This window comes from Gossypium hirsutum, chromosome A09 (genome assembly GCF_007990345.1).
Source record: "Gossypium hirsutum isolate 1008001.06 chromosome A09, Gossypium_hirsutum_v2.1, whole genome shotgun sequence".
Classification (NCBI taxonomy): domain Eukaryota; kingdom Viridiplantae; phylum Streptophyta; class Magnoliopsida; order Malvales; family Malvaceae; genus Gossypium; species Gossypium hirsutum.
Window position 1 is genome coordinate 79,222,116 of NC_053432.1, and position 72,089 is coordinate 79,294,204.

Here is a 72,089-nt window from a genome sequence, read left to right on the forward strand (position 1 = left end):
TACTGTTACTGTTACAGTTACTGTTATCGATTCGACACTTTGTGTGTCGAATACTATTATCGTTACTGTTACAGATTCAACACTTTGTGTGTTGAATACTGATACTGTTACTTCTACCGTTACTGATTACTATTTAATTAGGTATTGTGTACCGTTAAAGCACAATGTACTGTACTGGTGTGTTGGTTGGAATCCGTGTATCTGCCGAGTCTGAGTCAAGTTAATAGGGACAAATGAAATAAATTTACTGATAAAACTAAATTTGAATGATATGGCATATGTGAAAGGTGAGAATTGAAATAAAGAAATAAGAATGGTATATTTATATATAATCAAATGATAACCTAAAAAGACTGAATTGTTTATTAAGTGATGATAATTGTAATGTAAAAGTATGTGTGTGATTTAATGTATTTAATTATAAATTGAATTATAGTGATACCACTAAGAATATGTATACCCAGCGTACGGTTGTTTCCGTGCGCAGGTTGTAGAAGTCAAGTACTGAAGCAGTATCCAAAGCCAGACCCGACTTCAGCAAACTTTTGGTGATGCATATTTTCTTTTGGTAATGTGGTATGTACATAGGATGTGTATAAAGATTATTATGTTTTGAATATATATGGTTAAAAATGTTAGTATTACAAGTCTAAGAATTATAATGGAAGAAGTTTATCCATTTCAATTTAAATTAGTACGTTATAAATTTAAATTGATATTATATTGATTGAGTTTGATTAGAAGGTATTTGAATATAAAATGAGTATGTGAAATGAATTGGTTAAATTGGTTATGTTTGAAATGGATACAGTTTTAATTGTAGGGGGTTTTATGTAAAAATAAGCAGAAATGCTGTCGAAATTTATAAAAAAAAAATTTCGGAGTACTTGAACGAGTCCCGTTTCACTTTTAATACATATTTTAGACTTCGAGAGTTCATTATAGGGACTTAGTTATTAAATTATACTATGAATGTTATTTTATTTGTAAATTATTCGTAAGTTGTCTGAAATGCCTGGTAATACCTCGTAACCCTATTTCGGCGACGATTCGGGGTTAGGGGGTGTTATAAGAAGTAAGTTTCATAGCTTAGTAAGCTCTTATGTAAATAACTTAATTCATCGAATAAGTGTAAATCAACCAATTTCACATTAACTACTAACCTTTCTCATGTCTTAAAACATGATTAAATACCATATCATTAAACTTTCTCTATTTAATACTCAAATAGGTTTTGTACATACATGTATCGCCTCGTACTAACCTCTTTCTCAATCACATCATTCGTTTACTCATTGAACCATTCGGACTAGAAATTAGATACTTAATAGTCTCATACGAGAAGTACCTATACCATGGCCCATAGCCAAATCAAGGCAACTTATCCGAAGAATAATTATCATGGCCCGAAGCCAAATCATCCGATATGCATTACCCGAAGCCAAATCGGTATAACTCACACCCGAAGTGCTAATATCATGGCCCGAAGCCAACTCAACTAATCATCTAATAACAAGACACTAGTATCCAAACCTATTCCTAAAGTTCAACCAGGATTTCACACATTCCGTTTCTATCATCGAATGCATTCGTAGAGTCGTTTCCACAATTAAAACATTATCCATAATCTCATAATCACATTTTATGCAATATCAAGACATTTAACATACTTTTATAATGAAATTACTACATACGAACTTACCTCGAGTATGAAAACGGCGAAATGAGTCAATTACTCGATAATCTTGCCTTTCCCCCGATCTAATTTCGGATTCCTCTTTTCTTGATCTAAATATATTCAAAATTAACTTATTTAATCAACCACTCATTCAATTTAGTCCAAAACATACATTTAGGCCTATTTTCACTTTAGCCACTAAACTTGTACACTTTTAACAATTTAGTCACTATTTCACAAATACACAAAATTCACATATTTTCAATAAACCCAAGCTTGGCCGAATTATATATAAGTTCCTTCAGCCCATAAATTTCATTTATTTCACATTTTAAACACTCAATTTTCATATTTCACAATTTAATCCCTATTATGCAATTTCATCAAAAATTACTTTACAAAACATGAAAATCTATCATCAAAAATTCACATTTCATCTTTAAACACCAAAGAACACTTAAGCTCATCAATGTAAACTCTTAAAATCTTTAACATTTTCAAAATTAAAGGTACGGGCTAGCTAGAATACGAAGTAACAATATCAAAAATATAGAAATCATCAAAAACTGAGCAAAAACCGTACCTTAATTGAACAAAATAGCTTGGCCGAATGAAAAGGAATGAAAATGGCTTCTCAAGCCCTAGAATCAGTTGAAGATGAAGACTAAAAAGATGATACATATTTTTATTTCATTTATTTAATCATTAATAACTAATTTACTAATATAACCTTTAAAAATCTTAATAATTTCCATAAAACCAAGCTCATAATTGTCCAATAACTCACTAATGGTCTAATTACCTCTTAAGGACTTCCATTTTAAAGTTCTATAGCCATTAGATACCTTTATCTAATAGAACAACACTGTTGCACTTTACGCAATTTAGTCCTTTTTCTCAAATTGAGCAATTAAGCGATAAAATTAGCTCACGAAATTTTCACACATATCAAATAACATGCTGTAAATACCAAAAATAATATTAAAATAATTTTCTGACATCAAATTTGTGGTTCCGAAATTATTGTTTTGATTTAGCTAAAACCGGGCTATTATAAAAGACATACTAGTTTTAGGTCTTGAGGGAGAGGAATATATGGCAATGGTTCTACACCTCAATGCCAATTATGTGGCAAACTAGGTAATATTTTATCTAAATGCATTTATCAATTTGATGCATTTTTTGATGGCATAACTTCTCTTGTTACTATTTTTATAGGATCATCTTCACCTCAACCATATCATCAAGTTAACTTTTGTGTTCAATTACCTACACCTACTACTTTTGTGTGACCTGCTTCATATTTTTCCTCACCACAAACACTTACTACCTATATGCATGTTTAGCAACCATCAAACACTTTTCTTACTCCTCAACAAGTGTTTGCTTCTAACACTTGTTATAGTCCCCCTTCTTTTATAGCTTATATTGTTGCTCTTGTGTTTAAAATACACCATCTATTCCTTTTGATTCATCTTCTTATCCAACTTCATCTCGTCCTATGTTTGCTTCACCAGTTGTTATATGGTCTTAAGCATAAATCTGAAGCACTAATTGTTGTTCTTGTTCTTTAAAAACATGTTGAGCTACTTTTTGATAGGAAAATTAAAATTCTTTAGATTGACAGTGGGGTTGAATTTTGTTCTTTTGTTTTTCATTTACAATTTCGTGAGATTCAACATTGCGTTACTTGTCCCCACACATCATAACAAAATGGCTTGATTGAGTGTAAGCATCGACAAATTGTAGAATTGGGCCTAACTAATTTGTTATCACAAGCTTCACTACCTCTCACATTTTATAATGTTACTAATATGTCTTCTTTTTTACCTACAAAAATTCATGCCGCCATGAGGTGTCCCAAGTGGCAAGAAGCAATCTATGATGAATTGACTAGTTTACATAACAATCATACTTGGAGTTTAGTGTCCTTGCTTGAGAATCGAACACATATTGAGTGTTAATGATTGTTCAAAATAAAAAAGAAAGTAGATGGCACAGTATCAGTACAAGGTTCGATTGGTGGCACAAGGATACGCTCAAAAAGTAGGTCTTAATTTTCAAGACACCTTTCGTCCAATAGCTAAAGCTTGCACAATTTGAACAATTATTGCTTCAGCAGTAACTCTCAAGTGATCACTTCAACAAATAGACATTAATAACACATTTCTTAATGGTTATCTAATGGAGGAAATATATAGATATAGCGACCAGGTTTTGAACAAGTTGGTGTCAATAGAGAACCTTTGGCATGCAGGCTACACAAGTCTCTGTATAGACTCAAACATGTCCACTTAAACGCATCCTAATTTTATCAAAAATGAACTCCTAGGTGTTTTTCATAAACTCTCTAATGTCTTAAAATGAACTCCCAAGTAGATGCCTAGATTGTCCGCGACCCAAAAGCCAAATTTTCTATTAATTGTCACTTCCCTCTCTATACCTTAGTATTCGAAGGAAAATAAATTTGGGCTTTTTGAGTACTTATTTTTTGAACGGCGAAGTTGTTAAATGGCTTCAGCTTTATCATTTGTTGGGTCAATGCTTACCTTGCAAAAAAGTATAAGTTGGTTTGCAAAAAAATAAATGCGATATTGAAAGGCTATGCCTTGAGAAGGTGACATGCACCTTCAAAATAAAAAGTTCATTTATTGTAAATTAAGGACGAAATTACCTTTTTTGATGGAGGTCCTCCTTAATTTTTTTTTTAAAAATTTGATTAGATCCACTTATTTAAGTAAATTCAATTTAAATATTATTGTTAAGGGATTAAAACATGATAGCCATAAAAACAATAAAAGTAGAGTGTATAGTTTCTAATTTAACTCTGAATTTTTACATATTATATCAATGTAGTCATAATTTTAAAAAATATCCCTTAAAATTTACAAATATTCTCAATTTGATCATAATTTTAAAAAATTTAAAAATATATAAAAATACATAAATATTTTCAAAAAAATATAATAATAAATTTAAATTTTATATTAATATTAATATATATAAAAATAATTATATTAATATTAAATAAAATATCCCTCTCCAGTCCACCCCGTCCATCTTCCTCTCCCCCTTCCCCACCGGACCTCCCACTTTCCTTTTTCTCAGATGCTCTTTGCAATCTCCAATATCAGTAGTTTTTACTCCGCAGTGCTTGCAGAGGGCAAATTGATTAAAGCGATGGTTACAATTTCCTTTAATTGATCATGTTCAAGACATGACTCTGCAGTGTATGGAATACTTGAAGACGTTAAATGTACATTCAGCTCTCTAGATTTTTTTTGAGAGGAACCAATCTTGCTGTCTGCATTCGTAGCCCATGAATTACCACCAACTTCCTGCTTCAGATGCTCATCATCGGCACCCTCAGCAGACTGGTTTTGATCTCGAACAATCTCATCCCCAGAAGAAGGTTTTAGTTTTGTATCATTGCCTGTTTAGAGAGCTCAACGAAAGGGGCCTTTCGTTGTGGAGAGTCTATGAATGAAGCCACATCTACTCCAGTAGCTCAATAAAACGGGGTGGGGAGGATTTTTATTTTATTTTATTTAATACTAATATCATTATTTTTATTTAATATTATTGATATAAAATTTAAATTTATTATTATATCTTTCTCAAAATATTTATATATTATATATTTTTTGAAATTTTAAGAATTATTTTTTAAAATTTACGACTAAATTGATATAATATGTAAAAGTTGAAGGTTAAATTTATTATTATATGAATTTTTTACTAATCACATCAGCTTATTGTTTGTAGTTTTAACGAGAGTAACTAAAATAACCTAACCATGTAATGTGAATGCTTAAATTGTAAATATTTTATTTTGAGTGCTTAAAAAAAATTATAATTGAGTGGATATTTGTATAATTTACCCTAAAAATTTTATGTATATATATATTAAAATTATTTTAATTTCATAATGCTTTATTTGATTTCTATTGTTTTATTCTGATTCGGTGGAATTATGGTGGTAAATAAAAGTCAGATTATTTGTGACTTATCACTACAAAAATGAAGTTGATTTGGTGAGTTTACGAGGCGTGCTCCACAAGAGATGGTATTCAAATTTCAAAGACGCATTGCTTACGATATTAATAAACAGCTGACCATTTCGCATGAATTACACGATAGCTTGTTCCATCACAACTTCATTCTCATTGCTTTCCCCTTATCCAATACTTTAGTTAAGCTTGGCAGGAAAATGAAGAACCGCCCATCTGCAAGTCACCATCTATATCATTAATATAGGCACATACATATATATCAACATCAACCAAAGTGAAGGTCATGCATTGTATCTAACCATGAAACGAGGCTCATGAAGAAGAAAAAAAAAATTGTTTGGTAAGGAAATTGCAAAACATGCCCTAATATTTTAGTTAATTAGCTAGAAACAAATTTGCATTATTATATTTTACCAATATATTATACAATAACATAGCTGTGTATGTATTGGAATCAGCAAGATTAGGGTGATAGTATCGAGAGCGAATTGACATCATGAGCCATTTATGTTGGAATCTTTTACGATAAATCATTAGACCAGACGATATACGAAAATGTGTGGTTCATGCTGGGATGGATAATTAATTCTGCATGTCTATGTTCATAGTATTTATGGCCCTAATTGTTTCAAACCCATGTTTATAGTCCATATGTCACAATCATATTTAAATTATTTTAAAAAACTATGAAACAGATAATTAAACACTATTTATAGAATTGGTGAATATGATAAAAAGCTTCCTCACGACATATAAACACATGAAAGATTCAATTTCTGAAATCATTAACGCAATTATTCACTTAATTAATATTATTTTATGAAAAACATTTATATCATCTAGTGTGAAACTAAATAAATTTATTTATTTATTTTTGAATATATACTATTAAATTAAAATTAAAATTTATGTATCACATTATATATTATATCAAAATTTATGAGTAAATTTAAAAATCTCTATTTTATATTTATATAACTTTGGACTAGTTAATGACTAGATTATCATTTGTTACAGCCGCGGTGAAAATTCTTAATCTCACTAACAGGGTTAAGAATTAGTCAATTACCATGTATTTCATAAATATATATATTAAAATATGAATTAAGGGCATGACATAATTTTTTAACTATTTTGTGGAATAAAAAAGAAACTCCATCACTAGTGTATCAAATAATAAGTATAATTGCCTTAATTTATTTGCATTGTGGAAATTTTGACATGTTTATATTTTTACTTTTCATGATATTATTTGGCCTCCAATTTTATAAGAAAATTTTATTTTAGTCATTCATTTATTTTTTTTCATTTTTTTTAATCTGTAAACTTATATTTTTGTCAAATCACTATAACATGGATAGAAAAATTTATATTTATTAACTTTACTAACGTGACATACACGTAGTTAACATGTCAGCCTTTAATTATTTTTTTCAAATTTTTAAAACATTAAAAAAATATATTTTTATAATTTTTTAAATAATTTTAATGATTTTTATTTTTTAAAAATATATAATTTTATCATGTCACAAGTTTAAAGACTTAAAAAGGTAAAAAAATTAAAAACTTTCTTTTTTTAAGTTGGAGGATCAAATAAATTATTATTACTAAATATTAATTAAGAATAACCTACGAATTTAAAAAAAGGAAAATTAGAAATTGATTTAATCATGTTTTTGTTCAATTAGAATGTGAATTGGACATTAATATGGTTGAGATTAAATTTCGAATAATAAAATGAAATAGATATTTATATTATACTATTTTTTTTAAATTATTAGATCTAAATCTAGTTTAAAATAATATATGAATAATGTGAAGGGATTAAGTAGTTTTACACCTTACATAATTTTCTATATTATTAATGTTTTAATAATTTAACGGTTAAATTTATTAAGATATTTATATTTATAATGGATGTAAATATTTTTACCGATCCAATATTTATGTCACATCAATTTAAAATGTTGTTTATATTAATATATATTTAAGGATTGATTTTTTTATATAAAATAAATAGTTAAAAATTTTAATTTATGTTAAACTTAACATGCATGATTTGCATGAATGGGGAATAGTAGATGAGAATTGAATTGTTAAAATATTAACTATATAAAAAATTATGAATAAATGTAAAATTATTTAAATTTTACACCAGTATAATGCTTCCTATGAATAAAAATAATTAAAATTTCAAAAAAGTGAACCGATGGTATTTATTTCATTTAAAAAATGAGTTTAAGATAAAAATGAGTCAAACGTTGGAGCTAAGTTAAAATCGGTTTCCTGAAAGTATCTCATTTATTGTTTAAATTTACATTTTTTCAACATAATATTATTATCCAACTGGGAAATTTGGAACATTGGGCAAAGTGTACACTAATGAGGTCAAACAGTGGAGAATGGCTTGCTCATTGGACCTACAATACCCATTCATATTCCATCATTGGCTTTCTATTTAAGTTATTCCGTAATTTGGCTTCGCATATAGTTATCAGTTAAGGCCTGAGGTTTTAATTTGCAGTCGTTGATTTCATTGCCTCCACATTTTTTTCATCTTTCTTCAAATGGATGTAAAGCTTAATACAATTAGACTCGTATTGGTGTTGAGCTTAGCAGGGGAAATTCTGAATAATGCTGTCAGCTTTGCTGTCTTTTGTGTTCTCGACTTTGTTGATTTCATTCTATGTTTTGTTTACAAAATTATTGATTTCTGGATTGAATCCCAATGGAAACCTTGTTATTGTTCCTCTGCTAAACAACACATCATCGAGGGTGATAACATCTTGGTTTCGGAAGAGTGCGAGTCTAAGATTGTTTGCCTCACGTCAACCAATTTACAGTTGGAGGACATCTCGGATACCCTTTATTCTCGTCCTTCCATTGTTGCCCAGCTCTCCAAGTTTATTATTAATGACCTAAACAAGACGAAGAAAACAACGGTGACATCAACTTTCACCATTGACTCCACCATTGTTGAAGTGCTTCGAGGCAATGTGGTTCCAAGATGGTCTGATTGCGATTGTAAAATCTGCAACTCTTGGACCTCTTCCAGCAAGGACACTCTTTTCGTTAAAGCTGAAGGACCCAAAGGTATGTTAGATTACTAATGTACTATATCTATCGTATTAATTTTATTTGGTTCTTTCAAGTTTGCTGTTTGGGTTTGTGATGACAGATAAAGCTCGAGAAGATGTGTTATTCATTCATGGCTTCATTTCATCATCGGTATTTTGGACTGAAACTTTATTCCCCAACTTTTCGACTACTGTGAAATCGACTTACAGATTGTTGGCTGTTGATATACTGGGTTTTGGCCGAAGTCCGAAGCCAACTGACTCGCTTTACACTTTAAGAGAGCACGTGGAAATGATTGAAAAGTCCGTGCTTGAAGCTTACCAAGTTAAATCATTCCACATTGTGGCTCATTCCTTAGGCTGCATTTTAGCCCTTGCTATAGCTGTTAAGCAGCCGGGATCCATCAAGTCTCTCACCCTACTCGCACCAGTAAGTTTTTTTTTTCTTTTTTTATTATTATTCTCCACGATTTTGTTATCGATGGAAAGCAATATTAATTGTCTCTAATCCCATATGAATATGGCAGCCATATTTTCCAGTGCCAAAGGGTGAACCAGCAACTCAATATATTATGAGAAGAATAGCGCCCCGGCGAGTGTGGCCGGTGATGGCTTTCGGTGCATCGGTTGCTTGTTGGTACGAGCACATCAGCCGGACGATTTGCCTGGTGGTATGCAAGAACCACCGGTTGTGGGAATTTATCACCAAATGTATCACCCGAAACAGGTAATAATTTCGTCAAACCTACGCTCCCCAGCACCTCCTTAAGTCGCGTCTACTAAAACGACCTTAACTATAATCCACATAGAACAGCAAACCATGATGTTTGTGTCTTTGATTGACCAAGTTTCAGAATCTGCCCCTTTTTACCTGTCTTTTGTTGGCAAGCATTTACCAAAACAATTCATCAATCTATTTTTTATACGTTTGGCTTGACTATAATAACCAACTCTAGTCCTACATATATAAAATTTTGGGCTTAAAACAAGCTACTTAGTTCTCTATCTATAAGTGTATAGTTTTTTTTAGAACGTATTCGGTGCATCATTTTGGAGTTATTATTATTTTTAAAAATTATTTGATATATATAAAATATTTACAAATATTAAATAATGAAATTAAATAAAGCTTAAATTTTAAGTATTCATTAATTTTATAAAATATTTTTTGATAAATTTCACAAATATAATTCATCTTTAAACTCAAAATGAATAAGCAAAAAATTCTTCCATTAACTATGCATATAACGATCTATAATTCAACAAATTCAAAATAAATAATAAAAAAATTAAAATTATATCTTTAAAAAATTCTTTTTTTATCAACATGTACATTATAATGTGGATAGTATAGGTAAAATCAATCTGTACAAATAATATCAAAACAAGATTGTTCTGAAATAATTTATACTAAGATCAAATAATATCAAAATAGAATTGGCAACCTTAACTCGAACCACTCCATTATTCAGAGATTAATTTGCTTCAATCAAAACATCAAAAATGCATATAAAAAAATTATTTTCATTTATGTCTAAATTGAAGTTGTGAGATGGGTTTATATTTATTACATTGATATATATAAATCATATAAAATATTTGTTAATTTTATTACTTAAGAAGAATATCCTTCTACAGTAAAAAATAGAAGAATATCAAGAAGGAAAAAACTATGAAACCAGATGAGAAAACTAAACAAGAGTATCTTTCAGGCAAAGGTGAGAATTGATGGAATGAAACTGTTGTCAGTCAATTACTTGATGAAAACGAAGTCAAATGTAGTTGAGAAATGAAGTCTCAATCAATATGTTATTTAATTTATTATTACAGCCTGCAAATCTATTTTCTTTAAGCATAACTTAAGATACAATATTCCAGGATCAGGACTTACTTGTTAGAAAGTTTCTGCTGCCACACTCATAATGCCGCTTGGCATACACTTCACAACATCATTTGTGGCACCGCCGGCAAGCTCGACAGCTATTTGGACACCGTCTGCAACCGGCTAAAGTGTGAGGTCACCATATTCCATGGAGGAGACGATGAAGTAATCCCGGTGGAATGTAGCTACAATGTACAGAGAAGAATCCCTCGTGCTCAAGTTAAGGTTATAGAAAACAAAGATCACATTTCAATTGTTGTTGGTAGACAAAAAGCCTTTGCCAAGGAACTTGAGAAGATTTGGAAGAGATCAAAATGTGATTAATCGTAGACCGAGTTTCAACTCTTCTTTTTCTGGGTCTGGTTAAAACAGGCACGAAATCATGATAACAACAATGATTTATTGAAACATGGTGAATTAAAAAAGAAGAAGAAGAGTAATATTAATATTTTAATCGACACCATTTTCTAGTCAAGATGATAGAAGAATGGTAGGTTTTTCTATTTTAATTCAATGATATTTCAATATCGTTGTTAAATGTTTTAGTGTCATAGTAGGCATTATTATGCTAATAAAAAAGCTCTTAAATCCCACTTTTTTTTTCTTTTTTCTGTTGTTATTATTAATGTATTGAAATGTAATAAATTAGATCTTAAATGCATAAAGAATGGCGTTTCAGCATACTCAAACACATCTTTCTATATTAATAATAATGATCATACAAATCAAACCAAGATTCAATCGATTGCTTTAATCATGTTAAAAGAATTACAAATGCACTTATTAACATAACCTGAAATTTATTTCAATTTATTTGTTAAATTACATCTTTATAAAACTACTATATAATATATTTAAGATTCAAATTCATCTGATGGATTGTATTCTAGATCTTCAATGACATTCTTTTGTTCAAAACAATAAACTATTTTGATTAAGAAATTCTACTTCAATTAAATTTGTTGATATATTTTTGTTAAAAATAAAATTTAATTTATTTAATTTTTTAAACTAAAAACCTATATTTGAATCAAAGTAAGTCTTTTATTTTTATTTTTTTTAACGGCGAACTTAGCACCTCTATTTTCAGATTTGATTTCATTTCTTGAAGTAAAAAAATTTGAACATTGAGAACTACAAGCCTCATTTCCTCTTTTTCCTGCTTCGATCGATATTCATGCTTTGGCTTTTTGTAGGTTGAAAATTAAGGAATGAAAATTTGAGAACTTAAACAGGTCTTCTAAGTATCATATGGTTATTATATGTTAGGTAGGGATTTTAATTTTATTATTTATAGAAGATCTTTGACTTTAACTACGTAGAAATAGTAATTGCATTTATCTCTTCATGCAAAGGAGAGAGGCATCAATCTCAATAGTGTCAACCTGTTGTACCTTGCAACATAAAATAACCTCAACATGTGTAAAATGTTGTCAGTTTCAATATCATTTGTTGCTTTTATGGTGTTTGAACTAGAGTAAGAGTTTGGACTCGGTTTATTATAGTACATCCTAGAAATATTTCTAAAGAAAAAGCTGAATCGCATCTAATCAAACACGTACCTTGAAAAGCCTTTAGTTGGCATTTTAATACCAATTCTAAAGTTAGTATTAGAAAATTCTGTGTGGTTTGGGCGGTATGGTATAGAAATATGGTGGGCAGGCAGGCAGGCTCATAGAACAACGAGAGACCCCATACAACAGATGATTTAATTCAAGGCCAATCAAGCGGCAGTGAAGATGTTATTAATTACTTGACTGACCACTAGCCAGTCCCATTTAATGCTTTCACATCTCATGCTTTCCTTATTCATTCAGGTCTTAAAGACTTGAACAATTGAACGATCAAATTTCCAGGTTTAAAAGAAGCTTTCACTCATGCACACTACTTTGAAATTTGCATTAGCAATTAAAACCCAATTCAAGAAGCAAAACCCATATTAAATTTAAATTATGAAATAAAGAGACAAGGTTGTTCGTAATTAAAACTGCTTGATTTGGATCCATTTCCCTTTGCTTGGATTAATAGCTTCGTGTACCAAGAAAAACTGGTAATATCCAGGCGGTGCCAATGCCGCCGTTTCTGGGGCATACCCTTCCACCAAATAGTTCCCCAAAGAAGTCTTCTTCACTTCATTATTGAATGCCAAAACTAGCAACCTTTGGTTCATTGCAATTGAATGTGTAGTAAAAGATGGAGCCACCATTGTTACGAACAAATCTGATTGATTAACACTCCCTTCTAATGTGAATTCTAGAGAGATTTTCTGCTTACAGCCAATTTTTAACCCTGGGTTTACTGCAACGATCGATGGCCAAGGATTCGTTTTGGTGAAATATGGGGGATAAAATGAATCAAGGCTGAGTTCAGTTGGATAAAGTGCAGAGAAGTTGTAATTAATGTTAGGATGCTGCCGCGGACTAAGACTCGACCGTCAGACAACAAATGAGCAGTTGAATAAAGCCAAAATCAGTAAAGAAACTAAATAAATAAGAGTGAATAAAGCAATATATAAAATCAATAAAACTAATAAAAATAAAATAATAATAAAGAAATAAAGAAATAAATAAATAATAATAATAATAAAAGGAAAAGAAGATGTAACCGACGGTGGTTGGTCGGAGTGTCGCGCTGCGGCTGGTGGTCGGCACAAGGGAAAAGGGTTGGTGCTAGGAGGGGTGGTCTGTGCGATGAGGTTGAGTTGGGCGTGCGACTGGGGCTGGGAAGGGTGAGTGGCGAGGCTAGTGGCGTGGGAGTCGGGGGAGTCGGGCGAGAGGAGGGAATAGAGGCCAAGGGAGGGTGGTTCGGCATGGTGGCTGGTCGAGGATGAAAAGGTTCGGGGCGAGGGGTTGGAAGGGTGCAGCTTAAGGGCTAGGGATGTAACGTCCCCTAACCCTATACTGTCGCCGGAACAAGGTTACAAGACATTACCAGTCAGTACAGTCCAATTCCGGTCATTAATTAAAATAAATATTCACACTCATCCTAGTTTTAAGATGTCGTCCCTTTAATGGGCCCTCGTAGTCCAATATGAACAGTAAATTCAATTTGGAACTAATTTAGAATCAGTACGAATTTTTAATAAATTTCAAAATTCATACTATATACCGTTGCCAACAATAATTTACTTATAATTTACTTATTTCATCAATACTTTTACAACCTAAATGACTCTCATTAAACATCCTAGGTACATGCCATTATCAATACTCAACATACTTTACCTCATTGAATTCGAGATCGGCCTGGGATGCTGATTCAACAGTCTAGCCTTAACTTAACCTGCACACGAAAACAAACCGTACGCTGAGTATACACTCAGTGGTATTTCTATAATCTGAACACTTAAGCAATTATAAAACTTATTATTTTATATATATATCGAACTATTCAAACTCAATGAGTATTCAAACATTCACTTTTCAACCAATGTTTTGGTTTACTTTAAATTTCAAATCATTTATTAATTTCAATAGTAATTAATCAATCAGTAATGTTTATTAACAATCAGAACAATTATTTATTCAATAACAGTCAGTTATTCGGTAACAATTAATTATTCAATAATAACCAGTTATTCAGTATCGATCAATTGATCGGTTATCCAGTAACAGTCAATTATTCAGTAAAATCAGGTATTCAGTAACAATTAAGTTATTCAGTAACAGTCATTCATTCAGTGACAATCAGTTATTCAGTAATGATCAATTATTCAGAATATTCAGTTATTCAGTAACAGTCTAATATCCAGTAACAGTCAATTATCCAGTAACAGTTAATTATTCAATAATAATCAATTATTTTATACCTTTATTTACCCCTATTAACATGACTCGGACTCAGACAGATACACGGATCCAACCAACACACCAGTACGGCACATAGTGCCTCATCGGCCTAAGCCGGAACAATAACAGTAACAGTAGCAGTACGGAACATAGAGTACCTCATCGGAACAAATCCGAAACAGTAATAGTAACGGTAACAGTAACAATATCCGACACAAAGTGCCGAATCGATAACAGTAACGGTAACAGTAATAGTAGTCGGCACATAAGTGCCTGATCAGTAAGCCGGCAAAACCCGTACTCTTTCATATCCTATGGCATGCCAACTATATCTGACTAGTCCGACTAGTTAATAGGATATTTAATTCATTTTTCAGTTTTCAATTAATTCATATTTTAATTAATTAACTATATATTTTCAATTCAATATAATTTCATTCACTTTTCACTAATAAATATTTAATTTCACAATAATCACAATTTTCTATCAATTTCATCACACTTCCAACTACATATATTTTCCAATATAACAAATATTTATCATTCAATTTCCACATCAATATTCATTTCAATCCAAACATTCATATATATATTCATAAATCAATTCAATATAATCAATATTCAATCCAATGCAAATAATCATCTCAAAACACCTACTACATATATATATTAAATAATAAATCCAACAATTTAAGTATTAAGTTCGGATTATAGAAAAACAAACCGTAGTTTCTGAGCTAACTCCCGTTGACTTTTTCTGTCCTTTCTTAGCCGAGATTTCCGGTACCACATTGACTACGAAAGTAATACAATTCATAATCATTAATACATTACTAATTTATATCTTGAGTTACAGAATTCTAAATTAAGATCCGCTAATTTCTCCTAAAACTAGACTCACAAATCTTCTTACCATAAAATTTTCAGAATTTTTCGTTTAGCCATTAAGTACAGTTTATTCTTTAAATTCACCCCTATTCTGCTGTCTGACAGTTTCGACCCTTCTTCACTAAAAATTAATTATCTCACAGTACAGAACTCGGATAATATTCCCGTTGATTTCTCTTGAAAATAGACTCATTAGAGATTCTAAACATATAACTTTAACCCTCTAATTATTTTTCTCCAATTTTTTGTGATTTTCTAAACTCAGAACAGGGGAACCCGAATTCATTCTGACTTTGTCTCACAAAATTCATTATATCTCATAATTTACAATTCAATTGCTTATACAGTTTCTTCTATAAGAAACTAGACTCAATAAGCTTTAATTCTATATTTTATTCATCCTCTAATTAAATTTCTAAAATTTTTGGTGATTTTTCAAACTTAGACTATTGCTGCTGTCCAAAATAGTCTTAGTGCAAAATGTTGATTTTCTACTTTTAATTTCAATTTAATCCTAACTAAATTCACTTACTTTTCTATCTTAATTCATACTTTATTTCTACTCAATTTTTAACCAAACTTAGACATAATTATCTATTTTTCATCATAAAACCATAATTTCAAAATTCTTTCAATTTAGTCCTTAAAGCATAAAACTTATGAATCACTTTACAATTCAATCCTTATTTCATTTCTAACTTGAATTTCTATCAATTTAGCCCTTAATTCATCATTTTACTCAACATGAACATTATCTAGAAATCTAATAACTTTCAAAATATCAACTTAATTTCATCAAAAACTTATTCCAAAGCTTCTAAAACATCAAAATTAAGTAAAAAGGGCTAAATTGACTTACCAATTAAACTTTCAAACCTTGAAATCTAAAATTTCCCTTTTCTCCCTTTCTTTCTTTTCTTTCCTTCCTTGCTCTCTGTTTCGTTTCATTCTGATTCTTTTCTATCTCTTTTTTTTTCATTTCTTTTTCTTTTGTTTTACTTTATATATATATAATATGTTAACTTAATAAATATCTAATTAATATTAAATATTTATTTTACATTTGTATCCATTTATTATCCACACACTTGTCATAATTTAATATATTTATTACATAAAAATATTATAATATAATTATTTAATTAATAAATATCTTTTGTAAATAATAAATATCTATTAATAATTAAATATACATATTACAAATGTATGTATTCGATTTATTACACATGTATTTTATAATTACCACACATTTGTCACTATTTTAATTTATTTCATAATATAATATAATATTAATATTAATTAATAATTATAGCAATAATTTAATATTTAAATAAATATCTATTTATTATCAAATACTTGTATTACAAATGTGTATATTTTTATTTCTACACTTATATCAAATCATTTTCATACACTTGTCTTTCTTTTATTTATGTATCATATAATATCAATTTAATAATAATAAATACATTAATACTTACTTAAATAATAAGTAGATACATACATGTAGTACAAATGTATGTACATTATTCATCACACATGTATTTTATTTTTATCACACACTTGGCACTCACTTTGGCTTATTTGCTTATTTAATCCCCTCAATTTTCTTTATTCTATAATTAAACTTTCACACTTCATTCAATTTAATCATTTTATCCATTTATCCTTAATTAAGCTAAATTTACTTCATTAAACTCTAATTAACCACTCGACTAACTTCATAAATATTTTTAATAATTATTTACTAATCCATTTTTCAGAAACGGAGACCCGAAAATACATTTTTCTGATAACCTTAAAATTCGGGTCATTACAAGGGAGTGGGTGTGAGGAAGGGGGGTTCGAATGGGGTTGGCCATGGAGAGGGAAGGCGCTAGCGACGAGGGACAGTGTAGGGTTGAGGAGAACGACTGCCGGAATGGTGACAGTAAGAAAGCGGCGACGACTAGGGTTGGGGAAATTAGGGAGGAAGAAGACAAAACAAAACAAAATAAAAATAAAAAGGATTTAGGGTTTTAAAAGGGTGACACGGTCGTATGAGGCCCATGTTGGGCCACACAGCCGTGTAACACGCCCGTGTGCATTTAAAAATATCAACCTAGTCTTCACACGGCCTCGAACACGTCTGTGTGTCTAGACGTGTTAAAATAAAATCTGTTTAGGAATTTATTCTCGCGTTTAATAGACTTTATTTGTAACACCCCAAACTCGGCCAAGACGTTATGGCCGGAAGTGTCACAAGGTAGGGGTTTTAAAAACAGAGTTGTCTCCTTAAAACATTCACATTTTTAATTGAAATCATCTTTAAATTAGTCCATTCGCCAAAACTTATTACAGCGAAAGCCTTAAAACAATTATAATTTGAAAACATAGTCGTGTTTTAGAAAAACTTTTGTTTGCGTATAAATTGTCATTTTTAGAGGAAAATGCCTTGTTTAAGCATGCAGTTTAAAAACATGTCAAACCAAAACCAGCAGTTATAAAACCCAGAAAGTCCCAGAATTTACTTGACAAAACAGACAAACGTTTGAGTGCTCACCGTTGAGTCTCTGCTGCACCGATTCGCCTAAGTTTTTGGATTACTTGACAAAACAGACAAACAAATGTGAGTTTATGTAAACTCAATGTGTTACCCAACAGAATTAAGCATGCAAACATACAGAATCATATGCTTAGTCAGATATAGATACAGATTCAGTTTCAAATTCAGATATGCAAAATCCTATCCCCGTCCTCTACACACCAACTCTGACCATCCCATCACACCATGTGGGGTTAAAAACACTCACCCATCCTTACACACCATATTGCACCAATAAGATACATATCAGATAATATGCCGCCAAGTTGCCAGAATAAAGACGATTAATGCCGAAAAGAATACTTTCTCTGCATATACATATCCCACCCCAATTACAGATACATAAATTCAGATACAGATATAACAAATCAAACTACTCAACATGCTTTTTACAAATAACGGATATACATACATCAGTATGGTCAGGCATGCATTTAGTACCTATTCAGATCAGTCTATCAAAATGTCATAGCATGCAAATTAGGGTTTGACTAACCCTTATTGACCCTACAGTAAGCCCATAGTTGATCGAAACAACTCGTGTGACCCTAGGGAAAATTTCAGAATTATGGGCCCACACGCCTTTGTGATTTGCCCGTGTAGGCTTACACGGTCGTGTGGGCCCACACGCCCGTATGTCCTGCATGCTCAACTTGGCCTAGCCCGTGTGGCCTACACGGTCACACTCAAGCCACCACAGGCCGTGTCTTGCGCACAGCCATGCCTTCGACGACCACACGGCCGTGTCTCGCACACAGCTAACCACATAGGTAACCACACGCCAGTGTGGCGTCAACAGTGGGGTTTTTCGGCTTTCGTTGAAGCTCGTTTTTTTGTATTTCGGGTACACACCTAGTATGTTTTCGATGCAAAAACACTCTCGAGACCACCAGGACCTAAAATCAGAATACCCAACACCACAAGCAACTAAAATAGATTTAACAAAACTAAATTGATTGATGACCAAAAACTTACCACTGCAAAAAAACCCACACGACCAAACTAAAGTGTTGAAAGGACAACCCCTGCCCCACCGCCTTCTCCTACACCACAGAATCCATCGATTACAACCATTAATCAGCCAATAATAAGATTGTCCCAAAATTCCAAAACCAAAAGTTAACAAAAACCCAACTTCACTTACCAAGCTAATTAACGAATACCGTAAATCGCAATACGAATTTTGGATGAACAGATGAGGGCACAGATTGAAGAGGAAGAACACATAAGGAAAGAATAGAAAAAGAAGCAGAAATCACGTCAAAATTTTTGGGAAAGAAACTGAAATTTTGAAAAAGAAAATTAATAAAAAAGATTCGAACATATGACCTTCAAAACACCAACCCCCTTATCACTCAAACTAGCAGACTCATTCTAATATGAATTTACAAGCAATTTAATATAAGCCCACTGAATAAGGATAAGGCTTGGACCTAAAAATAACCATAATTTGCCAAAAGTAGGGCTTGAACTTTGGACCTCTCACATACACTCAAAACACTTAATCACTAAAGCAGACAAATATTTGTATTAAATATCTACAGAAATAGAAACAAATTTATTAGAGCGTTACATTATTCCATTTTTTTATTTTATTTCCAAAACGAGTATTAAAATTAAATAAAATCTATTTCGAGATTTATTCCCGCCGTTCAGCAGATTTTATTCCATTTTGATTTTGTTCCCAAAACGAGTATTAAAATTAAATAAAATTTGTTTCAGAATTTTATTCAATTTTTTTATTTTGTTACCAAAATGAATATTAAAATCAAATAAAATTTGTTTCGGGATTTATTTCTGCCGTTTAAAAGATTTTATTACATTCTTTATTTTATTTCCAAAACGAGTATAAAAATTAAATAAAATATGTTTCGAGATTTATTTCCGCTGTTCAACAGAATTTATTTCATTCTTGATTTTGTTACCAAACGAGAAATTAAAATTAAATAAAATCTGTTTCGAGATTTATTTCATCCATTTAAAAGATTTTATTCAATTTTAATTTGGTTTCCAAATTAGAATTAAATTTTCTAATCTATTTCGAGATTTATTCCCTCCGTTTAACAAATTTTATTCAATTTTGTTTTTTGTTCCCAAATTAAAATTAAATTAAATAATCTGTTTCGAGATTTATCCCTGCCTGTTAACAGATTTTATTTCGATCTTGATTTTGTTTATAAACGAACACTTAATCAAATAATTCTATTTCGATATTTATTCCCGCCGCTTAACAGATTTTATTTTGATTTTGTTTCCAAACAAGATTTTATTAAATAATTCTATTTCAGGATTTAATATTGCCGTTCAACAGAATTGATTTTGATTTTGCTCCATAACTTTAATTCTACTGTTTATCAAAGTTAAAGGGAAATATAAATTGAAAATTAAAATTTCTATTTACTGCGACATTAATTATGGCTTTAAATTGTAGTTTCAAAGTTGTAACATTAAAGGAAAATAAATTTATCAACGGTGAATTAAAAAGACAATATGAGAGTGCATGTCTAAGATTAGTTCTATGAAAGACTTGGTATTTAAGCATGCCAAGTGCACCACCTCTCTTTTAGGGTTACCTACCTGTTGTATTGTTTTATTGTGTTTTCGATTAGACCGTGTAGACTTTTGTTTTGGGTTTTATTAAATTCCTATAGTCTAACAAAAGTTAATAATTTTTCTAATTCAAACTATTGAAAGAAGCATAAGAACCACTTGATCTAACACATAGCGATGGTTGTAACTTAAAGTTTGTTCAAACGAGAAGAGGGAATAAATATTTTTATTACCTTCATTGATGATAGCACAAAATATTGCTACATGTATTTGCTTAAGAGCATAGACGAAGCTATAGAAAAATTTATTCTCTATAAGCAGGAAGTTGAAAACCAACTTAATAAAAAGATTAAGATGGTTAGAAGTAATCGTGGTGATGAATATGTTGAACCATTTGGTGAACACTGTGCACAACATGATATTATTCATGAAGTGACACCACTATACACTCCTCAATCAAATGGAGTAGTTGAATGAAAAATCGGACTCTAAAGGAAATGATAAATGCCTTGCTAGAAAGTTATGGGTTATCATATGAAATGTGGAGGGAAACTTCTCTATCAACTAATTACTTTTCAAATAAGGTGCTCCATAGGAAAATGGACAAGACACCATAAAAGTTATGGAAAGGTAGAAAATCATCCTACAACCACTTGAAAGTTTAGGGGGTGTCTTGCTAGCATAACGTATAATCATAAGTTGAGACAAATGATCGTCAACACAATACTGTTAAACAATTGATCTCAAACAGAGTCATCTCTATTGATTTTGAATAATCAAAAGATAACATTGCGGATCCACTAACTAAAGGCTTAAATCGAGATAATATTGATAAAATTTCAAATGGAATGAGACTAAAACCCATGAAAATAAAAGGCGTTATGTGAAAGAAAATCCTACCAAGTTGACTAGAGATCTTAAGATCTAGGTTCAAAGGGACAGCCTAATAGCATAGACCTTGTGAGCTCATTGTAGGGGTACTTATCCCAAGTCCGTTCATATGATGTAAACAATGACAAAAAAATGGGATAGGTTAAGCAATGGTTTTAATGACCATTATATGTTTCGGCGAGACGAACAACACAAGTCACCTATTTGAGAGTGAAGTGGGGCCTCTTCGAGGAGACTATTGGGGCATAGTTCTCTAAAAAATGTTCACGGCTATATGAACATAACCATGAGAACTAAAACCTTACCGGGGAGGTAGTTGTCTGAGGTATTTCATCGTTTACACAAATGGCAGAATAGTTTAATGACATCACGTCTAATGGTTAGCTAGTAAAGTAAATAATATACTTTCAAAAGGAAAGTTTCAATGGTGGATACCTACCTATCCTATGTAATTATCGATCATAGATTCTATCTCCACATCGAGTTAATGTTTTTCGATAAAACTATCAATTTTCATTCACGTACGGGATTGTTGGAAAAATTATAATTTATGAGAATTTTGAGGCATATTCTCAATAGGTAAAGGTGGAGAGTTGAATCATAAAATCATGGTTTCATATTCTACTCCATTAGATCCTTACAATGGTATATCATATGCTCAAAATGGTTCAGTGATGAATGAGATATTGATGCTTAAAGTAAGCTACTTGAAATATTTGTTGAGGAAAAGAAAAGCTTAGATCTCACATTGGTTAAATATCAAGTATGAGATGTATATATATATGAGAACCCACTTGAAACGTGATTTAATGACTAAGCTTGGAACCCTACCTCTCACGTAGGGAGGATCGGTGCTGGTCCAAATGTTAAATGTCCAGACCGATAGGGCCCAAAGCTGGCCTGCGGATATTTTAGCCCAACACGAAATATATTTTTTCTCAACAAATATATAAAAAAATTGATATAAAAGGACATATATCCTGATTTGATTTGATTCTAATCAAATTGATTTAATTGTCTCTTTAATGCAGATTTTGTCTCCTTATACATTTAACCACTTTGAATGCCTATAAAAGGCTAAGATTTTTTATGAATTATTTGCTTAATCACGCTCTCACACCGAGATTATTTTCTCTCCAAAATTCTTCTATTTTCCTTTCCATATTTTCCAACGTTCAGTGATAGAAAAAACCATCGTTTGTTCGTTGATCAGTGCAAAGGTCCTACTACTTTGATTATCGTGTTGTTGTATCCTAGGAGACATTCAACCAACGTTTTTCCAAATACCATAGCAGCGGTCGAATCTATCTTAAGGAAACTGTGTAAAACAAGCCTCAACATCTCGTAAAATTCGTTTCTTCTTTAAAATTTCTGCTTTTTGTTATGTTATTTATTGGTTTTTCATATCCGATAATTTAAATATAAATTATTCAATTTATTTCATTATATTATATAAATATTTGTTTATTTATTTTTATATATTTTTGTTCGCTAATGTGTTTTGTCCAACAAGCTTAAGACAGATTTATTATTTGCAATTCTCTAATCCGAAACGAAGAAGACACCAAATCAAAAAAAAATATTTTATTTGAAATATAAATAAAATTCGTTTCAGGATTTATTCCCACCATCCAACGAATTTTATTCTATTTTGGATTTTATTTAATTGGATTTTATTTCCAAACGAGAAATTAAAGTTAAATAAAATCCGTTTCGGGATTTATTCCTGCCGTTCAACAAATTTTATTTCATTTTTTATTTTATTTCCAAACATGAAATTAAAGTTAAATAGAATTTGTTTCGGGATTTATTCCCGTCGTTCAACGGATTTTATTACATTTTTTATTTTATTTCCAAACAGGAAATTAAAGTTAAATAGAATCTGTTTCAGGAGTTATTATCGTCGTTCAACGGATTTTATTACTTTTTTTATTTTATTTCTAAACGAAAAATTAAAGTTAAATAAAATCCGTTTCGGGATTTATTCCTGCTGTTTAACGGATTTTATTCTATTTTTTATTTTATTTCAAAACGAGTAATAAAATTAAATAAAATCTGTTTCGGGATTTATTCCTGCCGTGTAATAGATTTTATTCCATTTTTTTATTTTGTTTCCAAAACAAGTATTAAAATAAAATAAAACTTGTTTCGGGATTTATTTCCGCCGCTCAATGGATATTATTCTATTTTTTTATTTTATTTCCGAAACAAGTATTAAAATTAAATAAAATATGTTTCGGGATTTATTCTCGCCGTTTTATTCTATTTTTATTTTGTTTTCAAAACGAATATTAAAATTAAATAAAATCTATTTTAGCATTTATTTTCGCCGTTTAATAGATTTTATTCCGTTTTTTATTTTATTCCCAAAACGAGTATTAAAATTATATTAAATCTGTTTCGGGATTTATTCCCGTTGTTCAACAAATTTTATTTCATTCTTAATCTTGTTGCGAAACTAGAAATTAAAATTGAATAAAACCTGTAACAAATTTTATTCAATTTTTATTTGGTTTCCAAATTAGAACTAAATTTTGTAATATGTTTCGAGATTTATTCTTGTCGTTTAATAGATTTTATTTGATTTTTTTTTGTTCCAAAATTAAAATTAAATTGAATAATCTGTTTCGAAATTTATTCCAACCAGCTAACATATTTTACTCGATCTTGATTTTGTTTCTAAACGAACCCTTAATCAAATAATTCTGTTTCGGGATTTATTCCCGCTGCTTAACATATTTTATTTTAATTTTGTTTCCAAATTAGAACTAAATTTTGTAATCTGTTTCTAGATTTATTCCCGTCGTTTAACAGATTTTATTTGATTTTGTTTTTTGTTCCCAAATTAAAATTAAATTAAATAATCTGTTTCAGGATTTATTCCAGCCGGTTAACAGATTTCATTCGATCTTGATTTTGTTTCTAAACGAACACTTAATCAAATAATTCTGTTTCGAGATTTATTCCCGCCGTTTAACAGATTTTATTTTAATTTTTTTTACAAATAAGATTTAATTAAATAATTCTGTTTCGGGATTTAATCTTGCCGTTCAACAGATTGATTTTGATTTTGATTTTGATTTTGATTTTGCTCCAGAACTTTAATTCTAATGTTTATCAAAGTCAAAGGGAAATATAAATTGGAAATTAAATTTTCTATTTATTGTGGCATTAATTGTGGCATTAAATTGTAACTTCAAAATTGTGACATTGAAGGAAAATAAATTTATCAACGGTGAATTGAAAAGACAATATGCATGTCTAGGATTTGTTCTATGAAAGACTTGGTATTTAAGCGTGCCAAGTGCACCACCTCTCTTTTAGGGTTACCTACCTGGTGCGTTGTTTTATTGTGTTTCAGATTAGATCGTGTAAACTTTTGTTTCGGGTTTTATTAAATTCCTACAGTCTAACAAAAGTTAATAATTTTTCTAATTCAAACTATTGAAAGAAGCACAAGAAGCACAAGAACCACTTGATCTAATGCATAGCGATGCTTGTAACTTAAAGTTTGTTCAAACGAGAAAAGGGAATAAATATTTTTATTATCTTCATTGATGATAGTACAAAATATTGCTACGTGTATTTGCTTAAGAGCAAATACAAAGCTATAGAAAAATTTATTCTCTATAAGCAGGAAGTTGAAAACCAACTTAATAAAAAGATTAAGATGGTAAGAAGTAATCGTGGTAGTGAATATGTTGAACCAATTGGCAAATACTGTGTACAACATGATATTATTCATGAAGTGACATCACTATATTCTCCTCAATCAAATGGAGTAGTCGAATGAAAAATTAGACTCTAAAGGAAATGATAAACGCCTTGTTACAAAATTGTGGGTTATCATAAGAAATGTGGGGAGAAACTTCTCTATCAACTAATTACCTTTTAAATAAGGTGCCTCACAAGAAAATAGACAAGACATTGTATAAGTTATGAAAAGGTAGAAAACCTTCCTACAACCACTTGAAAGTGTGGGGGGTGTCTTGCTAGCGTAACGTATAATGGTAAGTTGAGACAAATGTGTTGTCAGCACAATACCGTTAAACAATTGATCTCAAACAGAGTTATCTCTATTGATTTTGTATAATCAAAAGATAAGATTGCGGATCCCCTAACTAAAGGCTTAAATCGAGATCATGTTGATAAAACATTGAAAGGAATAAGACTAAAACCCATGAAAATAAGAGGCGTTATGTGAAGGAAAATCCTAACAAGTTAACTAGAGATCTCAAGATTTAGGTTCAAAGGGACAACCAAATTGCATATACGTTATGAGGTCACTGTGGGGGTACTTATTCCAAGTCCGTTCATATGATATAAACAATGACAAAAAAATGGGATAGGTTAAACAATGTTTTTAATGACCATTATGTGTTTCGGTGAGCCGAACAACATAAGTCATCTATTTAAGAATGAAGTGGGGCCGCTTCGAGAAGACTATTGGCGCATAGTTCTCTCAAACTCTTGCTGAATAAGAAGATGTTCACGACTATATGAACATAACCATGAGAGCTAAAACCTTACCAGAGAGGTAGTTGTCTGAGGTATATCATTGTTTACACAAACGGCAAAACAGTTCAAGGATATCATGTCTAATGGTCAGCTAGTAAAGTAAATAATATACTTTCACAGGGGAAGGTTCAATGGTGGATACCTACCTATCTTATGTAATTATCGATCGTAGATTTTATCACCACATCGAGTTAATGTTTTTCGATAAAACTATCAATTTTCATTCATGTAGGGGTTTGTTGGAAAAATTGTAATTTATGGGAACTTTAAGGCATATTCTTAATAGTTAAAGGTAGAGATTTGAATCATAAAATCATGGTTTCATATTCTACTCTATGAGACCTTTACAATGGGATATCATATACTCAAAATGGTTAAGTGATGAATGAGATATTGATACTCAAAGTAAGCTACTTGAAATATTTGTTGAGGAAAAGAAAAGCTTAGATCTCACATTGGTTAAATACCAAGTATGAGATGTGTATATATATGAGAGCCCACTTGAAACCTGATTGAATGACTAAGCTTGAAATTCTGCCTCGCGCGTAAGGGGACGGGTGCAAGTCTAAACCCGTCGGGGTTGGGGCACACTCGCACGATATGGACCACGCGAAATGTCCAGACCGGTTGGGCCCAAAGTGGACCTGCGAATATTTTAGCCCAACACGAAATATATTTTTTCTCAACAAATATATAAAAAATTTGATATAAAAGGACATATATCCTAATTTTATTTGATTCTAATTAATTTGGTTTGATTTAATCAAATTGATTTAATTGTCCCCTTAATGCAGATTTTGTATCTTTATACATTCAACCACTTTGAATGCCTATAAAAGGCTAAGATTTTTTATGAATTATTTGCTTAATCACTCTCTCACACCGAGATTATTTTCTCTCCAAAATTCTTCTATTTTTCTCTCTATAGTTTCCAACATTCGATGATAGAAAAAACCATTATTTGTTTGTTGATCACTGCAAAGGTGCTACTACTTTGATCATCGTGTTGTTGTATTCTGGGAGACATTCGACCAACATTTCTCCAAGAATCAAAGCAGCGGCTGAATCTGTCTTAAGGAAATTGTGTAAAACAAACCTCAACATCTAGTAAAACTCGTTTCTTCTTTGAAATTTATGCTTTTTGTTATGTTATTTATTGGTTTTTCGTATCCAATAATTTAAATATAAATTATTCAATTTATTTTATTATATATATAAATATTTGTTTATTTATTTTTATATATTTTTGTTCGCTAACGTGTTTTGTCCAACAATCTTAAGATTGATTTATTATTTGCAATTCTCTAAACTGAAATGAATGAGACACCAAGTCGAAAAAAATATTTTATTTGAAAATATAAATAAAATCCGTTTTGGGATTTATTCCCACCGTTTAACAAATTTTATTATATTTTGGATTTTATTTCCAAACGAGAAATTAAAGTTAAATAAAATCCGTTTCGAAATTTTTTCCCGCTGTTTAACGTATTTTATTCTATTTTTCTTTTATTTCAAAACGAGTATTAAAATTAAATAAAATCTATTTCGGGATTTATTCCCGCTGTTTAACAGATTCTATTCCATTTTTTTATTTTGTTTCAAGATTTATTCCCGTTGTTCAACAGATTTTATTCCATTCTTGATTTTTTTGTCAAACGAGAAATTAAAATTAAATAAAATATGTTTCTAGATTTATTCTTACCGTTTAATAGATTTTATTCAATTTTAATTTGGTTTCCAAATTAGAATTAAATTTTTTAATTTGTTTCGAGATTTATTTTTTCCGTTTAACAGATTTTATTTGATTTTTTTGTATCCAAATTAAAATTAAATTGAATAATCTATTTTGGGATTTATTCTTGCCGGTTAACAGATTTTATTCAATCTTGATTTTGTTTCTAAATGAAGACTTAATCAAATAATTTTGTTTCGAGATTTATTCCCGCTACTTAACAGATTTTATTTTGATTTTGTTTCCAAAGAAGATTTAATTAAATAATTCAATTTTGAGATTTAATCATTTCGTTCAATAGAATTGATTTTGATTTTTATTTTGCTTCAAAACTTTAATTCTATCGTTTATCAAAGTTAAAGCGAAATATAAATTGGAAATTAAATTTTCTATATATTGTTGCATTAATTGTGGCTTCAAAATTTTGAAAGACTTAGTTTTTAGGCGTGCCAAATGTGTCTCCTCTCTCTCAAGGTTACCTACCTAGTGCATTATTTAATTGTGTTTTCAATTAGATCATATAAATTTTTGTTTCTGATTTTATTAAATTCCTGTAATCTAACAAAAATTAATAATTTTTCTAATTCAAACTGTTGAAAGAAGCACAAGAAAGATGTTTGTGACTTAAAGTTTGTTCAAATGAGAAGAGGGAATAAATATTTTTTATTATATACATTGATAATAGCACAAAATATTGTTATGTGTATTTGCTTAAAAACAAAGTAGAAGCTATAGAGAAATTTATTTTCTATAAGCAGGACGTTGAAAACCAACTTAATAAAAAGATTAAGATGGTAATAAATGATTGTGGTGGTAAATTTATTGAACCATTTAGTGAATACTGTACACAACATGATATTATTCATGAAATGACACCACCATACTCTACTCAATTAAATGGAGTACTCGAACGAAAAATCAAACTCTAAAGAAAATGATAAACACCTTGCTAGAAAGCTATGGGTTATTATAGGAAATGTGGGGGAAACTTCTACATTAATTAATTACCTTTTAAATAAGCTTTATTAGCATCCCTTCTGATCAAGTTCAAAATACTTTTAGGAACTAATAATTGATGATAGAGTCGTCTGCTTTGTTGCATTGCAACCATAAAATAAAGTTCTTTGCATTTGTTTTTTCTTGTTCTAGAAAAAATAGTGGACATTGAGCTTAATTTGTAAATGAAAAAACTGGTCCCCTTTCGTGATTTAAAAATCATCCACATAATTTTAAATTTGAAAAAAACGTATAGTATTTGTGGTTACATTTAATATTTAAATTTAGGAATATTTATATTAGAATCATTCTAAGAAGTATAGTTTTGAGGCATTAATAAAATAATACCACATCATTAAAATTTAAAGATAATAAAGTATTATATAGTTATCTATATTTACTATCTTTCCAACTTAATTTAATTTTAATTAAATTACTTACAATAATTAATTTTTTAAATTATAAACAAATATTTTTTTCTTCTTTCACAATTAAATTAATTAAATTACTTAAAAGTAAAAATTATATTGCATTGAATCTTCAATAATAAGAATTGTGTAAATTTTAAAGTTTCAATGTTATTTGATTTTTTTTTATTTTAATTACTTATGTTTTTATTTTTAAAAAAACTAGAGTTGGAAAGTATATTGAATATGAATGGATGTATAATAATAATTTCATGTCTTTAAAATTTGATGATGTGATAAAATTTTATTGATGTCTGAAACTTTTAGTTTTTAGGATAATTTTAATTTAAGTTATTCCCTTAAATTTGATAACTTTTTGTTTTAAATTACTTAAAGTTAGCATATGTTACATATTTTTTTTTGAAAATCTAATTTAATTGTGAGAGTATTTGAAAGTTTTAAAGTTGATATAATGCTTCCTAACCCTTAAATAAGAGGATAAACATGTCTCTACACACTCAAACCTACATCTTTCTGTATTGACAACAATATTAATACCAAATGAGGTAAGAATTATTTAAAAATCATATGAGGATTGGACATTTCAACAAACAAAGATTTGCTACTTATAGTAAAAATGTCAAGGCATTAACTAAATCTACTTATGACATATAAGCAATTATTTTACAAATATATAAAAATATTTTTATTTTCTAAAAGAGTTTTAAAATTTTTAAAGTTTTGAAATACTAAAAAAATAATTTAAATATAAAATATTTATTTTTATATTACAAAAATAAAATTTATTATAAATTAAATACAAATAAAATTCATTTAGGATAATAAAAATATTTCAACTTATATACATTAAAAACTGTTAAAACATTACTATTTAATTTGCTTTTGGATTTTTCTGCTTTTTAAAAATTCAAACATGATTGATGAGTGTGTCATGAATACTTATAATCTATATAAAAGTATCAATTTAAAAAAATAAAAATTTGCACTAATAAAAATATCTATTATTTTTTATCATTGTATTAATTTCATATTTAAAAATAAAAATTAATGCAAAAATAAAAATGGCAATAATTTTACATTTAAAAATAACTATATTTAATAGAAATTATAATAATTACACATTTAAAAATAATTATAATTTAATGTATAATTATGAGCTAAAAAGGTTATGCTAATTTTATTGATGTTATTACTTGAATAGAATTTTAAGCATATTAGTTATCACTTAATTAGTATTAGAGTTATTTATGTTAATTAGTTATTGTTTTGAATAATTTCACTTTGCATTAATTATATAAAATAAAACTATATTGTATATTGAATATGCTAATGCTTTAATTATGATTTGAAAATGATTTATTATAATATTTTAAATTAAAAAATAATATATTTTAATTATATTCAATAATTTAAATAAAGAATATTATTCTAATTATGTAAATCCATGTATAAAATAATTATTCAATACATATCTACTTGAATAATTATAACTCTTTGCTATTAATTAAATGACATAACTTTTGGTAATAATAGGCATAACTCGTCACTATAAATAGTGATAACTCTTGATTAATAATCAAGTAACATAACTTTTGGACTATTTGTAACTTTTCACTTATAACTGTTGGGGTTTCATTTCCTGTTTGGTTTTCAGCTTCTTTTTATCGATCTAATATTTATATCACATCAACCTAAAATATTGTCTATACTAATATATATTCAAGGATTGAAAGTTTTTTTTTAACATAAAACAAATAGTTATAAATTTTTAATTTATGTTAAACTTAACATGTATGATTACATGAATGGAGAATCATAGATGACAGTTAAATTGTTAAAATATTAACTGTACAAAAAATTATGAATAAATGTAAAATCATTTAAATTTTATATCAGTGTAATCCTTCTTATGAATAAAAATAATTAAAATTTTAAAAAGTGAACAGATGAAATTTCTTTCATTTAAAAAATGTATTTAAGATAAAAATGAGTCAAACGTTGGAGCCAAGTTAGAATCGGTTTCCTACAAGTATCTCATTTTTGTTCAAATTTACATTTTTTTCAACATAATATTATTATCCAACTGGGAAATTTGGAACATTGGGAAAATTGTACACTAATGAGGTCAAACAGTGGAGTATGGCTGGCTCATTGGACCTACAGTACCCATTCATATTCCATCATTGGCTTTCTATTTAAGTTATTCCGTAATTTGGCTTTGCATATGGTTATTAGTTAAGGCTGAGGTTTTAATTTGCAGTCGTTGATTTCATTGCCTCCACATTTTTTTTCATCTTTCTTCAAATGGATGTAAAGCTTAATACAATTAGACTCGTATGGGTGTTGAGCTTAGCAGGGGAAATTCTGAATAATGCTGTCAGCTTTGCTGTCTTTTGTGTTCTCGACTTTGTTGATTTCATTCTATGTTTTGTCTACAAAGTTATTGATTTCTGGATTGAATCCCAATGGAAACCTTGTTATTGTTCCTTTGCTAAACAACACATCATCGAAGGTGAAAACATCTTGGTTTCGGAAGAGTGCGAGTCCAAGACTGTTTGCCTCACGTCAACCAAGTTACAGTTGGAGGACATCTCGGATACCCTTTATTCTCGTCCTTCCATTGTTGCCCAGCTCTCCAAGTTTATTGTTAATGACCTAAACAAGGCGAAGAAAACAACGGTGACATCAACTTTCACCATTGACTCCACCATTGTTGAAATGCTTCGAGGCAATGTGGTTCCTAGTGTTGAATATTGGCAATATCCCACATTAGGAAAAGATAGAAATGGAGGGGGTTTGGTTTGTTATATATAGAACCCCTCCCCCTTTGGTTGTATTATCCCAAAATCTTCTCCTTTGTAATATTTCTAGAGGAAATATTAATTTGGTAGTGTCCGAGGACGTAAGCTAAATTGGCCGAACCTCGTTAAAACTCTGGTATTTTATTTCTTATTTGTTTGCTTTTATTTAATAGCTTTATGTTGGTTATATTTATTTAGTTATTATTGCTATAAATATCTAAGTGAGTTCTGTCTAGTTGTTGGGTTTTAAGCGGGACCATTGTGACCCCTCCAATTTAACTGGGAATTTTCTTAGTATAATTGTTGGCATAATAATTATCTAAATATTTCTGATAATATTGTTATTAATATTATCGTCGCTTCCGCAACAATTGGTATCCGAGCCAAGGTTTTGTAGTATGCTCTGTGTTTGCAGCTTAGTCTGATCTTACACATCAGAAACATTTCCTAAAGCTTGTGGGTATTCTGCATTTGGTGGCTATTAAGTAGAAGCTATGGCAAAAATGACAGAAGAAAAACCATCCATATCAACAACTTCCACTTCGTACATTTTGCCGAGGATTGGAACTGCAAATACGAGATTTGTAGTGGAAATTTTTGATGGAACAGGTCATTTCGGCATGTGGCAAAGTGAGCTTCTAGATGCCCTCTTTCAACAGGGTCTAGATATTGCCATTGAGGAAGAAAAACCAGAAGGGGTTGATGATAAAGAATGGAAGACCATCAACCGATTGGCATGTGGTACAATTCGATCATGTCTTTCCAGAGAGCAGAAGTATACATTCAGTAAAGAGACTTCTGCAAGTAAATTGTGGAAAGCATTGGAGGAGAAATTTCTGAAGAAGAACAGTCAAAATAAGTTACATATGAAGAAAAGACTGTTTCGTTTCAGTTATGTTCCTGGTACCACGATGAACGAGCACATTACCAATTTTAATCAGCTGGTGGCTGATTTGTTGAATTTGGATGTGACTTTTGAAGACGAAGACTTGGCGTTAATGTTGTTGGGATCGCTTCCAGAGGAGTTTGAGTACCTTGAAACTACTTTACTTCATGGAAAGTCGGAAGTAACTTTCAATGAAGTAACTGCTGCATTGTATAGCTATGAACTACGCCGAAAGGATAAGTTGAAAGGTTCAGGTGAAGCAGCAGTGGAAGCATTGGTAACAAGAGGTCGTCAGCAAAGTCAGTCTAATGGGAAGAGAAGAAAGTCCAAAGGTCGAGCTGTTGCCAAAGATGAATGTTCCTTTTGCAAAGAAAAAGGACATTGGAAGAAAGATTGTCCAAAATTGAAGAAAAAAGGGAAGACTCCGCAAGATGCAAATGTTGCAGAATGCAATAGTGAAGCAGAGTCAGACTTTTCTCTTAGTATGACATCTTCAACATTATATGCAGATGAGTGGATCATGGATTCTGGTTGTTCCTATCATATGTGTCCCATTCGGGAATGGTTCTTTGAATTTCAAAAACTAGATGAAGGGGTTGTTTACATGGGTAATGATAACACATGTAAAATAGCCGGGATAGGTTCAATTAAACTGAGGAGTCATGATGGATCTACTAGAATTTTGCGGGATGTACGATATGTCCCAAAGTTGAAGAAGAATCTCATCTCTTTGGGGTCGTTAGAATCTAAAGGCCTAGTTGTGACAATACGAGATGGAGTTCTTAAAGCAACTTCAGGAGCATTGGTGATGTTGAAAGGCATAAGAAAGAACAATCTGTATTACTACCAAGGTAGTACAGTGGTCGGGACAACAGCAGCAGCAATTTCGAGTACCAAGAAGGACGCTGAGGCAACACAGCTGTGGCATATGCGTTTGGGCCATGCTGGTGAAAAATCCTTGCAAACTCTAGCCAAGCAAGGATTATTGAAAGGTACAAAGACTTGCAAACTTGAATTTTGCGAGCATTGTGTTCTGGGAAAACAACGAAGGGTGAAATTTGGCACTGGGATTCACAATACTAAAGGTATTCTGGATTATGTGCATTCTGATGTATGGGGACCGTCCAAGACTCCATCACTTGGAGGAAGACGTTATTTTGTCACCTTTATTGATGATTTTTCCAGACGAGTTTGGGTGTTTCCTATGAAGAACAAAGATGAGGTGCTTGAAGTTTTCCTTAAGTGGAAAACTAAAGTTGAAAATCAGACAGGAAGGAAGATTAAGGTTCTCCGATCAGACAACGGTGGAGAATATAAAAGCGATCCATTCCTGAAGATATGCCAAGATTGTGGCATAGTAAGGCACTTCACCGTAGGTGGAACACCGCAACAGAATGGGGTGGCAGAGCGTATGAATCGAACGCTTGTGGAGAAAGTTCGATGTATGTTATCTAATGCTGGATTAGATAGAAAGTTTTGGGCTGAGGCTGTGATGTACGCTCAACATCTCATCAATCATTTGCCATCATCTGCTATAAATGGCAAGACTCCTTTGGAGAAATGGTATGGAAAACCTGCTACTGATTATGACACCTTGCGCATTTTTGGTTCTATTGCATATTATCATGTGAAAGAATCAAAGTTAGATCCAAGAGCAAAGAAGGCTCTATTCATGGGCTTCAATGCTGGTGTTAAGGGATATCGTTTGTGGTGTCTAGAGGCAAAGAAGACGATAATCAGTAGGGATGTTACCTTTCATGAATCTGCCATGTTGAATAAGGTAAATCCAGAAGGAGTGAGTAGTACTTCGCAGCAGGTGGAGTGTACTCCGCAGCAGGTGGAGTTTGAGCAGAGTGTGGTAATTCCAGCAGAAGGTACCACTAGTGATTCTTCATTGGCAGATGCAGAGTCAGATGAGGAAGAGGTTTCTACCCAAGAACCTCAACAGCAATCAGAGCCAATTGCAGTCAGAAGGCAGAGACGAGAAATTCAGAAACCAGCTCGTTTCACTGACATGGTAGCTTATGCACTTCCAGTTGTTGATAATATTCCATCCACTTACACCGAAGCCATTCAGAGTTTAGAGAATTATAGATGGTTAGGTGCAATGGAAGAGGAAATGCAATCTCTAGAGAAAAACAAGATGTGGAAGCTGGCACAACTACCAAAAGGGAAGAAGGCGATTGGTTGCAAAATTGAAGACACTATTGAAGTTTGTGTTATGAGAAGATGTTCGAAGATGTGGAATATCGCCAAGGTGGAGATTTGTTGAATATTGGCAATATCCCACATTAGGAAAAGATAGAAATGGAGGGGGTTTGGTTTGTTATATATAGAACCCCTCCCCCTTTGGTTGTATTATCCCAAAATCTTCTCCTTTGTAATATTTCTAGAGGAAATATTAATTTGGTAGTGTCCGAGGACGTAAGCTAAATTGGCCGAACCTCGTTAAAACTCTGGTATTTTATTTCTTATTTGTTTGCTTTTATTTAATAGCTTTATGTTGGTTATATTTATTTAGTTATTATTGCTATAAATATCTAAGTGAGTTCTGTCTAGTTGTTGGGTTTTAAGCGGGACCATTGTGACCCCTCCAATTTAACTGGGAATTTTCTTAGTATAATTGTTGGCATAATAATTATCTAAATATTTCTGATAATATTGTTATTAATATTATCGTCGCTTCCGCAACACCTAGATGGTCTGATTGCGGTTGTAAAATCTGCAACTCTTGGACCTCTTCCAGCAAGGACACTCTTTTCGTTAAAGCTGAAGGACCCAAAGGTTAGTTAGATTACTAATGTACTATATCTATCGTTTTAATTTTATTCGGTTCTTTCAAGTTTGCTATTTGGGTTTGTGATGACAGATAAAGCTCGAGAAGATGTGTTATTCATTCATGGCTTAATTTCATCATCAGTATTTTGGACTGAAACTTTATTCCCCAACTTTTCGACTACTGTGAAATCGACTTACAGATTGTTGGCTGTTGATATACTGGGTTTTGGCCGAAGTCCGAAGCCAACTGAGTTGCTTTACACTTTAAGAGAGCATGTGGAAATGATTGAAAAGTCCGTGCTTGAAGCTTACCAAGTTAAATCATTCCACATTGTGGCTCATTCCTTAGGCTGCATTTTAGCCCTTGCTATAGCTGTTAAGCAGCCGGGATCCATCAAGTCTCTCACCCTACTCGCACCAGTAAATTTATTTTTATTTTTTATTCTCCACGATTTTGTTATCGATGGAAAGCAATATTAATTGTCTCTAATCCCATATGAATATGGCAGCCATATTTTCCAGTGCCAAAGGGTGAACCAGCAACTCAATATATCATGAGAAGAATAGCGCCCCGGCGAGTGTGGCCGGTGATGGCTTTCGGTGCATCGATTGCTTGCTGGTACGAGCACATCAGCCGGACTTTTTGCCTGGTGATATGCAAGAACCACCGGTTTTGGGAATTTATCACCAAATTTATCACCCGAAACAGGTAATAATTTCGTCAAACCTAAGCTCCCCAGCACCTCCTTAAGTCGCGTCTACTAAAACGACCTTAACTATAATCCACATGGAACAGCAAACCATGATGTTTGTGTCTTCAATTGACCGAGTTTCAAAATCTTCCCCTTTTTACCTGTCTTTTGTAGGCAAGCATTTACCAAAACAATTCATCAATCTATTTTTTATACGTTTGGCTTGACTATAATAACCAACTTTAGTCCTACATAAATAAAATTTTGGGCTTAAAACAAGCTAGTTAGTTATTATTTTTAAAAATTATTTGATATATATATAAAATATTTATAAATATTAAATAATAAATTAAATAAATCTCAAAGAAATATTCATTAATTTTATAAAATATTTTTTTAATAAACTTCATAAATATAATTCATCCTTAAACAAACTCAAAATGAATAAGCAAAAAGTTATTCCATTAATTAAACAATAAGAGTGATGAAAAAATTTAAACGAGTACTTAACACAAGAGAGGAAGATAACCAAAATCAATTCACCGTTATTAACTTCAATAACTATGCCTTTATATAGGCTTACAGAGAAATTAAAACGTGGAAGTAAAATTCTCCACTAACAGACTAATGAAAATAGAATAATCCCATAAACATTAAACAAACTTATTTGACTAACAAACTTGTTAAAAATGGAAGTCAATAAACTAACCACAACACTTAATCCAAAAAAAATAGAAACGTGGTGTGATTAATTTTCCATCAATCCCTTCCTTAAACTAAACGTAAATTTCCAGTTTAAGCAATTTCATCATGTGATCCCTTCCTCAATATATCCCCTCATTTGTATCCCTTCGAAGTGCTCTTCTGATCATTTGTATCCCCTGCAAAATCACTATTAGTAAATCCAATGAGATTAGACTTTACTCCTTTCTTGTATAAGATCCCATAATCCAATGTCTCTTGTAAGTAGTGAAGAATTCTTTTAGCAGGAAGAAAATGCATCTCTTTTGGGTGTTCCATGAACCTGCTAATAAGACTAACGGAATGCATAATATCAAGTCGTGTGGTTCTCAAGTACATCAAACTTCTCACGAGTTGTTTGTATAAAGTACTGTCAATCTTCTCACCAAAAGGATTTTTCTCTAATTTCAGCCCCAGCTCAGTGGGAGTGGCCACAGAATTGCAATTCTTCATCCCAAATCTATTTAAATTTTCCTCGACATACTTCTTTTGTGAAATAAAAATTCTATAATCTAATTGATATACTCCAATACCAAGAAAATAATGCATTAACCCAAGGTCAGACATATCAAATTCTTTCATCATTGATTGCTTAAATTTATCAAGTATCATTGAATCATTCCCAGTATAAATTAGATCATCCACATACAAGAACACAATAACAATCTTCACATTCTCAACTTTGCAGTAAAGAGTATGCTCATATGGACACTTCTTAAAACCTGCTGAAATGGAATAAGCATCTATTCGACTATACCAGGCTCTCAAAGCTTGTTTCAGCTCGTATAATGCCTTTATTATTCTATATACCTTCTGTTCACTACCATATTTCACATAACTAGGAGGTTGATCGATAAATACATGCTCTTCCAACTCCCCATGTAAGAAAGCTGACTTTACATCAAGTTGTAGAATCAGCCACGAGTTTTGTGCTACTACTACCACCATCGATCTGATTGTATCAAGCCGAGCCATAGGAGCATATACTTCTTTGTAATCAACACCAAATTTCTACTTGTAGACTTTAGCTACCAAACGAGTTTTATACTTGTCAATATCACCATTTTCTTTGAATTTGGTCTTGCAAACCCATTTAACTCCAATTGGCTTTTGTCCTCTTGGAAGATCAGTTAACTCCCAAGTGTTATTTTTTTCAATTACAGCAATCTCGTCATTCATAGCTTCCTGCCATTTCAACTCTTTACAAGCAGCGTCGAAATTCTCAGGATCACAATCTGCAAATAAAGCAAAAAGTGTCTGAGGATCTTTATCATCCTCAGATTGATTCTCACTGACCACATAATCTTTCATCCACACTGGCTTTCTTCTATTTTTTTACCATGTCCTACTCAATTGTAAGTTGTTCCATTGTTGGTTCTGTGATCTCAACACTAAAATCAGTTGGAATTTCCCTCAACTGCTGGTTATCATTATTTTCTTCCCACGACCAGAACACTTGCTCATCAAAAACTACATTATAACTAATAATAACCTTTTTGGTGGTGGGGTTATATAATTTGTAGGCTTTAGACGTATTGCTAATGCCAAGAAAAACACACTTCTCAGCCTTGTCATCAAGCTTTTTCCTCTTCTGATCCGACACATTCTAACACACTAAAATAATGCACATTCGATTGTCGGCCTGACCAAGTTTCTTCCTGTGTCATGTTTCAAACAACATATGTAGGGCTTCTGTTTAAAACATGAACACTCCATCTCATCGCCTCTGGCCAAAAAGCTTTTGGAACATTACTTCTTCATAAGAGACTTCGAACAATATTTAAGATTGTTCGATTCTTCCTTTCACTCACTCTATTTTGTTGAAGAGTATAAGTTTCAGTGAATTGTCTATAGATCCCATTAGAGTCACAAAAGCTTACAAATTCTTGAGAAAAATATTCTCCTCCACAATCACTGCGAAGAGCTTTAATTAACATTCCAACTTTCTTTTCAACCAGCGTTGTAAAGCTCTTAAAAGCTACAAAGGCTTCAGATTTTTCATGTAGAAAGTAAACCAACTCTTTCAACTGAAATCATCTATGAATGTTATAAAATAACGCCTACCTCCATTTGAAGTTGGATTCAATGGTCCACAAATGTCAGAGTGAACCAGTTCAAGCTATTTTGAGGCTCTCCAGGCTTTTTCTTTTGGAAAACTATCTCGAGGCATTTTTCCCACAACACAATCTTCTCATACTCTTGAAGGAATACTGAATGTAGGGAAACCAGCAACCATCTTCTTTTGTTATAGTGTTTGCAGTCCTCCAAAGTTCAAGTGCCCGAACCTGTAATGCCAAACCCACGCCAAACTTGTTTCTTGTGTTGAAAAACAAGAATGGTCATGTTTGATATGTTAGATATGCAATGGAAAAAGCTTATTGGCCGTCATGGTGACTTTAGCAATTAACCCAAGATTGATGTCTTGGATCTTGCACACTTTATCCTTGATAATCACCTCATAGCCCTTTTCTTGGAGTTGACCCATGCTAAGTAAATTTGTCTTTAGATTTGGAACATAGAAAATGTCAGAAATACTTTGGACAGATGAGAACTTTGTTTGGATCTTTACCTTTCATCATCCTTAGACAGAAACGAGAGAGTTGTTACCAAACTTTACTGTTGTTCTAAACATCTCATTGAGCTTAGAGAATGCTGATCAGTCTCCACACATATGATTTCTACAACCTGTATCAATATACCATAAATTTTTTCGAGTCTCCTCATTCGAATCACACACCATTAATAGGGTAACTTTTTTCTCTTCCTCTTCATCAATTGCTACTGTAAAATTTACCTTTTCTTTGCCACGGTCTCTACCATTCCCTCTCCAATAGCCTCGACCTCGACCTCCGTCATTGTTTTTATTCAGATTGGTATAGCATTCACTATGGTAATGACCATACTTGTGACATCGAAAACATTCAATCTAGGATTTGTCTATAGCTTTTGGCTTCCTATCAGGTATGTGATGATCCCAAACATTTCTCCTCTCATCGGCGCTTCTTCCCCTTCATTTGTTGTTACCATGCCTAGAATCTTTGTGAGTCGATAGTGCCTATAGTGCTTGCTCCTTACTCTCCTGTAAAACGAATTTTGACTCATGAATCATTAATGAGTTCTCTAACTCATCAATGGAAAAAATATCGAGTTCTTTTGATTCCTTAATTGATAAAACAATAAAATTATATTTCGGCAATAAGAATTGTAATTTTTTTCAATGACAGCAACATATCCAAGCTGCTCTCTATGAGTACGCATCCTATTGACGATTGTCATTGTTTTGGAGAAATAATCTGAAATAGTCTCTCCTGGCTGCATGCGCAAATTCTCAAATTCCCCTCATAACGTTTTAAGTAGTGCACGCTTTGCCCTTGCATTGCCTTGATACTTTTTTTTCATTGAGTCCCAAATATGTTTTGCCGTATCCTTGCAAAAAATCGTTTCAAGGATTGAACGACCAATTGCTTGGAATAAATAATTTTTGGCCTTCAAATCTTTCAGCTTTTATGTATCAATAACCATCTTCTGTGCATTTGTCAAACTGGTTCCAGCTTCTAGCTCTTGGATTCCATCCTCAATGACAGACCAATATTCTTTTGACCTTAAGAAAATTTTCATCAACATGCTCCAATGACCATAATGACCATCAAAGTGAGGAATAGTAGGTTGAACAAATCTATCGGAGTCACTCAGATGTTGTGACATCGTATCTGGAACACACTACAAAACACTCTAAACCTAGTTCAGATACCACTGATGACAAAATTTGAAGGAGTACTTAACACAAGAGAGGAAGATAACCAAAATCAATTCATTGTTATTAACTTCAACCATTATGCCTTTATATAGGCTTACAGAGAAATTAAATCGTGAAAGTAAGATTCTCCACTAACAGACTAATGAAAATAGAATAATCTCATAAAGATTAAACAAACTTATTTGACTAAGAGACTTGCTAAAAATAAGAGTCAACAAACTAACCATAACACTTAATAAAAAAACGAAACGTGGTATGATTAATTTTCCATCAAAGAGAAATCAATACTATACATATAACAATCTATAATTCAACAAATCCAAAATAAATAATAAGAAAATTTGAAATTGAAATTATATTTTTAAAAATTCTTTTTTTTATCAATCGGTACATTATAATCTGGCTAATATAGGAAAAATCAATCTGTACAAATAATATCAAAATAGAATTGTACTGTAACAATTTATACTACGAACAAATAATATAAAAAAAATAGCTACCTTAACTCAAACAACTCCATCATTCAGATATTGATTTGCTTCAACCAAAACTTGAAAAATGCGATTATCACTCATTATTTTTACTTTACCATATAAAACATTTATTTTCATTTATCTCTAAATTAAAGTGGGTTTATATTTATTGCATTGATATATATAAATCATATAAAATATTCGCTAATGTTATTATTTAAGAAGAATATCCTTCTACAATAAAAAATAGAAGAATACCTATAAGGAAAAAACTATGAAACCAAATGAGAAAACTAAACAAGAGTATCGTTCAGGCAAAGGTGAGAATTAGTGGAATGAAACTTTTGTCAGTCAATTGCTTGATGAAACCAAAGTCAAATGTAGTTGAGAAATGAAGTCTCAATAAATATGTTATTTAATTTATTATTACAGCCTACAATATATTTTCTTTAATCATAACTTAAGATACAATATTCCAGGATCAGGACTTACTTGTTAGAAAGTTTCTGCTGCCACACCCATAATTCTGGTTGGCATACATTTCACAATATCATTTGTGGCACTGCCGGCAAGCTCGACAGCTATTTGGACACCGTCTGCAACCAGCTAAAGTGCGAGGTCGCCATATTCCATGGAGGAGACGATAAAGTAATCCCGGTGGAATGTAGCTACAATGTACAGAGAAGAATCCCTCGTGCTCAAGTTAAGGTTGTCGAAAACAAAGATCACATTACAATTGTTGTTGGTAGACAAATGGCTTTTGCCAAGGAACTTGAGAAGATTTGGAAGAGATCTAAATGTGATTAATCGTAGATCAAGTTTCAACTCTTCTTTTTCTGGGCCTGATTAAAACAAGCACGAAATCATAATAACAACAATGATTTACTGAAACCTTAATCTTTCGGTTTAGATTTTAGAGTGTTTGGTTCTCCGATTTGTGATGGCCCTTCTGTTTTAACACTTGTTTTGCTTCTGTTTCTTTCTATACTCGATCTGCTATGGTGTTGTTGAAAGATTGATACCTCATTTTTTGTATTCTGGAAATATCACTGCCTTTTTTATTTGAAAAGAAAAATCCCCCATTTTTGTTTTTACACTCGGCTTTTATAGCCTTTACATTGTGTTTGCTTGATCTTGTAGGTGGAGCAGATGATGGTGGCAGACGGCATGGGGTGCAGAGGGTGGTTGGCCGACAGTCAGGGCAAGTGGGGAGGCTAATTCGGCTGAGATGACCCTTGGTGATGGGGTAGGTGCTAGGGTTTCAATGGGTATTGGGTTGTAAGGGGTTTGGGCTTCTGTTGGGTAGGTTTAATTGGGCTGAGGGTGTGTTTTGTAATGGGTATTGGATTTAATTTGTAAATGGGTTTAGGGGTATTTAGGTTGTTGGGCTAAGGTTTGGGTAGTAGTTGGTTTAGGTTTTAAATGGGCCAACCGGGTTTGGGTTTAAAAATGGGTTAAGGGGTTTGGGTAGAATTGAGCTTTAGTATGGGTAAAATTGTAAACGGCCCAAAATTAGTGAAGGGAGTCACAAATGCTGCCACCAACAAAAATGCCAAGGCCAACGCATTATTATGCCGCAAAAAGGAAATACACCACTTTCTCCCCCACCAGCGGCTAAAGCTCAGTACTAAGGATCTGTGCTTGGTTGGGTGGAAATATATCACTTTCTCGCGCACCCAACTTTGAGAACTGACTTAATTATTGATAATTGAATTAATTTATTGACATAGGGTTTAATGGATATTAGTATTTTTACCAATCAAAAAAAAAAAGCATGCGTTCATTATTTTTTACTAATGAAAAAAATTGCGTTTTCATGTCATGAATTAATTAGTCAATGAATATTTCTGTAAAACAGTACATACAAGCGTTATTAATGGAGCCAATACGTAAATAATCTAAAATAAAAAACAATTTTATTGTTTACTTACAAATTATATCAAGAATAACACTCTACTTCTACTTATAAGCAGGAGTGATTTCATGCATACAAATAAAAAATATTAAAAGCAAAAACTTTTCTTACGTCGTCTCCGCCTATTCTTCTGCAATTCTTTTAGTTACAGGCCGATTGAAGCAGTTTCCAGGCATTCAGTGTTGCTACTTGTTTGTTTTGATTTACATATAGCAACTTATTTTTTTCACAAATCAATTTTAAAAGGTAAAAAAGACAGGTTTAGTCTTTATTTACAAGCCTTACCATGTGTTGATTTGGAGGATCACGAAAATGGATGGTAAATCAAACAAGAAAGTAGCAAGACAGGCGGTGAACACGGCTAAAGCTCAACTAAGGGACGAAACCAATATCTCTAGATCAACAGTCACTACAAATAATGTATTTTACCATAAGTAGATTTATATTGCCTTCTACCTATTAAATGGAAATGCTTTTTTCTAGAATTATTATAGGTTTTTTTTTGAGAAAGAATCATTGTAGGCATTTATTATAAATAATAATTTTACTATTTGTATGCTTGTTTAATTTTAAATGTGGAAAATGAGTGAGGGTAGGAAACCAAACTAAATTTTGGGAAACAAAGAAAATTTGTTGTTATTTCACTTCTACTTGGGTGAAGTAGTATCATGTAAAACATCACTTGCGAAACATCTTTTGAAACGTAAGACGATGATTATTTTTCGATGACAGTTCTTCCTGAATAATAGTTATTTTGACTTGTTTCAAACGTGAGTTTTTTTAGCAAGAATTGTTCTCAAATAACAACTACACTAGATGACAATTATTCTAACTAAAATCTTGTTGAACATAACAATTCTCGAACAACCGTCGTTCCGAACAACAATTATTATAAACAAAAGTTGTTGATTCAAAAGAAATATTAAGTGAAACGATAATACTAGTTGCTCCACGTGTGGTAACGCAATTTCTTAAAATATAATATTTTTTATCTCATATAAAAGATAAAATGTTAGTCATCAAAACTGAATATCTATAAAGATCAATATAGATTATTATACAGTGATTTTATATTTTCAAACCTTTATATAAATTTATGTAAATGATAGATTTAAGCATAAGACATTAAGCATAAGATTAATTCATTGGTACCTTCTAATTTACTATATAAAAAATGACAATACAAACTATAAAATAATTAATATTTTTAATTATTTGAATTTTTTATTACTTTAAATTAATTTATTTCACATTATTTATCGGATGTTATATTTTAACTATTTACACGTACGCGCCTAAAACATCTTTTCATCCCCACACAACAAAGATGGTCGTTTATAGTGGATTATTGACATGTTGCTGATGTTAGTGGCGACGTGGACTCGATCATTATGGATTAAGAAAAATGATAGATATTTATTTCCTTTTGACATTTCATTATGGTTTAAATCTCTCTTCAAACTCCACATTTGACACTCAGTGGTACTGTTAATCTTAACATTGTCTCGGGAAAATTTTTTTATGCCTTCGTCATATCATCCTTCCACGAATTAATATAAGCCTACACTTGAAGATAGATTTCGATAGAGTCCGGCCTCATAGCCTCACTAGCTAGGAGTTTAGTTTCTGCATCATCTTGCCGAATACCATGTCATATAAAGTGCACATGTAGTAAAATATATAAGAAAGAACTCTTATCAAAATCCGTTAATTCATCATTTTTTCAAGATTAGCGATATTTCATTTAATCACCTCATGTCGACTTTATTTAATACTGTTAGTTAACAATTCGTTATTCTACTTCTATATTTATAGAGTAGAATGTATGATGACTATGACCGATGTTCAATCAACTTCCTTCTATAAATACTTCCTAATAGCACCAAATTAAGAAATACAGAAGATATATAAAAAGGAACTCATCTACATATTATAAAAACACTTGGAGATAACTCCCTCCCAATCTCTTACACACCCAAAACCTCTTTTCTCAGTTGCTCCCCTCTGCCATCTACAATATGAACCATGATCATGTTTATTACCTACTATTTCCCTTCAATAATGATTATTTAGGCATTCCGAAAAGTATAGTATATCATAAAATCATCCTTTTTTCTTTGCCCAGTATAAAGTTGGGGCTAAAACGTTTCTTTTTCCGATATAATTCCAAATTGACAGAGAGATCTTCCTTTTTTACTTTTTTAGATTCTATGGATGCACGTTTTGCACGGTTCCATCTTCCGAAAGTACATGGAATTTTCTCATCTTTTGGAATATTATTTAAAGCTAATTACAATTCTTATTTTAAGTCACATCGACGATTGCACACATGTTTAACGTGGCCAACGTATAACTAGTGACATAATAAATAATTCTTCTTCTCCAATGTGGCGCTATTTCATTACATCTCCGGTGGAAAAATACATTTTAACCTTTGGCTTTCGGTTTTTTCATAATAATAGAGAATATATTCTTATTTTTATTGATTTTTATAGATGCGGATAAGTACTTAAAATGAATATGTATAGTTTTTCTATAAAATAAAATAATAAATTATTTATTAAAAAAATAATATGATTGATTTATATAACATTTTATTTGTTGGAATCAAATAAATGTGCTGATATATTTTTATTTTAATCACTACAATAATTAATATATTTTTATCGGATAAGGGAAATGGTTGTCAAAGCTCCCAATTTGGTGTCAACCAAAATACCAAAGTACTTTTTGTCAATGGCCATTTGTCACTATTTGAGTGACTTAATTGAAGAAGATAAACATAAAAAAAAAATTGTAGTTTCAAGAAAAACATAAAATCAAGGTTTTGTAAAAGACCGAAGCTTCTTCACACTAAAATTCTCGTAAAAAATAAATCAAGTAAATTTAAAAACAAGAAAATAAATGGTTCATATTCATACTAATATCAATTTTGATCGGAAAGAAGGTAAGACGAGAGAGACGAATAGTAGAAGCAAACAGGAAAATGATTTTAATTTTATTTAACCAATGAAAAATACTTGAAGATTTATACTAATACGTAAGTATGAAAAAATTATTTTATGAACCTTTCTTATCATATCATTTATGGTTCTTATTAATTAAAAATAAACACATCATCTACAATTTCTTCTTACCAACTATATATATGATGTGAAAAAAATGTGTTTATTTTAATTGGTAGAGACTATGAATAATGTGGTAAGGAGAGTTAATAAAATAATTTCTCATATGAGCTAAAATTCTAATCTATCCGCATTGAACTAGAATTTTTTTGTGTCTCGCTTTTACTGTTTTATTTACTAAAAAATAATTTTTCGTAAGTATGACATGTAGAAAAATGATATGGAATCATTTAATTGGTTGAGCATATTACTGATATGATGGAAGAGCTTATATAATAATAATATTTTAGAAAAAAAACTTTATTGATATTATCATAATTAACCTTATGAAAAAGATGAATTATTAAAATTGACTTAAATCCTTAATGTATACACTATCTTCTTACTTAACCCCATATCTCAATGCATGGCATAAAACCCAGCAATAAATCTGATAACACAAGACAAAGAAAGTCTTTAAATAGAACCACACCTCGCCCTTAGATCAATTCAATAAATGGTACCGCAAGTAGGGCAAAATCTTTATTAGCGGCTTAAGTTTATTTGTCGTCTTTCAATAATTAAACGTGGATTAATTACTAAGTAATTAATTTTTAAAAAAATTCTATAAAACATAGACACACATCATTTTATATCTCTTACTAATTATTTAATACAATTTATTATTGACACTTTTTTAGTAATTTTTTTAACCTACATCTTAAACACTGAATTTTGGACTTTGAACTCCAAATCTAAGTTCCAAAATTATATGTCAATAATATAAAAAAAACTAAAATAACATTAAATAATTGATAAAAAATACAAAACAATGCAACATCTTTATTTCATACTATCCCTCCCTGTAATTATTTATATAAAGTCGATCCTCCTTACACTAGTTGTTTAATGTGAGTTTCGACTTTGGTTTTATAGGAATATAAATTCGTTTAGACATATCCCACTTGATATTTATTTTTTCATAATGCTCTCTCGCTTGCAAAATCTGTAACCCCGTCATTTTAGCTCAGTTCTTTGCTTATATATAGCTTCCAACCCTTACATCTCTTCACCACTTCTTTCTTTCTTAACAATCTTAATTAATCCTTCAGTTTTGTTATTGCCATTTACATCGTTAATCAATCCTTCTTAATACTTAATTATAGCAGAAACCCGTAGCTGTGAATTTGGAATTTCCGGAATGAAGAGAGCCGCAGCGGCTGATAGCTTTGAAGGGGATGATGAGATATTCGTGGCCAAGAAATCTATGTTGCCAACAGCATGGGAAAATGATCCTGCTGCCTCCTTAGCCAGCCTGCGCCATGTATTCGGTGAGCATGGTGGCGTTAACATGTCCATTGAAGCTTCCGCCACCTTCACCGTCATGGAACCTGAGACAATGCGCCGCATGTTCACTGGTGAACTGGGCCCCGATCGTGATTTCTTCATTTATAGTCGTCACTTCAACCCCACCGTCTTAAATCTCAGTCGTCAGATGGCAGCCCTAGAAGGAACCGAAGCTGCCTATTGCACTGCTAGTGGTAACGTCTAATTATAATTTATATATGCATATAAAGTATTATCACAACCGTCAAGTTCGAGGTTAATAATATGATTTCGTGATAACAGGTATGGCTGCTATATCATCAGTAATGTTGCAACTCTGCAGCAGCGGCGGACATGTGGTGGCGTCGGGGACCGTCTACGGAGGAACCCATGCACTTTTAACCCATTTCTTGCCCAGAATCTGTAACATCACGACCACGTTTGTGGACATAACCGATCACGAAGCCGTGAAAAACGCCATCGTTGAAAGAAGGACCAAGGTGTTGTTCTTCGAGTCAATTTCCAACCCAGCACTCACCGTAGCCGACATTCCGGAGCTAAGCAAGCTAGCACATGACAAATGAACCATGGTGGTTGTAGACAACACTTTCTCTCCCATGGTTCTTTCCCCTGCTCGGCTTGGTGCTGATGTGGTCGTTCACAGTATGTCCAAGTTCATAAGCGGTGGGGCCGATGTTATTGCAGGTTCGAGTTATCGTATTTTTCTCATGTACCATTACATGTCTTACATTGGAAAATCATATAAAATGGAAAATGAATATAGTCTATTCTGGTATGACAATAATGCTCTACAAAAATAACCAAACTTTTTAGGTTTGGTGAGGGGAAACTTATCTACCCAATGAATGATGCCATTAGTGATCACCTGGAAAGCATGTCGCATGACGCGTGTTGCATTTTTGTATTATATTTCTGATAAATTCTGTATACCAACTTAAAGTTTTAATGCTCTAAATTTGACAATTTTAGTGGAAAAGTAAAAAGTATCGTTTGGACAACTAGTCAATATTCGTATTAGTTTATTAATATTGGATTAGATTTGTTAATGCAATAAAATGGGAAATTTCAGGTGCTGTTTGTGGTCCTGAAAGCCTGTTGAACTCCATGATGGACCTTCACCAAGGTTCTTTGATGCTTCTAGGGCCGACCATGAACGCCAAGGTTGCCTTTGAACTCTCTGAAAGGATACCTCATTTGGGCCTGAGAATGAAGGAGCACTGCCTCAGAGCCATGGAATATGCTACTAGAATGAAGAAAATGGGTCTAAGGGTCGTGTACCCAGGCCTTGAGGATCACCCTCAACACCACCTATTAAAGTCCATGGCCAACAAGGGCTATGGGTTCGGCGGTCTTCTTTGTGTCGACATGGAATCGGAAGAGAAAGCTAACAGGCTGATGCACCACTTGCAGAACAGCTCTCAATTTGGATTAATAGCAGTTAGCTTGGGTTATTACGAGACTCTCATGTCTTGCTCCGGTAGCACTACCAGCAGTGAATTGAACTCAGAAGAGAAGGCCCTCGCCGGTATCTCGCCGGGGCTGGTGAGGATGTCGATTGGATATACTGGGACATTGGAGCAGAAGTGGAGCCAATTCGAAAGGGCAATCTCAAGGACGATGGATTCCATATTGTGAAACAAAAATTAAGTTTCTTACGTCTTCAATAATAATTTTGATTATAATTTTCTATATTATATTTAGTAACTTAAATTGTAACAATGATATGATTTTAAATTCAAAAAAATATTAATTATTATAAATAATTGTCAATAATATTGAGGGAAAAAAACTCTATATAAAAAATAAAATTTAAAATCAAATCCTTGCTTGTATTATGTTAATCCAAAAAGATGTTTGAAAACATAATTACTAATAAAAATAAAAATTTCATACAATTTTACCTAATTACTCTAGCATTATTTCTCTAAAATTAAACATATATTTTTTGTCATCACGAATTAGTGTTTAGCAAGTATAATAATTAATAATAAATATAATGTCATTTATTTAAAATTAGTATAATTAATTTACAATAAATAATATATATTTTGGTTAATATTTAGTAGGTGATGGAAATAATATTTGATTAAATTATGTAAAGGTGATCAGTAAAAAGCACGTAATTATGATTATATGTCCTAAAAGTAAAACACTAATATTATTGTATAAAAAAGTTTCTTAAACTTAAAACTTTTTAGGGTGTGCTTGGAACCATATGAATTTATTGTAGTTGTGGTAATTCTTATCCGCATAATTACCCCTAATTTTCACTCTTCCTTCAAAATGGTAAAATGTAATTATGGTGACTAAATTACAATCAATTTTAATAAACTGATTACTTTAAATATAACACATTCAAAATCTAATTTTCATATAATTTTCCCACTGCACCCAAAAGTGATGGTAGAAACCAACTATTCAATTTGAAACGAATTTACTGAGAGATATAAATGTTGGCGTAAAGCAGCGAAACATATTAGATTCATGCATTTAATTACTTTCGACAATTCTACAATGATCAGGCACATGAACCGAGTCACAGTTAAGATATGTACGTGTAGTCTTTTCACGGTCCAATATCTCAATATAGCCAACTAGAATCTTTTATTCAATGTTAAATTTATCTGTAAGGGAATACCATATGACCAAAGCAAGTTTTCTTCTCATTAATTCACTTCCCTTTCCTCTTTCCTTATAACATGCAAATCACTCAGAGCAATTCATGTCGGTTCCTCAAGTTAAACGCAAAATAATGGACCCTAAAATCCTCATATTCATGCTCTTGGTATGTTGTTCATCAGTCTTCAATGTAGGCGCTCAATCTTACCAAGGGAAATGGAAACTGCTGAAAAGAAGCATCGGAGTTTCGGCAATGCATATGGCATTGTTACCCAATGAGAAGATTGTCACTTTCGACCGATCCGAGTTCGGTCCTTCCAACATTACTCTTCCGCACGGGAAGTGCATCAAAGAAGACTCGAAATCATCCGATTGTTATGCGCATTCCGTTGAGTTCAATCCGGCAACTCGAGCTGTTAGGCCACTGACTATATTGTCTGAAACGTGGTGTTCTTCGGGCGCATTTTCGATCGATGGTACGTTAGTGCAAAGTGGTGGTTATCGACTTGGTGAAAAAGTTGTTCGGTATTTCAAGCCATGCATGGATTGTGATTGGGAAGAAGATCAAAATGGTCTTCTTTCACCGAGGTGGTATGCTTCTAATCAAGTTTTACCCGATGGAAAGATCATTATGGTGGGTGGACGATATCAGTTCACGTATGAATTTATTCCAAAACTCTCCGGTTCCGATCGAATACTTTACAAACTTCCTTTCCTAAAGGAGACAAGAAATTCAGCGTTGGTCCCCAACAATCTCTACCCTTTTCTACATCTGTCGACCGACGGAAATCTTTTCGTTTTCGCCAATGATCGAGGGATTCTACTCGATTATATTAACAATAAGGTGGTTAGAAGCTATCCTGTAATGCCTGGTGGGGTTTCCCGCAATTATCCTAGCACCGGATCCTCTGTTCTTCTTCCTTTGAAACTCTTTAGTACCACCGATAGCGACAATAACACTAGTACCCCAGATGCTGAGGTCTTAATCTGCGGTGGGACAGCCCCGGATTCGAATGAGAAGGCTAATGTTGGAGTCTTTGTTCCGGCATCAAAATCTTGTGGTCGCTTGATAATTACAGCGGCATCTCCGGAATGGGAAATGGAGGAAATGCCGATCAACAGAGTGATGGGCGACATGATCATGTTACCGACCGGCGACATTCTCATCATAAATGGTGCGGCCAAAGGCACTGCTGGTTGGGGTGTTGCACGAGACCCTGTTCTGAACCCAGTTTTATACCGCCCCGACCCTCGAAACAGTGACGAAAGCACCAGGTTCGAGGTTTTAGCCCCATCTTTGATTCCTAGACTTTACCATTCAACTGCTCATTTGCTGTCCGACGGTAGAGTCTTAGTCGGCGGCAGCAATCCTAACATTAATTACAACTTCTCTGCACTTTATCCAACTGAACTCAGCCTTGAAGCATTTTATCCCCCATATTTCACCAAAACAAAGCCTCGGCCATCGATCGTTGCGGTAAACCCAGGGTTAAAAATTGGTTTTAAGCAGAAAATCTCTCTAGAATTCACATTAGAAGGGAGTGTTATTCTATCAGATTTGTTCGTAACAATGGTGGCTTCTTCTTTTACTACACATTCAATTGCAATGAACCAAAGGTTGCTAGTTTTGGCATTCAATAATAAAGTGAAGAAGACTTCTTCGGGGAACTATTTGGTGGAAGGGAATGCCCCAGAAACGGCGGCATTGGCACCGCCTGGATATTACCAGTTGTTCTTGGTACACGAAGCTATTCCAAGCAAAGGGAAATGGATCCAAATCAAGCAGTTTTAATTACGAGCAACCTTGTTTCTTTATTTCATAATTTAAATGTAATATAGGTTTTGCTTCTTGAAATGGGTTTTAATTGCTAATTCAAATTTCTATGTAGTGTGCATGAGTGAATGTTGCGCGGAAGCGTGTGAAAGAGTAAAATTATTGTACTGAAAAATCACACTAAGTTCAATTCCCAGGAAAGAGAGGTGGATCACGAGGATCGCTTACATACCAGATCTTTCCTAGCCAGAATATCCCTCTATCGTAATTTAATAGCACAATAAATCACTACAATGACACTTGCAAAATATGCAGAACAAAAATAAAGAACACTAGAATTTTAACGAGGTTCAGCAAATTTTGCCTACGTCCTCAGGCACTACCAAATATATTTCACTCCAAAAATACAAGTGAAAGTTTACAAATAGGGAGAGAGAACAATTGCCTTAAGTAGAGAATGGCAAGTGTGGGATGAAGAAAGTAAGAAATGGTTAGGCCTATTTATAGTTGAGGTTCAAGGATCAACTTGCAATGTCTCTATACAATTAGGGACCAAAATTGCAATTATCCCATGCCAACTTTTAACCCAACTTGCCAACCAATTTTACTTTCTACTTTTGGTGCCCACCCTTTTTGACTTTTCAAACAATGGGTGGGTTCCAATAATCTCCACCTTGAAGATTTGATTAGGATAATCTTATCTTCACACAATTATTTCTGCCTTTGACAACAATACTTGATAGTGCCTTCTTCAACTGTTAAACTTGCAGGATATTAATCAAGTTCAAACAATGTTCGAACTTGGTTGCTGTTACCACCTTGGTCATCATATCTGCGGGATTATTTGCAGTCTTGATCTTCTGAAGACAAATTTTCCCCTCTTCAATAATTTCCCGCACAAAATGGAATCGTACGTCGATATGTTTTGTACGTGCATGATAGACTTGATTCTTTGCTAAATGAATAGCACTTTGACTATCACAATACACGTTAATATGCTCCTGAACCAACCCCAAGGTTTTAGCCATACCTTGTAACCAAATAGCCTCCTTTACAGCCTCTGTTACAGCCATGTACTCGGCTTCTGTGGTTGACAATGCAACTGTAGACTGTAGTGTAGACTTCCAACTTATTGGTCCTCCAGCAAGTGTAAACACATAACCGGTGGTTGATCTTCGCTTGTCCAAATCACCGGCATAGTCAGAATCAACGTACCCAATAACACCTTTACCAAGTGTATTATCCTGCTTGAACAGTAATCCAACATCCACGGTCTTCTGAATATACCGTAGAATCCATTTCACAGCTTGCCAATGTCCTTTTCCAGGATTATGCATATACCTGCTCACTATACTAACTGCCTGTGAAATGTCGGGTCTTGTACACACCATTGCATACATCAAGCTACCCACTGCATTAGAATACGGAACTTGCAACATGTATTCTCGTTCTGTATTCGTCGAAGGAGATAGTTGTGCAGAAAGCTTGAAATGAGAAGCCAACGGGGTACTTACAGGTTTGGTCTGCTCGTTCATGCCAAACTGCTGTAGTACTTTCTTCAAATACTGCTTCTAAGACAAGCTAACTCTGCCATGAGCTCTATCTCTACATATTTCCATGCCAAGAATCTTCTTAGCTTCACCTAGATCTTTCATCTCAAACTCGAGATTGAGTTGAGTCTTCAATCTCTCAATCTCAACTTTGCTCTTAGATGCTATTAGCATATCATCAACATATAAGAGCAAGTATATGAAAGTTCCTTCTTGTAGCTTCTGAAAATATACGCAATGATCAAATTTACTTCTTGTGTACCTTTGCCCTTTCATGAACTGATCAAATCGCTTGTACCACTGCCTCGGAGATTGTTTCAATCCATAAAGCGACTTTGTCAGTTTGCAAACCCAATTTTCTTTATCAGCAACATTGAATCCATCAGGCTGAGTCATATAGATTTCCTCTTCCAAATCACCGTGTAAAAATGCTGTCTTCACATCAAGCTGAACTAGTTCAAGATCGTATTGCGCAACCAAGGCTAGCAAAATTCGAATAGACGAATGCTTCACAACTGGAGAAAACACTTCATTGTAGTCTATTCCTTCTTTCTGAGCGTAACCCTTTGCTACCAATCTAGCCTTGTATCGAATTTCATTTTTACCAGGAAATCCTTCCTTCTTTGCATATACCCATTTGCATCCAATTGCCTTCTTTCCCTTGGGCAGTCTCACCAACTCCCAAGTCCTATTTTTATGAAGAGACTGCATTTCTTCATTCATAGCTTGCTTCCACTTTACACCATCAGAGTTACTTATTGCTTCTGTGTAAGTGGAAGGAACATCATCATCTGCAATTGGAAGTGCATAGGCCACCATATCGTCAAAGCGAGCAGGCTTACGAATCTCTCTTCTTGGCCTCCTATATGCAATTGAATCTTGTTGCTGTAGAAGTTCTTGGGTCGAAACTTCTTCATCATTTGTTCTTTCAATATTAGCTGGATCATCATTAACCTTTTCAAACTCCACCTGCTGCAAAGTACTACTGGTTTTGTCATCCTTTTGTGAATCCTCGTTCTTCATCATGGTTGATTCATCAAAAGTTACATCTCTACTGAAAACAATCTTCCTTGTATTAGGACACCAGAGACGGTATCCTTTTACACCACCAGTTATACCCATGAATAATGCTTTCTTTGCTCTTGGGTCTAACTTAGATTCTTTTACATGATAATATGCAGTGGAACCAAAAACATGTAAAGAATCATAATCAGTAGCAGGTTTACCAGTCCACATCTCCATAGGAGTTTTTCCATTTATTGCAGCTGATGGCAATCGGTTAATTAGATGGCACGCATATGTAACTGCCTCAGCCCAAAATTCCTTGCCCAATCCAGCATTGGACAACATACATCGAACTTTCTCCAGTATAGTCCGATTCATGCGTTCTGCCACCCCATTCTGCTGTGGTGTATCTCGAACAGTGAAGTGTCGCACAATGCCCTCATCTTGACATACTTGTAGAAATGGATCATTTTTGTACTCAGTACCATTATCTGATCGAAGTCGTTTGACCTTTCGACCTGTCTGAGTCTCCACCATCTTCTTCCACTTCAGAAATGCATCCAAAACTTCATTTTTTCTTTTCATTAGATACACCCATACTTTTCTTGAATAATCATCAAGAAAAGTGACAAAATAGTGCATACCTCCCAAAGAAGCCACTTTGGTAGGTCCCCACACATCACTGTGAACATAGTCCAGAATTCCTTTCGTATTGTGAATTTCTGAACCAAATTTTACCCTCGTCTGCTTGCCCAGAACACAATGTTCACAGAATTCCAATTTGCAAGAATTTGCACCTTTCAACAAGCCTTGCTTCGCCAAAGTCTGCAAAGCTTTTTCACCAGCATGTCCCAATCGCCTATGCCATAACCTGGTAGCCTCTGAATCTGCATCTTTCGCAGAAGCTGTTGATGTTGATCCAATAACTGTACTTCCATTTAAATAGTACAAGTTATTTCTTCTAGTGCCTTTCATCACCGTCAATACCCCAGCTACTACCTTTAGTAATCCATCTCTCAAAGTGATTGTGAGCCCTTTAGATTCTAGGGCCCCTAATGAGATGAGATTTTTCTTCAAGCTGGGTACATAGCGAACATCTGTCAGAACTTGGATTGAGCCGTCATGGTTCTTCAATTTGATTGTACCTACACCCATTGTCTTACAGGCACTATCATTGCCCATAAAAACAACTCCACCTTCTAGTTCTTCAAGACTAGAAAACCAGTCCTTATTAGGACACATATGGTAAGTACATCCCGAATCCAATATCCACTCATCCGTTTGACATGCCATTGCCATGCCAACCAAGCTAAAGTCTGACTCCTCATCATGCTCCGCTACACATGCATTAGAAATAGACTTGCCCTTTTGTAACTTAGGACAATTCTTTTTCCAATGCCCTTTCTCACGACAAAAGGCACATTCATCTTTGGCGGGTCTCCCTTTGGACTTACCCCTTCTACCAGGTTTGCTGCTGTGTGAACGACCTCTTACTGTTAAGACTTCTGCAGTTGTATCTCTGTGATCTCTTTTATCTTTCTTTCGAGTCTCAGATCTATACAACGCACTACAGACTGCATCAAATGTGATTGAATCTTTCCCATGAAGCAATGTGGTGGTAAGATGATCATATTCATCAGGAAGGGAATTCAACAACAATAATGCCTTGTCTTCATCTTCAAATTTCTCATCCAAATTTAGCAAGTCTGCTAAAATTTTATTGAATGAGTTCACATGGTCATTCATCGACATACCGGGTGCATAAGTGAACCGAAAAAGTTTCTTTTTCATATAAAGCCTATTTTCAAGACTTTTCGTTAGAAACTTTTCTTCCAATGTATCCCACAGCTTCTTCGCTGATGTCTCCCTCATGACGGAGTACTTCTGCTCTTTGGCCAAACATAGGCGGATTGTACCACAGGCCTGTCTATTGATCTTGGCCCACTCCTTGTCATCCATCTTGTCAGGTTTTTCTTCAAGGGCTATATCCAGCTCTTGCTGACATAAGACATCCAGGATCTCACACTGCCACATACCAAAATTATTGGTACCGTCAAATTTCTCTACTTCAAATTTTGCATTTGTCACAGTAGTCCTTGCTGATGACGATGCTGCTGCCATTTTTCTCCTCAATCCCAACTACTGTATACGTGAACAGTACCGTATACGTGAATAGTACCGTATACGTGAACAGTACCGTATACGTGAATAGTGTCGTATACGTGAATAGTACCGTATACGTGAATAGTGCCGTATACGTGAATAGTACCGTAAACGGTCGTATTCCCCAAGTACGAACCTGGCTCTGGTACCAATTGTTGCGCGGAAGCGTGTGAAAGAGTAAAATTATTGTACTGAAAAATCACACTAAGTTCAATTCCCAGGAAAGAGAGGTGGATCACGAGGATCGCTTACATACCAGATCTTTCCTAGCCAGAATATCCCTCTATCGTAATTTAATAGCACAATAAATCACTACAATGACACTTGCAAAATATGCAGAACAAAAATAAAGAACACTAGAATTTTAACGAGGTTCAGCAAATTTTGCCTACGTCCTCAGGCACTACCAAATATATTTCACTCCAAAAATACAAGTGAAAGTTTACAAATAGGGAGAGAGAACAATTGCCTTAAGTAGAGAATGGCAAGTGTGGGATGAAGAAAGTAAGAAATGGTTAGGCCTATTTATAGTTGAGGTTCAAGGATCAACTTGCAATGTCTCTATACAATTAGGGACCAAAATTGCAATTATCCCATGCCAACTTTTAACCCAACTTGCCAACCAATTTTACTTTCTACTTTTGGTGCCCACCCTTTTTGACTTTTCAAACAATGGGTGGGTTCCAATAGTGAAAGCTTCTTTTAAACCTGGAAATTTGATCGTTCAATTGTTCAAGTCTTCAAGACCTAAATGAATAAGGAAAGCATGAGATGTGGAAGCATTAAATGGGACTGGCTAGTGGTCAGTGAAGTAATTACTACCATCTTCACTGCCGCTTGATTGGCATTGAATTAAATCAGCCGTTATATGAGGTCTCTCGTTGTTCTATGAGCCTGCCTGCCATATTTCTATACCATACCGCCCAAACCCCACAGAATTTTCTAATACTAGCTTTAGAATTGGTATTAAAATGCAAACTAAAGGCTTTTCAAGGTACAAGTGTTTGATTAGATGCCTATTAACTGCAAATCTCAAAATTACGAATCAGCTTTTACTCTAGAAATATTTCTAGGATTTACTATAATAAACTGAGTCCAAACTCTTACTCTAGTTCAAACACCATAAAAGCTACAAGTGGTTTTGAAACTGATAACATTTTACACATGTTGAGGTTATTTTATGTTGCAAGTTACAACAGGTTGACACTATGAGATTGATGCCTCTCTCCTTTGCATGAAGTGATAAATGCAATTACTATTTCTACGTAGTTAAAGTCAAAGATCTTCTATAAATAATAAAATTAAAATCCCTACCTAACATATAATAACCATATGATACTTAGAAGACCTGTTTGAGTTCTCAAATTTTCATTCCTTAATTTTCAACCTATAAAAAACCTAAGCATGAATATCGACCGAAGCAGGAAAAAGAGGAAATGAGGTTTGTTGTTCTCAATGTTCAAATTTTTTTAGAGTTGTTAAGTTCACCGTTAAAAAAAAAACTTTGATTCAAATATAGGTTTTTAGTTTTAAAAATTAAAAAAATTAAAATTTATTTTAACAAAAATATATCAATAACTTTAATTGAAGTAGAATTTCTTAATCAAAATAGTTTATTGTTTTGGACAAAAGAATGTCATTGAAGATATTGAATACAATCCATCAGGATGAATTTGAATCTTAAATATATTATATGGTAGTTTTATAAAGATGTAATTTCATGTAAATTGAAATAAATTTCAGGTTATGTTAACAAGTGCATTTGTAATTCTTTTAATATGATTAAAGCAATTGATTGAATATTAGTTCGATTCGTATGAGCATTGATAAACCATAAAAGTAACATATTTTAATCCCATTCTTGATGCGTTTTTGGATGATTTATTATTGAATTTAGTGAATTTGATGCTCCTAATCCTTTAATTTCATGTTTTATACTTAAGAGAGCATAAGAGAACAAAAGGAGCAGAAAACGGGCCAAATTAAGACAAAATGGCTATTTTAAGGATATACATGGCCAAGCCTTTTCCCACATGGACTGAGCACATGACCATGTGAGCTACACGGGCTGAGCACATGCCCGTGTGAGCCACACAAACTGGCCACACGCCCATGTACCAGCCCGTGTCGATTTCGAACCCTGTTTTCCTAATACGCAAAGACAAAGCTGAACGAAGAAAAGACTCGAAGAACATCAACGGATTTAACTAAAAAGCAGGATCTCTTTCAAGACTGAAGATCTCTATTCAATTTCTCTCGAAGATTTTAGGTTTCTTTATGTTTTGTTGTTTTCTTAATTTTGAGATGTTTTCCTTCTAAATTATGAACTAAATTCCCTAGATACCTAGGGAGGATAAAACCTAAGACGGATCTTATTATTTGATTTTTCTGAATTACATGATAAATATTTGTTCTTAATCTCAATTATATGTTCTTATTTCGTGTTTTAATATTTTCAGGATATTAATTCATGATTGATGTGCTTATTCAGTGGAACAAAAGTTCCTGTTTAAGAGTAGATCTGGCATAATTGAGTGTAGTTGCATGCAATCTTAGAAATAGAACGACATAAATCTACCAGATTAGAGTCAAATCTAATAGGGAAATCCATAGATCGAGTTAATGCGACAATAGGGGTTTTAATTAGAAAGAGATTTCAATTAATCAACCTAGAGTCAGTTGTTTTTATTCCCGAAAGAGATATTAACATAAATTAGGGATTTTTACTGATCAAGACAAGTGAATAAATCGTTTAATTCAGATTTAGAATAATAAGTGAAGTCTAGGTGGATTTTTTCTGGGTATTGTCTCTCTCATCGGTTTTCTTCAAATATTTTCCTATTTTGTTCTCTGTTTCATCTTAGTAATTAGGTTAGTTAAGATTAGGTTAAAATAAATCCCTTCAATTTATTCGGCTAGATAATAAAATGATAGTAACTTCTAGTACTTTTAGTCATCATGAATACGATATTCCCAGCTCACTACAGCTATACTACCATTCGATAGGTGCGCTTGCATTTGTCATATTTTAGTTAGTTAAGTGAATCATCATCAAGCATTATTATCAATATAGAAAGACGCGTGTTTGAGTATGCTGAAGCACCATTCTTTATGCATTTAAGATCCAATTTATTACATTTTAATACATTAATAACAACAACAACGAAAAAAAAAAGAAAAAAGTGGGATTTGAGAGCTATTTTATTAGCATACTAAACCCTACTTAAGTATTTAACAACGATATTGAAATCTCGTTGAATTAAAATAGAAAAACTTACCATTCTTCTATCATCTAGACTAGAAAATGGAGTCGATTAAAATTTTAATATTACTCTTCTTCTTCTTTTTTAATTCACCATTCCTTTTCATTTTCTAGCCTATTTTTAATCTATCAGCACGTATTTAATAAATATTACTAAAAATAATATAATAAAAAAGAGAAAAAAAAATTACCTTTCCGGCCACCGTGTACGGTGGCCGGCGCCGGCGACGGACGGCGGCAGACGATCAGCCGGTGACCGGCCCCCTGGCCGGATTCCCTTCCCCTCTTTTTTTCTTTCTCCCTTCCAAATGAATTTTTTTAAAATTGTTTAACTTTTATAGGGGACCAAAATGGTGCGTTTTAGTCCCCTCTATTTAACCTGAAACGACGTCAATTTGGCCCCGGGTCGGGTCGACCTGACCCGCTCCGAGCAGGATCTGCTTGTTTTTTAAGGGAGAGGTTATTTGCGCATTTAACCCCTCCGCTTTTTAAACGTTTTGCAATTAAGTCTTTCATGCTTTTAATTTGGCCCTGAAATTCGACTCGCCTTACAATTTAGTCCCGTTCAATACGGTGCGTTTTAGAGGCTTGGACAAATTGCCCTTTTGCTCCCCCTAAGTCACGCGCGCATTACAATTCGGCCCCGTGTCCTATTTTATTTCTAATTTTGCCCAGAATTCGATCATTTATTCAATTTAGTCCTTGTTAGTTTACTGCTTTATTTTCAAATTTCTTGCTTTCATTTTCTGTTATTTTCTGTTATTAATTATAATCTTTATATATTTATTATGTTTATTGTATTTACTATATATAGTAGCGTATATTTTATTATATATGTATATGTATTTAATATATTTATATATATATTTATATAGCATCATTATTAGTGGTTTTTTTTAATGTGTATAAATTATGTAAATATTTTAATACTATATTATATATTCTTTTTTCATATATTATATACATGTGTTTTAATATTATATTTATATATTATTATGTATATTTTTAGCATGTATATATTGTGAAGTATTATCAATAATTTTAGTTTATTATTATTTATCTTTAATATGTATATTGCACATATATTTTAATACTATATTATATATATTTTTCATATTATGTAAATATTCCAATATTATATACTAAGTATTTCTAATATCCTTATTATTTATACCCATACGTACATCTCTATGTAGCGTATTAGTAAATTCATTCTATATTGTTATTATTTCTAATGCATACGTAGATAGCATATATGTTTTATATATTATGTATATATATCTTTAACATTATCAGTTATATTTTTATATACTATTCTATGTACATATTTCCATATCATCTTATGTAAATGTGTTCTTAAATACTATTATATGTATATATATATTTTTAATACCATATTGTGCATAAATTATTATTACATTTGTTTATTCCTACTATATTTATTATTAATATTAGTACATATATTCTATCGTTCTTGTATACATACTTTATATATAGTATTATTTTCATATATCCTTATAGTTATTACTATACTTATTATTTTATTCTAATGTTATTATGTATTCATTTTAAAATATATATATACGTATATTTATATAGTATTATCAATGTATATAATTTTCTTTATGTTATTAGTATTTATAATGTACTTTGTATATATTCATTATATATATTATATAGGTACACATTGTGTATGTATTTCAGTATTACTATGTATACACTTTCCACTCTTATCATTACGTAAACTTTAATATATATATAGCACTATTAATATTTTAATATATATATGTTTGTTCTTATTTCGCGTTTAACAATATTGTTATCATGTTTAGTATTACTTACGTTGCTATTGTTTTAATATTATTATCGTAGTTATTATTTGTTTTGATGTATTTCTAACTCTTATTTCTCGTTTCCCGCTCACTTTATATCCTTTCACTATTCATCATTTCAAAAATGTTTATTCATGTTTTTATTTATTTCAATAATCAAGGCAACATACCGATTTAACATTAAGTCATTGAATTTCATCGCTATGTTGGGTGAACGTCAATCGACTCGTGTTAAAACGGTATGCCCTTCTAAAAAAACCAAAAAAAAACTAAAATTTCTCGTCTTTTCAATCGGATCACGATTAAATCTTACATTGAACTCGTATTTTTGAAAATCAAGACAACACGTGTTTTACAATATACCAATTTTGGGCGTCGCAAAGGTGCTAATACCTTCCTCGCGCGTAACCGACTCCCGAACCCTACTTTTTCTCTGGATTTTGACGTAGACCTAAATTTGGCCTTCTTTTTGTTAGAAGAAAATGAATTTTCTCATCAAAAGATGATTTATTAGGTGTCCGATCACACCTAGAAAAAAGATCGGTAGTGACTCCCCTTTTTTTATAAAACCAAAATTCCATTTTCAAATTTTCAATAAATCGCCACAATTAGCGACCAAGCTAAAATTTTCACGTCGCTACAGCTAGCGACTCCACTGGGGACTGCATTTTTAAGAGTCGCGTCGAATTAAACGCGTGTTGTCAAAATTTTCAAAATTCCTTGTTCAAATTAATATTTAGTCGTGATCCTAAAATTGTGTTTTTGAAAAATCATGCATTTGCATCGTGTTGTATATATTCTTCTAACTTGTTTTGTCTGGTTGTTTTAAAGCTTTAAATTTTTATAGTTTTAGTTTTGGTTTAGTTTTTAAATAAAACGTAAAGGTTTGTGAGTTTCTCCCCACACACCATGTACTTGCATTTCGCATAACATGAGCTCTCTACCCGAGCTCCGTCCGTTTAAGTGAAAGTAAACACTATGCCTTCGTGAGTTAACTCGTCCCTCCGCACAGGCTAGTGAATACTTTCGGGTTACATATGACTTATGCTTTCGTGAGTTAACTTGTCCCTCTGTATAGGCATAAGTAAATGTAATCCCTCGAATTGAACTCGTGAGCCTGTGATAGGCTACGACCGAGGCTTCGTACTAATCTTAGTAGATGACAGTACGGGCAATTCGAGTACCTGTATAGAACTGAAACTGCATATAGTGAACCGTACGAGCCACCTAATTAGAGCCATGCCTAACCTCCGTCCGTTAATAGTCACCAAAATAAGTACATGGGAGAAACACCTCTTACCTTTTATTTCTTTGACATTTACACTTTCTATTTTGATGTTCTGTAATTCATATTTGTTGTACTAACCAAGATATTTGTCTGTGTTCTTATTTTGCATTATGCATTATAGGCATCATATTAGGAAGGTGTTGACTGGAGATTAGTTGCCAAAAAACGGGTTTCTAATGGAAGAGTCAATTATACAAACAACCGAGAAGAATGCCGTGGTTCGGGACTGGTCTCTAAAAACTCAGAAAGAAAAAGGGGATAGTCTAATGGAGGGATGTATTGCCAATCTGCCCGAGCACGTAACTGTGAATGTTCGCCAGAATAGCCTTAAAGATTTGGTTCAGGTTTGGAATCAGTAGGACTCAGACACTAGGGGTATCTTCACTGAAAGATATGGGGACATAGCCAACTTGATCGCTGTCAATGCAGATGAACGATTGATCCAAGCCATGGTCAAATTTTGATATCCGGCTTACCAATGTTTTATCTTCAATCGAGAAGATATGACTCCGACTATAGAGGAGTACGTTGCTTTGCTTCGTGTTGAAAATACGTAATTCTATAAAGTATATGTGAAGGAGCCTAAGCCGATGACCTTCAAGAAAAAATTAGTGAGATTGACAGACATGACTGACGCATGGGCGGAAAAACAGATAAAGAAGAAGAATGAAAACATTTGCATTCCATGGTCTTCCCTACGAGATTTGGTTTTGAATCATCTCGACATGTTGAAAAGGATAAATCTATTCACTTTTGCCATTTACTGTTTGATCATCTTTCTGAAAGTTCTTGGATACATAGAAGTTGCGGTAGTGGATTTCTTCGAAAGATTAAAACATGGAATCAACCCTGTCCCGACTATCTTAGCCGAGACCTTCAGATCCTTGAGTAGTTGTCGGAGGAAAGGGGAAGGACAATTTATTGGATGCGCACAGTTGCTCAATGTTTAGATCTTGAGTCACTTCTAGAAAGTAGAGCGCACTTCATTCCATATGTTTTCAAGAACATTTGCCCCGTTGGAAGCTTATCTCAAGAAAGAATGGCCAAAGGAAGTCACTAAACAGCATTGTGTCTCAGTTTTTCAAAACCTTCGAGCCGAGGATATAACGTGGAGAGCACCGTGGATCCGCCCTTCAGTTATGTTATACAAGGTTGGAAATCAAGATTGGGTACCACTACTCAGGCTATGGGGAGGAATTGGATACGCTCCGTTAATGGTCCAGAGGTAATTTTCTTCACGACAATTCATACCCGCCACTGGAAGATTAGCACAGTCTGAGTTTACTTTTGCGGGTGAAGGCTATATGAAGAGGGTCCGAGGCGCTGTAAAATCTTGGAAGGAAATTCATCTGATGGAGTTGGCCCTGTATGCTGATACTCTCACTCAAGATTAGGACGTATGAAGAATGCAACAGGTGAATAGCCAGCGAGTTTCGTCAATGAATTACGCCTTTCAGAATCCCTTCTTAAAGGAAATGCTGTCCGAGTTAGAAGTGGCAAGACAAGGGTTTGAACGCGAAAAGACCAAGATGTCAAGAGACCTCAATGCTCTTCAAGAAGAAAATTACCAGTTGAAGATCAACATTCAGATTGAAAGGTCCAAAACCGAGAAAATGTAAAAAGAAGTTGAAGTCGTAAGAAATGACTTAAGGAACCTCCATCTGGAAAATAAAAAATTAAGAGGCACAATAAAAAATAGTGGGCTGGGCAAGTCGTCGGCAAAATGGAAAGAAGAAATAAGCAACATTAAAGGCGGGATGGAATTTTGGAAAGGAAAAGTGAAAAAAGATGAGGAAAAGGCTGCGCGGACTATGATTGAACTAAGGAGGAAGAACGCCGAATATGAAACTGTGTTTGCTGAACTTACGATTAGTCAGTCCGAACACCGAGAGTTAAAAGAGAAAATACGAAAATTAGAAGATATGCTGCAAGATCGTCAACAACAGTTAGATACTCTATTAGAGGCTTTGGAAGAAAAGAATAGTCAATATGATAGAGACATTCGTGCTTATGAAGAGGGCCTCCAAGAAAAAGAAATGCAACTTAGTTATTTGATCAATGAAATTCGTGGGGTAGCCATGCGCGTGGTACAACTATCGGAAGAAGCTGAAATTCTCATTTGCCAATTCCCTCCAAGTCGAAGATCAAACATATCAGAATTCATAGCACGAGTAAAGAAATATGGCGATATAGCTAGGAAGTTTGTGTAATGGCTGAATTAAAAATGGCAAAATGTTTTGTAATGAACTCTTTTGATGAATGAAATGCCTAAATAGGGGCTATCTTGAAATCAACACCTATTTCTCGTATTTCTTTCATGATTGACATTCATTTTTGCATTCATTCATTCATTGCATGTACCTATCCCATAATCACTCGCTAAGGTTAGAATCATATAATTTGTAGTCACAACACTTCAAATCTGGAATCACGCCATTCATATAGAACGCGTTGACAGGCTAGAACAATGGAGGCTGAGTTCAATGAAAGAATCGAAAGGATGAAAAGAGTCCAAAGGGAATTGCAAGAACAACTGGCTAAATCACAGCAAGAAATGAGGGATCTGATGGTGAGATCTCGAGAAGAATCACTTGAACAGAATGATCAAATGGCTAAGATGATGGACATAATGTCGGCTCTGGTAAAAGAAAACGGACCTATGAACTCTGACATTGTAGAACCACAGTTAAGGGCTACATGATCAGGATCCGCCCCATCCGTCAGGATTTACTCCACCGCATGCCCACGCAACACAAAGAGGGTACGCTCAATGGGAACCTACAGGCCTGGAGCAACGACCTACGCCACCTGCTAATTTGGGGCAAGGAATATTTGTATCAAACCCGGGGGCTAGTCCTGCTGATCCACTAGTTCTAAATTTGGACGATCCAGCAGAAATAGCCAAGTTGAAAACTGATGATCACGAGGCTCAAGAGAAGTATAGAAGCTTAGAGGAAAGACTTAAAGCAATAGAGGGTACTGAAGCCTTCTCTACATTGAGTGCCAAAGAGCTCAGTTTGGTGCCCGATCTGGTTTTGCCTCCGAAATTTAAAGTACCAGATTTCGAAAAATACAATGGCACGATATGTCCAACGGTGCATCTTGTCATGTTTTGCCGGAAGATGACTGGTTACGTAATTGAAGATAAGCTACTCATACATTGTTTTCAAGATAGTCTAGTAGGATCGGCTCTTTGGTGGTACAACCAGCTTAGTAGGGAAAAGATTCGATCTTGGAAGGACTTGGCGTCAGCATTCTGCGAGTAGTACAAGCATGTATCGGATATGGTGCCTGATCAAATGACTCTACAAATGGTGGAAAAGAAACCAGCAGAAACCTTTAGATAGTATGCGCAAAGGTGGAGAGATATCTCGGCCCAAGTGGAGCCTCCATTGACTAAGACTGAGATAACAGTCCTTTTCATCAATACTCTGAGAGCACCATTTTATGACAAGCTGGTGGGAAGTGTTACGAAGGATTTTTCGGATATCGTAATATCCAAAGAACTTATTTAGAATGTCATCAAAAGTGGGAGGATGGAAGGTTCAAAAAGTTCAAAAAGGGCAGCGCCCATGAAGAAGAAAGAACCAGAAGCCCATATGGTGGGAATAGGAAGCCGTTACACTCCAAACTCATATCCAAACCAACCCCGACCTCGAAATTATTCTCCTCCGAATTTCTATTATCCTCCTCAGACCCCTTACTACCAAGCACCACCTCCTTCCTACCCTGTATACGCCACGAACAACCAAAGGCCCGTAACCACATTCCCACAAAACACTCCACCCGCTCAAAGCCAACCCAGAAATGAACCAAGACCAGTAAGGCCCAATCCCGAAAGACCGCAATTTACCCCTATTCTTGTGTCGTATGGGGGAACTGTACCCAAAACTCTTGGAGAAGCAATTAATATCGCCGCATTACATGGCACCCTTAAACCTCCATACCCAAAATGGTACGATCCAAATGCTAGTTGTGCATACCATGCCAGGAACCAGGGGCACTCTACGGAAAACTACCTTGCCTTCAAAATTAGAGTTCAAGAACTCATCGATGCGGGCATTCTACGATTTGATGGTACTGGCGGTACGGCCGAAAACCCATTCCCAAACCACGGCGAAGAGAATGTGAGCGCAGTGGGAGAGGAGGACAAACACCAAAGTAGAAGATGGGTTTTTGAAATAAGAACACCTCTGCAGAAAATCTGGAAGGTACTAGTTGAAAAGGGACTGCTCTGTCATCTTAATAGAGTATTCGAAGGAAGAAATGCAAAAGGTCAAAGTTTTTTCGAATTCCATGGTATTGAGGGGCACGACATTCAATCCTGCGAGGAGTTCAGGAGATTACTGCAAAATATGATAGATAATAAGGAGATTGGGATTTTTTATAAAGGCAAAGAGGCCGATACAGGAGAAACATATGCCTCTGACAATCAATTGTCAAGTTTCTCGTATAGCGCCGACCGACCGTTAATAATTTATTATGACTCGAAGAAAGAGCCGGTGAAACCAAAAGTGATAATCGAAGTACCATCTCATTTCCCCTACAAGGACAATAAAGCAGTACCATGAAAATACGACGTCAATATCGTCACACCTAAAGATGAAAAACCCAAAGTCATGACTGGAAGTGTTGGGGAAGTAGGTCATTTCACTCGTAGTGGGAGATGTTATTCGAAAGAGATCGAACCAGTGAAGAAGAGTAGTGACTTGAAACAGAAAGGAAAAGCACTGATGCACGAGACCGAAGATGAGCATGAAACTATGCCTGAACAAGAAGCTAAAAAGCCTGTAGATGAGGAGGAAGCACATGAATTCTTAAAATTTACCAAGTATAGTGAGTATAATGTGGTGGAACAATTGAGTAAGTAGCCAGCACAAGTCTCGGTATTATCTCTACTATTGAATTCAGAACCACACCAGAACGCTCTGCTGAAAGTGTTAAATCAAGCTTATGTGGCAAACAATATATCTGTTGAAAAGCTGGATAGGTTGGTGAATAACTTGAATGTGGATAATTTCATTTCTTTTAGTGATGATGAAATAACACCCAATGGTAGAGGCTCCGTGAAAGCATTGCATATCACAACCCGCTGCAAGGGTTATATAATACTGAACGTGCTCATCGACAATGGATCGGTACTCAACGTCATGCCTTTGGCCACACTTTTCAGAATTCCAATGGATTGGTCCTATCTAAGGCCTTGCCATTCTACAGTAAGGGCATTCGATGGAATAATACAAGAAGTCATGGGAAAAATCAAGATCCCTCTAGAAGTGGGTCCCTACATATATGATGTCGAGTTCCAAGTCATGGATATTACACCCTCATATAACTGCCTTTTGAGAAGACCCTGGATCCATTCCGCTGGAGCGGTCCCATCATCCCTCCATCAAAAAGTGAAATTTATCATGGATGGCTGTTTGGTCACCATCGAGGGAGAAGAAGACATTGTCGCATCTATCTCTGCTGATGCGCCATATCTTGAAGTAAGCAAAGACGCAGTGGAATGTTCCTTCTGATCCCTTGAATTTGTCAATGGCACATTCATCGCTGAAGGGAACAGAATTCCCGTGCCAAAACTGTCAAGAAATACCAGAATGGGTATCAAGATGACTGTGGGAAGAGGAGCCTGAGGAAGGAAAGGTTTGAGAAGGTATCTGCAAGGAATAGTCAGGGCCTTAAAACCATTACATCACAAATCTCGATACGATTTAGGGTTCCAACCAGATGTGCGTCAAAAAAGAAAACAGCAGAAGAAAGATCAGGAGAGAATGATTGCGAGAACTTTGGGCTGAGAAATAGAATGGGAGCCCATAACGTACCCTCCTTTGTCAAAAACATTTACATCTGCAGGGATGATATACCCCGGACAGGATAATACACAAAGGACGCTGTTATTAATTGAAAGGGGTCTTCAGAATGTCAGTATAAATGTCATTGACAAAAGAAGTGAGGCAATTAAAGATGTTTCAACGATACGCCCTTGTCCTCCTAGTTTCATGTTGAACAATTAGACTGCCGATGACCTTCTTGTAGTTTATAAGTTTTCAGAGTAATGCTCAAACATTAACCCTCTATTGTGTCCTTAGATATAATAGAATTCTTTTGTAAGAGCTTGTATTTGCTTTTTATCATTTAAATGAATATCAATGAAGATGCATTTTGTCACGATCTTTCGTATTATCACTAACTTCATAATCATCTTCTCATTTCATAGCCTATCCGTACATTTACCTCATACCATGCCATAACATTTCGTTTGTTGGTTTCAATACTTGGATGCCCCTCTATAGTTTCCTTTTCCATTCAACTTTCAAGTGCTCAGATATTAACAGTATGAACAAACCCGTTACGAGTCCTGAAATCGATTTTGAGAAGGCTGTTTGTTTAGGAGAATTTAAAGTCGAAGAAAATGCTGAAGACTATGTCTCGTCTCCTAACTTGCTAAGAATGGTGGAACAAGAGGATAAACAGATTTTGCCTCATCAAGAATCTGTTGAAACAATAAATTAAGAAAAGAAGTAAGAAGTAAATATTAGGACCTCTATTTCAGAGGACACCAGGCATAATTTGATTGCTTTGCTCCACGAGTACAAAGATGTATTCGCATGGTCATATTAAGACATGCCAGGATTGGATGAAGATGTAGTAGTCCATAAACTCCCATTAAAGCCAAAATGCAAACCTATTCAACAAAAACTAAGACGGATGAAACCTGAGATGTTGTTGAAAATAAAAGAGAAAGTCAAGAAGCAATTTGATGCTGGCTTCCTACAAACCTCCAAATATCCAGAATGGGTGACCAACATAGTCTCGGTACCAAAGAAAGACGGCAAAGTACGAATATGCGTGGATTATCGTGACCTGAACCGAGCAAGTCCTAAAGATAATTTTCCCTTACCACACATTGACACGTTGGTGGATAACACAGCAAAACATTCATTGTTTTCTTTCATGGATGGATTCTCGGGGTATAATCAGATCAAGATGGCCCCTAAGGATATGGAGAAAACTACCTTCGTAACAATGTAGGGAACATTTTGCTACAAGGTGATGCAATTTGGGTTAAAGAATGCTGGGGCAACATATCAGAGGGCTATGGTGACGTTATTCCATGATATGATGCATAAAGAAATAGAGGTCTACGTCGACGATATGATTGCTAAATCTCGAGGGGAAGAAGAGCATGTAGTAAACCTCAAGAAGTTGTTCGGAAGGTTGAGAAAGTTTCAGCTAAAGCTTAATCCAGCCAAATGTACGTTTGAGGTTACCTCGAGAAAGTTGCTAGGCTTCATTGTCAGTGAAAGAGGTATCGAGGTATCGAGGTTGATTCAGAAGGAAGTCAGAGGATTTTGAGGGCGGTTAAATTACATCGTCCGATTCATCCCTCAACTTACCAACCAGTGTGACCCAATTTTTCGACTCCTTTAAAAACATAATCCCGAAGAATGGAATGAGGAATGCCAGATGGCCTTTGATAGGATAAAACAATATTTGTCTAGCCCTCCAATGTTAGTACCGCCAATCCCGGGAAGACCATTGATATTGTATTTGACTGTGTTCAAAAATTCAATGGGTTGCATACTGGGGCAACACGACGAATCAGGAAAGAAAGAAAAGGTGATCTACTACCTCAGCAAAAAGTTCACTGAATGTGAGGCAAGGTATTCGTCCATTGAAAAATACTGTTGCGCTCTGGTTTGGGTAGTTCAGAGGCTCAGGCAATATATGTTGTATCATATGACATGGTTAATTTCAAAGCTGGACCCAATAAAGTACATGATAGAATCACCTGCACTTTCAGGAAGAATGACACGATGGAAAATCCTACTGTCAGAGTACGACATCATCTATGTGAGCCAAAAGTCGATAAAAGGGAGCGCAATAGCTGACTTCTTAGCAATTCGAACAACAGAGGAATATGAGCCATTGAGATTTGATTTCCCAGATGAAGACTTGATGTGTATTACAGAAAAAGAATGCCAGTTATCAAAAGAAAAGTCATGGAAAATGAGCTTTGATGGTGCATCGAATGCCTTGGGGCATGGGATTGGAGCAGTCTTGGTATAGCCAGAAGGGAACCATTACCCGTTTACTGCCAGATTAAACTTCTTCTGTACTAATAACATAGCGAAATATAAGGCCTGTATCATGGGACTTCGTGCAGCAATTGAACGAAGCATCAAAACTTTAGAGGTATACGAAGACTCAGCATTGGTGATTTGCCAAATCCGTAGAGATTGGGAAGTGAGGGATCCAAAATTGGTTAAGTACAGTGATCTAGTGGCTGAATTGATCAAATAATTCAAAGAAATAACTTTTCATTACTTCCCACGAGAAGAAAACTAATTGGCTGATGCTCTGGCCACTTTGGCTTCAATGTTCAAAGTAAACAGAGAAACATAAATAATGCCTCTCCAAATGAGCATATATGAAGTCCCTGCACATTGTTTCAGTATTGAAAAAGAGCCAGATGGACGGCCATCGTTCCATGATGTCTTAGAATACATCAAGAATCAAAGGTATCTCGAGCAAGCAAATGAGAACGACAAAAGAACAATCAGAAGAATGGCAGCGGGATTTGTTCTTGATGGAGACATTCTGTACAAAAAAGGAAAAGATCAAGTGCTCTTAAGATGCGTAGATGCTGTTGAAGCTAGAAAAATACTTGAAGATGTCTATGAGGGAATCTGTGGGACACATGCCAATGGTTTCACTATGGCCAGGAAGATTATGAGAGCCGGTTATTACTAGCTGACGATGGAAAGCGACTGCATTACTTTTGCAAGAAAATGCCACAAATGCCAAATTTACGGCTATAAAATTCATGTAGCCCCTTCACCCATTCATGTCATGACTTCTTCGTGGCCATTTTCTATGTGGGGCATGAATGTTATAGGGCCAATTTCCCCAAAAGCTTCTAATGGACACCGATTCATTTTTGTGGTTATTGATTACTTCACGAAATGGATAGAAACTGCTTCGTTTACCAATGTGACGAAGACTGCAGTTTGTAGGTTTTTGAAAAAGGAAATCATTTGTCAATATGGTTTGCCTGAAAGAATCATTTCAGA

At 33.5% G+C, this 72,089-nt stretch overlaps 5 protein-coding genes across 6 annotated transcripts; all 5 read left to right on the forward strand.

Moving 5' to 3' along the window:
• Nucleotides 1-8,162: 8,162 nt before the first annotated feature.
• On the forward strand, nucleotides 8,163-11,243 carry LOC107930212 (probable lysophospholipase BODYGUARD 3). 2 transcript variants are annotated; one of them, XM_016861805.2, is made up of 4 exons: nucleotides 8,163-8,784; nucleotides 8,870-9,198; nucleotides 9,296-9,495; nucleotides 10,653-11,243. In XM_016861805.2, exons 1-4 carry the CDS (start codon nucleotides 8,259-8,261, stop codon nucleotides 10,972-10,974), a joined length of 1,377 nt encoding a protein of 458 aa, XP_016717294.1. In that variant the 5' UTR covers nucleotides 8,163-8,258; the 3' UTR covers nucleotides 10,975-11,243. The 2 variants fall into 2 exon arrangements, with proteins under 2 accessions (XP_016717294.1, XP_016717293.1); XM_016861804.2 differs by having other exon boundaries at nucleotides 8,172-8,784; nucleotides 10,647-11,243.
• Nucleotides 11,244-31,047: 19,804 nt separating this feature from the next.
• Nucleotides 31,048-41,965, forward strand: LOC107930228 (probable lysophospholipase BODYGUARD 3). Its single transcript, XM_041077002.1, has 6 exons — nucleotides 31,048-31,768; nucleotides 33,542-33,563; nucleotides 35,411-35,496; nucleotides 35,582-35,910; nucleotides 36,000-36,199; nucleotides 41,633-41,965. Exons 1-6 carry the CDS (start codon nucleotides 31,330-31,332, stop codon nucleotides 41,958-41,960), a joined length of 1,404 nt encoding a protein of 467 aa, XP_040932936.1. The 5' UTR covers nucleotides 31,048-31,329; the 3' UTR covers nucleotides 41,961-41,965.
• Nucleotides 41,966-47,373: 5,408 nt separating this feature from the next.
• Nucleotides 47,374-48,082, forward strand: LOC121203267 (methionine gamma-lyase-like). Its single transcript, XM_041076228.1, has 2 exons — nucleotides 47,374-47,713; nucleotides 47,802-48,082. The coding sequence occupies exons 1-2, from the start codon at nucleotides 47,374-47,376 to the stop codon at nucleotides 48,080-48,082; spliced, it is 621 nt and encodes a 206-aa protein (XP_040932162.1).
• Nucleotides 47,586-49,261, forward strand: LOC107930227 (methionine gamma-lyase-like). The gene is made up of 3 exons (XM_041077004.1): nucleotides 47,586-47,713; nucleotides 47,802-48,203; nucleotides 48,589-49,261. Exons 2-3 carry the CDS (start codon nucleotides 48,086-48,088, stop codon nucleotides 49,152-49,154), a joined length of 684 nt encoding a protein of 227 aa, XP_040932938.1. The 5' UTR covers nucleotides 47,586-47,713; nucleotides 47,802-48,085; the 3' UTR covers nucleotides 49,155-49,261.
• A 958-nt stretch (nucleotides 49,262-50,219) lies between these two features.
• LOC107930232 (aldehyde oxidase GLOX1) lies at nucleotides 50,220-52,081 on the forward strand. The gene has a single exon (XM_016861822.2). It carries the CDS (start codon nucleotides 50,242-50,244, stop codon nucleotides 51,928-51,930), a length of 1,689 nt encoding a protein of 562 aa, XP_016717311.1. The 5' UTR covers nucleotides 50,220-50,241; the 3' UTR covers nucleotides 51,931-52,081.
• The last annotated feature ends 20,008 nt before the right edge of the window (nucleotides 52,082-72,089 follow it).

What these genes read in the sequence shown, in the direction of transcription:
- LOC107930228 (XM_041077002.1), top strand. Translation starts at nt 31,330, where the DNA reads ATGGATGTAAAGCTTAATACAATTAGACTCGTATGGGTGTTGAGCTTA. An exon ending in CAATCTGTATTACTACCAAG is followed by an intron (nt 33,564 to 35,410) that starts GTAGTACAGTGG and finishes CGCAACACCTAG; the next exon opens with ATGGTCTGATTGCGGTTGTA. An exon ending in AAATTTATCACCCGAAACAG is followed by an intron (nt 36,200 to 41,632) that starts GTAATAATTTCG and finishes ACAATATTCCAG; the next exon opens with GATCAGGACTTACTTGTTAG.
- LOC107930232 (XM_016861822.2), top strand. Translation starts at nt 50,242, where the DNA reads ATGTCGGTTCCTCAAGTTAAACGCAAAATAATGGACCCTAAAATCCTC.
- LOC107930212 (XM_016861804.2), top strand. Translation starts at nt 8,259, where the DNA reads ATGGATGTAAAGCTTAATACAATTAGACTCGTATTGGTGTTGAGCTTA. An exon ending in TAAAGCTGAAGGACCCAAAG is followed by an intron (nt 8,785 to 8,869) that starts GTATGTTAGATT and finishes TTGTGATGACAG; the next exon opens with ATAAAGCTCGAGAAGATGTG. An exon ending in CTCTCACCCTACTCGCACCA is followed by an intron (nt 9,199 to 9,295) that starts GTAAGTTTTTTT and finishes TGAATATGGCAG; the next exon opens with CCATATTTTCCAGTGCCAAA.
- LOC107930227 (XM_041077004.1), top strand. Translation starts at nt 48,086, where the DNA reads ATGGTGGTTGTAGACAACACTTTCTCTCCCATGGTTCTTTCCCCTGCT. An exon ending in TGGGGCCGATGTTATTGCAG is followed by an intron (nt 48,204 to 48,588) that starts GTTCGAGTTATC and finishes GGGAAATTTCAG; the next exon opens with GTGCTGTTTGTGGTCCTGAA.
- LOC121203267 (XM_041076228.1), top strand. Translation starts at nt 47,374, where the DNA reads ATGAAGAGAGCCGCAGCGGCTGATAGCTTTGAAGGGGATGATGAGATA. An exon ending in TGCCTATTGCACTGCTAGTG is followed by an intron (nt 47,714 to 47,801) that starts GTAACGTCTAAT and finishes TCGTGATAACAG; the next exon opens with GTATGGCTGCTATATCATCA.